Raw genomic sequence first — 72,089 nt, forward strand, 5'->3', positions numbered from 1 at the left:
CCTTGATGTTGGGAGTTCTCAAAAACTCCCAATTTCATAATATTATTTTAATTAAACCGATAAAATTCTCACCTCCTTTTGGCATTTGTTGAGTTCGAGTCCAATATTTCATGGGTGGATGTCAATAGTGAATTACTAACTAACCATTGATGGTCAAAAGTGTGCAATTTAGTTCCAGTTCAAGCCCAGACTTGTGAATTTTGTATGCACTAGATTATCATGAATTCAACGTGCACCGACTTAATTCAGCGTGCGTTAAATTGTCAATTCAATATGCACATATTTATTAATTTTGCGTGCACTAAATTAGTGGTTGACTTTTTTTCATTGTGAACTAGCACATTCAATGTGTCAGCTGGCAGTCCTTATCAGGTTGTCAAGGTGTTAGGTTTATTTAGTGTTCCTAAGCTAATTAAACATGCCCTGAATTAGTAGTTCAATGTGCGCTAAATTAGGCTCAATTCAGTAGGGTGTTCCTGCATAGTGTTATTGATGGATTTTCTGAGCTTCTATGTGGTTTGATAATTTCTGTGTAGGGTTTACTATCCTAGGGGGTCCTACACTACCTATCCTACCTATTGCAAACAAGAAAGAACAAAAAACAAGCAAAATACGGTGTCCCATAATCTCTATCGCATTCATTGGCTTGCAGTTGTGGTTGATCGCATCATAGATGAGTTTAATCTTGAATTGGGCATTTTTGCTCACAAAAAACAAACCCTTCTTATTTTTATGAGACCATAGACAAAGAGAATTCAATCAAATATGACTTCTCACACTTAAACTGCTAATATGGTGAAATACATATCCCTTGATATCTACCCCAGACTGGACTATTACCCATGGTAGATATCGATCCAATAGGGTAAACCAAAAGTTATTCATAGAAGCATGCAAAAAAAAGAATGCTAATGTAGGGAGAGCTTCCCTCGAGGAATCCAACATTTGGAACATGTGCAAAAAGGCCCTTTGCGTGTGCAAGTGAGTTTGAAGACTCCTTTGGAGTTTAGTAACTAAATTAACCAATATCTAAATCTTGCCCAAAAGCCTTACAGAAATATCATTCTTTAGAAAAACATATTCCCTTAAATGCATACCCTATATCAGCTTAAAAATGCAAAATCTAGCATTTGGAACACCCGCAAAACCAAAACACAAAAGGTTCTCACCTCTCAAGGTCAAGCTCCTCAGCGTCCTCCTAGACATCTCAATGGCTCAAAACTAGATATTACTTCGAACCACTACACCGCGAAACTTTCTAGGTGTCTCTTCATCAAGGTCTCTATTCATCTCTTCCTTTGTTGAGCATCAATCATATAAGCAAGTGGTTCAGTGTTCAAAACCTTGGATCCCATATTGATGCATCTTCTCCAACTATAAAAGAAGATGCATCGACGTCTGGTGTTCATATATATCAAAGATCATATTAAAGGAGCAGTTTCAATGAAAAATTAACATAGCTTCATTCAACCAAAATCCTTAAAAGAATACATTTCTTTAAAAAACATGTTTCTATCTAAACATGCTAAACACCTTTACCTACTTCTCTTATAAACACAAATGAAAGCAGACAAAATATAGCATTTGGAACACTTGCAAAACCAAAACACAAAAGGCCCCCCGGTGTACAAGTGAGTGTGAAGACTCCTTTGTAGGTTAGCAACTGCTACACAAATATGAATCCAACAAATTAACATTACTATAAAATGCAAAAATAATTGAGATAAAACCTCTATTTAATAAAACCAACAACATGAACAAACACACCAATGATGAAATCCGCACCCTAGATACTCCAAAAAATGGGCTAAATAGGCCCTCCAACGAGCTCTAGTTAACACTTTTGCCAGACCATAAAAAGGTCCTCTAGCTAGCCCAGCCCATAACCAACCTATTTTTCCCTGCTAAATGACCTTGTACTACCCCCACCTAGCACCATATTTTACATCATAACTAGCCTATAGTCAGACAATAAATGACCAACTTTAATCCTATGCTCATTGAAAGTACTAGCAAAAAAAGAAAAGACCCACATAGAAAGGGATAATAAAAGCTTATAAAATACCTTAGGAGGCTTCCCCTCATAAATGCAAAGGAGAGCATAGAAAGTATAGCATTTGGAAAAACCTGCAAAACCAAAACACAAAAGGCAATCTCGGGTGTAAGGGATTCTGAAGAATTATTGGCAAGTTAGTAACACAAATTGTTATAGCCATTAAATATTACCACAACTGGCATGACTAAAATCAGTGTCTCTTATAGATAAGAAAATGTAGGATTCCACAACATCTTTCATATTATAAAATTGTCATTTTTTTCCCTTGCTAGCTTGCTTTGCGAGAGGCACATCCTTAGGTGTGTGTCCCTTACCTCTAATCATGTTCTTCATAGTATCCATTGCCTCCACTGATATCTCACAATCAGTCTTGTCCTATCATCAGGATCAACTCCTTCGATAGAGGGGACAAGATGTGCCTGAGGAAGAAGGGCCATGTCTGTCTCATCATCCATTATGTCAAAGTATTGCATGTATAGTACCTTCAAGTGTGCTACTAATCGTTTTTTGGTGCAGACCATTGCAAAATAAAAGAATTTTAAAAAGAGAGAAGATTAAATTTAAGTTGATGTGCCCTAAACCCCAATGTGCAGAGCCCATGGACATGTATTTAAGGACTATAAGGTGAAGGAGAGTGCGATGTTGGTCATCAATAACTTCTCACATGGACAATGTTGGTGTCCAAATGAATCCTTGGAGGCTCTAGGGGACTTGATGGGCCACTAGTGCCCTCACCTCCCTCGTGCGTGCGGACATTGCCATTGCACCTACGTGTGTGGGAAAGGGTCCTTAGAAGGACTGAGGAGCATAGGAGGAGTACAAGCAAGGTTTAAAAGGGGGAGTGAAGGATTTATTCATCGTAGCATGCAAACAAAAGAATGCTAATGTAGGGAGAGCTTATCTTGAGGTAGAAATGGCTTCAAAATACCTAACCTTGCAAATGAGAGCATATAAAATCTAGCATTTGGAAGACTTGCAAATTCAAAACACAAAAGGCCCTTCGATTGTGCAAGCGACTTCAAATACTCCTTTGTAGGTTAGTAACTAGATTAACATAGATCTAAATCTCGCCCAAAAGCCTTAAAGGAATAGCATTCTTTTATAAAACATGTTTCTTTAAATGAATACCCTAGACCAGCTTAAAAATGCAAATAGAACACCTGCAAAACCAAACACAAAGGGCTCTCACCTCTCAGGGTCAAGCTCCTCACCACTCCTCCATAGCCCCAAATTTTATAGGTCTCTCTTCATCTCTTCCTTTGTTGAGCTTCTCTATTGTTGAGCGCCAATCATCTAAGCAAGTGCTACAGTGTTTAAAACCTTGACACTTGTATTCATGCATCTTCTCCCATTATAAAAGAAGATGCATCAACATTTGGTGTTCATATATATTGAAGATGAATTTCAATGAAAAATTTACACAGCTTCATTCAACCAAAATTCTTATAGGAATAATTTTCTTTAAAAAACATGTTTCTATTTAAACATGCTAAACACTCAAAACACCTTTATTGGCTTCTCTTGTAAATGCAAACAACAATAGACAAAATATAGCATTTGGAACACCTACAAAACCGAAACCCAAAAGGCCCCTTAGTGTGCAAGTGGTTCAAATACTCCTTTGTAGGGTAGTAACCAAAATAACACAGATCTGAATCCGACAAATTAACATTCCTCTAAAGATTGAAATAAAACCTCTGCACTTTACTGCTAAGTAAAACCAACAACTCGAAGAACCACACCAAGATGAAATTTGCACCCTAGAATACTCCAAAAAATAGGCTAAATAGGCCCTCCAACAAGCCCTAACTGACCTTTGACCATGCCATAAATAGGCTCTCTAACTAGCACTTTACTCAACCCATAACCAACCACTACCCCCCCCATTTTACACCATAACCATCTATAGTTTAACATTGTGCTCATTGAAAGTACTGACAGGACAAGAAAAGACCCACAAAGAAAGGGTTAATAGGCTTGGGCAAGTATATATTGCTACCTCCTCTTTACACATGTAATATAAATCGCAAAAAGTGAAATGAGATAAGAACTTGTTGTATGTTTCTTCTCTCTTCACTCTTGGATGAAAATATTACATAGATGCACAAGGACATCACATCCTCAACAAGAATGTGCTTCAAAAATCCCACAAAAACATAAACTTGCAAAATCTCTACCAATGTCACAGTCACTTCTAAGTTAAAGAACAAGAGTAGATTATCTTCCACACTAAGGCTAATTATTCAACACATGAGTTCTCATCATTCACCCCATAGAACCTTAAGATAGACCCATGAGATCTAATGTCCTTTCATTTAATGTAGATCTCAAAAGGAAATTTGGGCGATTCACAATTCTCCACCTAATTGAATTCCAACACTGAATACTTCTCAAATTGACAAACAAAGCATTTGCTCAATACATGACCGCACCAAAGTATGTAAGAGAGGAGTTGAATCCTAAATTGAGCATTTTGCTCATAAAAAGCAATCCCTTCTTAGTTGTATTAAGAAGATAGACAAAGAGAATTCAGTCAATGATTACTCCTCGCAGGTAAACTGCTAATATGGTGAAATACTTTAGCCTTCTTATCTACCCTAGACTTGACTATCCCTGATATTTATTTATTTAATTTTTGGGCAAAAAAATAGAGTGTCTTTATTACTTTATAACATTTGATACATCAAAAGATTTCCTCTAGACTATTGGTTCTGATTACATTAGCACTTACATCATGGAATAACAAAAAGCTAACATCCTAAAAAACAACTAAGAGGGGCTTCTCAAAGGTGGAAGGAGAAGCTAGAGGTTTCCTCTTTGGAGTCTGAAGCAGCAACAACAGTAGTATTTGTAGAGTGACCATGAGCAACAGTAGCAAGGCAACCCCTGATATTTACATAGAAGATCGAGTCCGATGGACCTTGTGTCGTGTCTCATCTCTAAATTTTTCATAATTTGTCTCTGCCTCTCGTTAAGAAATACATAAATTATAAAATGGAGAGTATATTAAAAATTTGTGATTATGTGCTCCATAACAAAATGAAAATATAAGACATCAGATTCACTAAATAAAAAAATGCAACAAGATACAAGCCTACCAAGTACTGAAACTAGATGAGTTTTTGATTATGCGCGATAGGATTGAGGTATACGCTATATATATGCTTAAGAATCACAAATCGAACTACTAAGGAATGAAACTTAGAGATTTTACACAATGGCAATTTTTATGTAATAATATTTTTGTTTTCAAATGCTTTAAAAAAGTTGTAATTTATATGTGATACTTATTAAGCAAGCATGCATTTATGAACTATTTTTCAATGCTTTTTCTTTTGTTTGAGTGTTTTTTGTTAAATACGTTTTTTTATAAAATTATTATGATGAAACATTATAAAAAGAAATTTTAAACCATGAACATCATATTGATCGAGGTTGTTGTATCTTTTTTCACCTATTGTCTTGATTGATAAAACACTCTCGAACAACTCGAAAAAATTATCACGTGTCTAGCAAATTATTTCGCATATATTGTTTTATGATTATTTCATGCCTATTCGTAAAAAACATATACATAATATGTCTTTCTTAAACGCCATCATAATTGTAGATTTCAACTAGTGTGCATTTAAATACCCAAATCGACTTTAGGTATGGTGGCATACTTATGAAAAAGAATTATACGTTCTAGTAAAATAAACAAGGTGAAAATTTTACTAGGCGTGCCAAAGGAGATGTGACAACCTCACCCTCAAATTATGACAACCCTTAAATCCCCTCCTATGTTATCCTTCTATCATAGCATTCATTTAAGGCCCTAGTATAATTCCCATAATAAGAGAACCCAAAGCAAACGCTATGGCTTTGCCCTTGGCATGCCAAAAACATGTTATGGGTACACCTGGTAAGTCCAAAAGATAAGTGGGAAGGGTAAGACAAAGGGCAATTGGAGGAAATGAGAATGGGCTAGGCGAGAGCCCGTTGTTACGTGAATGGTCGCAAGTTCAAGTCGTGCTATACCCAAACCTGAAACACGTGATTGAGTAGTTATGGGAGTCGGTATATAGTTTTAGCCCAAGACGGTCTAATACTATCACTCAGATCTCACGGGTGCCGACCCATTGTAGGCACAAATGAAGTGTCGACGCACGATTAACTTGCGGTGATCAGAGGAGGGCGAACTAGTTTAATTAAATTCTAGAGAGGAGGAGATAACGAGGAGATACCGAGAGGGGTTATTCCTAGGAGTCGTCGTCGAGGACTCAAGAGAGGCATAGGGGGGGAGGATAAGCAAGGTTTAAAAGCGGGTGGGGGGGGAGTGGAGGATTTATTTTTGGAAAGGATGGAGACGTTGGGGGACGCGTGGCAGGGTAAAGGGATGACCGGGGGGACCGGGTGGAAAGGGCCGATCCGGTGAAGATTCTGAGGAAGAGGCAAAGAGGAAGACGGGGAGTTGGCGGTAAAACGAGGTGCAGGTGTAAATGGAACCGAAAAAAAGGTTCGTCGTCTTCATGGGGACCGTCTTCTCCCAAAATATAAATATGTGGGAGTGTATATAAACACCAAGCTACTACTTTAGACAGGTTCGCGAACTCTCTGAGTATGAAACCCTAGCTTAGCCCCTTTGTGTCTCTCTCAGAGCACCAAAGAAACTCCTTCTTGTTCCTGCTCCTCGTTCCAAGAACCCCCCCCCCCCCCCGCTCCTGCTCCTGCTCCTTTAGGGTTTCCCTTCCCCTCTCCCTTTCCATGCCCTCTTGACCTTTCCTCCCCCTCCCTCCCCCCTCTCCATGGCGGGCGTTGCCGTTTCTCCAGCCACCGTCGAGTCGCAGCTCGCCGACATCGGAAAACGCCTCACCCTCCCTTCCATCTCTAAAGATGACCTCTTCAAAGTGCTCAAGGTGTTTGCTCCGGTCCTTTCTCCCGTTTCCTCCCCCCTTTCTCTCCGTTGAAATTGCCTCGCTAAGTTACAGTCTGTTTCTTAACGCAGCCGTCTTCAAAGATCCAAATGGGGCGGGAAAACAATAGGAATTGGAGAATTCCGTAATTGGGCGGAAATTATCTCACACTTGTTTAAGCTGTACCTGATTCATCCCGCTCTCGTGCTCAAATTGTGGTCAACACCTCCACATTCGGTTTATGGAATTAAGGATTTCTTTTCGAGAAAGCCATCGGCTCAAGCTTCCTACTTTCGGAAAAATTAATGTGTTTACCGTGAAACATCACTCGCGCAAACTTCAACCTGTATTTTGGAGCGATGAAGTGGCCCTCGCTTTCTTAACGGCGATTTTGAATTCCGTAACAGCAATCCTTGGCACTCATCGTCTTGCGTCATATATTTTTTCTAAATTTACCGATTCCGTATCGTGCTGCTGACGGGAATCAGTAAGCTAGCGGGGGACCTACTCGAATCATTGCAAATAGGGGAGCGCCCACGTATGAGGACAGTAATGCCCGTTGGGTGTAATCGGCAGGCATTCGAAAGGCTGCCATTGCTTTTCCTCGTCGCTATGAGCTTTTTCGTCACTGCGCCTCTCTCTGGACTAGTAATTTGACGGGGCAGACCATGTTAGGTACACCCTTTTCTGAACCACCACGGCTCGCTGTAATCCCGGGCACACGAATAGGCCACGATGGTCAGGCTTCGAGGTTCGGATAATTAGGTTTATCAAGGGCCACGTGGGCTCATTTTCCCTTGCGCGTAATTCTTATACGTATTCACGTTGGTAAGAACAAACAACTTACTGCCTGTCCACAGGCTGCCAATAATAGCTAGAGAAACAAGGTGAATTCATTAAATGGGCCTGTCCTGTGGAAAAAGAGGGCGGAAACCTGGGTGAGAGAGAGAATACGAGGATAGTATGGAGGACTCGAGTGAAACTGAAGATGTTGTGAGGAAAGTATGAACGACTGGAGTGAAACTGGCGTAGATTCTTAAGCCCAATTTTATTACTAAGACCTATCCTTCCAAGACAGGCCATAAACGATCTTCGAGTGAGATACGAGTGGTTGAAAGACCTCTTTCCTTGGAGGAAGAAAGGATGTTGCTTGGTCTAGAATACACAAAAATGGCTCGGGCTTTTGCTGATGGCCAATAGGTAATGTCTCCACTTGAGTGTCATCTAGCTTTATACTCGATCGGCCCTCCTAGAATACCATTACGCCTACTACGAAATTACTAGCATCGGCTTCAACCACGAGTAGTCGGCTAGGACCTGATATAGTCAAATATTCCCTCGGTTAATCTTAGGAACGCACGAGGTTGCCTTACTATCTGAGGAATGGGCGAATGCAATACCTTTTAAATTCTATCATCATCAATGCTCATGTACTCTCCGAAAATCTTATGTCAAGAATTTGCATATAGCTTCTCACGCCTTGGTGTCACTATCCCAATCTCAACATGCTCGTCGAGAGAATGGCTCTATACCATGATATCATCTAAGAATACGATTACAAATTTCCCCAGATAGATATTCACAAAATATATCATTCATCATCACAAGAACATTTGTGACTCCAAAAGGGGTGTCCTCGAAGACGTTAATTTCTATTGGGCCTGTGAGATCGGCCTGCTCAAGTGCGGAGCTTAGATTTTGCATGATATAATGAGGGTCTACATCCCTTGGCACACCACAATTTTCAATATCCCACCAAATGGAGATTTTAAATGAATCTTCTAAGCTAGATGCATGGAAAACACGAGCACTTGCAAAAATAAAAATGAAATTTGTTGATATATTGCCATCTGTAATTGTCGGCGTATTTACTTATGAGTTGCCACTTCGTTTACCATATGTTAGCTTGGTAGACCATCAGATAGAATTAGTTCCAAGAGCTCAACTTGTAAGCACGGTGTTTTACAAGAACAACCAAGCGGAAGAAGATGAGGTATCTCAACAGTCAACTAGGAAAAGTAAATCCTGCTGGGGTGCCCTAGTGCTATTGAAGCCTAAGGACGGAAGCTGGAGGATTTGTGAACTTGAACAAAGTTGCAGCCGATATCCCCTTCCTAGAGCGGATGACTTGATTGATAGCTAGTACATCATGCAATTGAGATAGTTACCAGGATCTCATCTTCCAAAACATTCTTCTTCATCCTTGCCATTCTTTCTTTCATTGCCCAACTTGTATGCACTAAGTTGATGGAAGAATCTTTCATGAATTACATATTGTTGGTTGCTTGCATCGGTTCTAAAATTTTAAGATATGTACATTGTCATCTTTGCCTATGTACCATGGCTTCCTAGGCTTGGTTGACTCTTACTTGCCTCTTTCAATTGTTGTATCAATTCCACCGTGATCTCCTTTTCAGAAGACAAGGCTACTAGGAACCTTAGCAATGCTTTCAGGACAGTGTTTGAATCCATGGTTCAAGCAGGCTTCCTTCTCTTGTATTGATAGACCAAGAGTCTATCAAATACATGCCTGAGTTAGGGGAAAGGAAGGCACGATGGGTTGAATTGACGCAAGATTTTGATATGGATATTAGATACCGAAAGCAAATTGAACAAGATATACTTTGAGTCGAATGGATGAGGTAAACTCTGTGAGTATTATTGAGATAAGAGCTGATCTTTATGTTTTCTTGAGAGAGCTATTTTGGACTGATAGTCATCTATCGATATTGGCAAGAGGTCTAGACAAAATTAGAACAATACTCAGGGATAATACCATCTGTTAAGGTGGTGGGTGGTCAGTTCTACATTCTGAATGGCTTGCTAATTTGAATACGGGAAGGTTTGCGCTCTAATGACGCAGAGGTTAGGAGGAGGATTTTTTATGAATGTCATGATGCTCTAACCGTAGGTCATCCAGGAATTCAATGAACCTGTTACTTAGTAAAACGGACGTTTTATGGAAGATGAAGGCCGAGATGATTGATTATGTGGTAAAGTGTCAGCTCCATGGACTTTGTTGTGGATTACTGTGAACCTAGCGGGTGTATGATGCTATTTGCATAGATTGACAAAGATCGCAAGATTTTTACCTATTGAGCTGGCTCATTAGTTTGTTGATTAGTTGTTTAGGTTATATGGGTTGCATCTGAAGTTCTCGGAGACTCCTAGGAACCACCTTGAGTATGAGTTTTGCCAACCATCCGAGTTAGGTGAATCAGATCTTGGAAGATAATTTTCAGGATACATCTTCAAGAGACCCTCTGACCGAGAGAAGTATATCCCAATGGTGGAATTTGCACTATGATAGTGCCAAGCATACGGCTTTTTGTTACGATTTGTTCATGCTTATGTAGGGATGTTAAACCAGAGTTCTTGGTTTGAAGGGTATTCAGCTAGATGCAGATAAGGATTTCTAATTGGATATGCAAGAGATGTTAGAGACTGCACGAGAACCTATCAGGTGTACTTAAATATAGAGCGTAGGTTCATGTTAATAGACTATATTTGCATAGAGAGTTTTTTGAGGAAATGTGTCTATATATGCGAACACCAAAGGATTCAAAGATGCCAAAGGATTCAAAGATGTTACGGATGAGGTTGGTAGAAAAGTTATTCCCTAAATACTGTGGATCCTTCCTAATCTTGAAAAATATTAGTAAGGTTGCATGTAAACTAGAATTGCCTCCACATATGTTCCACATGAACCTAAAAGAGTGATCAATTTAAGGGGGGCGAATAAATTAATTTTGGAGTTCAACATTAAGTGGAAGGATAGGTTTGAGGAGGACTCAACTTAAGAGTTGACTGCTAGTCTGATTTTGGTTAAGTGTAAATGCTTAAAAGAGAGGAAGAATGTTATATACCTAGACGCTTATCCTTAGATTATTGGACTTAAATTAACAGAGCTAGGGTCCTAGGCCCCATAAATGCTAGATCTAGGCCCCATAAAGGCAGCCCTAGGCCCCATAAATGCAGCCTAGGGAGGGGTACATGGTAGCCTATAAAGGCAGTCCTTCCCCTGCCATTCTCTTCGCTTGTTCCAGCCCTGAGGTTTCCAAGAAGAGCTCCTATCCTAGGCTGGACCTAAACCTATCCCTAAATTTAAGTCAGAAACACTACCCTACGGTTCTCTAGTGGGTACCAGTGAACAAGGACTGATCTTCCGACTTGACCTAAGGCTGAGAGACTGACTTACGTAGCTTGTGCCTGATTGCCTCTAGACAAGGGCTCACAAAGGGGTCACAGCATACGACAAAATCTCCTATTAGGGAACTATTACGCACTCGTCGATGTAGCCAGTGTGTCACTTTGCACCCAAGTGCAGGGGTACATGTGACATTTATAGGGCCCAAACAGCTGACTGAAAAGTCGGCCAGTTTGGGCAAGGTTGGCTCAGCCCTCCAGCCCTATAAATAGGGGCCTCCTGGCCCTCATTTCTCACTCAGTTCCTCCTGCCTTCAGTACTCCTACAGCTCTCCTTCAGCCCCTCTTGAGCAGCCTGACACTTCCAGAAGTTGGCCTTGGACCAGCCTCAGCTCTTGGACCAGATTGACTTATGTAGCTTGTGCCTGATTGCCCCTAGACAAGGGCTCACAAAGGGGTCACAGCATACGACAGAATCTCCTATTAGGGAACTATTACACACTTGTCAATGTAGCCAGTCTGTCACTTTGCACCCAAGTGCATGGGTGCATGTGACATTTATAGGGCCCAAACAGCTGACTGAAAAGTCGGCCAGTTTGGGCAAGGTTGGCTCAGCCCTCCAGCCCTATAAATAGGGGCCTCTTGGCCCTCATTTCTCACTCAGTTCCTCCTGCCTTCAGTACTCCTACAGCTCTCCTTCAGCCCCTCTTGAGCAGCCTGACACTTCCAGAAGTTGGCCTTGGACCAGCCTCAGCTCTTGGCCTCAGTTCAGCCCTCCTGGAAGGTGTCTACGCAGCACATCAGTTAGGGATTCGGATCAGCAAACGGAGCAAGGTTTGGGGTACTGTTTCAGTAGCTCTTTGCAGTTCTATTCACAGTTTTGCACAGCTCATTTATCAGGTCTATATTTCAGTCATCTCTCAGCTCTCTTTTAGAATCTATTACGCAGCACATCAGTTAGGGATTCGGATCAGCAAACGGACCAAGGTTTGCAGTACTGTTTCAGCAGCTCTTTACAGTTCTATTGAAACCAGCCTCTAATCACTCAGAGGGCAGTGGAACTAAACCTTTAATCACTTCGGCACTTATTTACAGCTCACAAAGCATATATCACAACCATTAACCATTGCATGATCACCATTTGGCATTTACCCATTTGTTCACAAACAAAACCACTGAAAAAGGGATGGAGGCTAGAATGCCCCTGCTCAACAAACATAGACAAGTGCACCTGATTGGCCCTAAACACCGTGGTGCCCCTTTCGGTATTTCTTTATATTTCACATTGAAATGATTACAAGTTGCATCTGGGAGACCTTCCCTGCAACTCTGAGCACGCAGCCTTAATTCACTAAGCCTTCGCAAGGCTTTCAAGCATAGAACACCATCACATAAGTGCACTTAACCCATAGGCTCAATCCAAAGGCATTCTCTTTTCCGAGTGTAATTCCATTGGTTGTCCAGATGCAATCACACTGCACCCCAGCTGCACTCTCTTTGAGTGGTTTCCAGATGGCATCCAGAAAGCTTTTCAAAGCTCCAAAATAAAATAAGCAAAGTACCCAACCAAAGAATGACTCATGTAGCACTCACTGCCTGGGCACCTGTGAGCCAAGAAAGAGGCGGCACACGAGGCCAACCAATAGCTTATGGCAAAAAGAAATTGCAGCAGCAAAATCACAACTCACCAAGCCCTGAAAACTCGAACCAAGTTCTCAATCGCCAAGAGGACGTAGTAGCCAATGCCTAATTGCATTCTCAGCCAAAGAGGAGTGCAAAGGCATGAAGAAAGAGCATTTACAAGAGCTGACCAGCAAGAATTCCACTGAAAAATGCGAAAAGAAGCACTTCTGTCGCGAAGAAATGGGAGTTCTTGGGCTCAAAAGAAGCGTGCTTCAGAGAGGAATGCATTGGTTACACTTGGAGTAAGGAAGACCAAGGATGTTTTGAGAGCACCTGGTAGTAAGCCTATTTTGTGCAGGTCTACCAAAGTCAAGTATCCTATGGATAGGCTAAAATATGATGGATTTACAGCCATTCACTATGCCTATATGGTCAAAGTGATACAAGAACCAGAACCCACTTCTTTTGAGCAAGCCATGGGAAAAGAAAAATGGGAGAAAGCCATGGATGAAAGCTTTTCAAAGCTCCAAAATAAAATAAGCAAAGTACCCAACCAAAGAATGACTCATGTAGCACTCACTGCCTGGGCACCTGTGAGCCAAGAAAGAGGCGGCACACGAGGCCAACCAATAGCTTATGGCAAAAAGAAATTGCAGCAGCAAAATCACAACTCACCAAGCCCTGAAAACTCGAACCAAGTTCTCAATCACCAAGAGGACGTAGTAGCCAATGCCTAATTGCATTCTCAGCCAAAGAGGAGTGCAAAGGCATGAAGAAAGAGCATTTACAAGAGCTGACCAGCAAGAATTCCACTGAAAAATGCGAAAAGAAGCACTTCTGTCGCGAAGAAATGGGAGTTCTTGGGCTCAAAAGAAGCGTGCTTCAGAGAGGAATGCATTGAGAAGGTTTTGGAGAAGTTTCATTGCCGGAAAGTCCTCCAAAACTGATAAAAACCAGTCAACCAGCGCGTGGGACCACTCGAAATTCAACAGAAAGCTGTAGCTTTGCAAGAGGAGAGGCCCAGGAGGCGGTAGAAGCAAAAAGGTCCAGAAAAAGCCACTTTTGCAAATTCGACCAGCAAAAGAGCTCAGCTCTGCCCGTTCTACCAAACGCACGGAGGGAAAAGCATATCACTACGAAGGGGAGGCAGAGGGGAAGCCATCGGGCCAAACGGAAGTCGAGGAATCCAAACGGGTGAGGAGTTAGGAAGAAAAACGGAATTCAGCTGAAGGAGGCTGAAAAACCAGTCCAAAATCTCAACAAAGGGAGAAGATGAGAGAGAAAACCACACATGTGAAGTTTAGAAGGCCCAGGAAGGTCCAAGAATGACAAAGGAGCATGTAGAAGGCACTAGAGCCACTTGGAACTCTAGGGGGGCCACTGATGGCACTTGGCCCTTTGGGGGCCCATTAAAAATGCCACACCACTCTTTTAATTCCTTTGGGCCTAGGGATTAACTACGCTTATGTGCTAGGCACCATGCCGCGTTTAATTACACATTATTAAGCCCATGCTTGGACTTTTAAAACCAAAGTTGTCACGGTCTTGTAGTACATTAAAGCACTTAGAATTTCACGCCCCCGTGACATCTATTTACAGTTTTGCACAGCTCATTTCTCAGGTCTATATTTCAGTCATCTCTCAGCTCTCTTTTAGAATCTATTACTTCGAGCTTTCACTCTCTCACTCACGTAGTAACCCTGCATCCCGGTGGACAACACAAGCCTCTTCCTTGCCTTGCAGAAGTGCCCTACATTGTCTGTGTGGAGCACTTCAAGGTCTCGGTATTGGTCGGCGTTGCCTCTTAGGTCTTTGGGTCTGCAATACATATGCACAGTGTACTCTTCAGAAGCGCGTTTCCGTGCTCTCTCGAAGAGTGTTATGTTGGGATATCTCAAGGTGTATGCCTCAGGCACACCTTGGTTTCTATGTGTGAGTGATAGAGGCACAGTTAGGTGCCCATAAGCACAGTTAGGTGGTGGTAAGCCACATAGGATGATTGAGAGAATCTAGGAGCAGATTGAGGAGATGATTGTGGAGCTCTGAAGTCATCAGTGATGTCAGTGAGCATGTAAGAGGTGCCTACATAAGGACCTCACTCTTCTTCATTCTATATGCTAGTATTCTGAGTTTGTGTTCACTCTATTCTTTCCTTTCAGTTTACCAACATGGTATCAGAGCCCTTTGATCCCCCTTGATCCCATTTCTGCCACATCATCATCTTCTTCTCCATCTTCTTCTTCACCATCTCTTCCCCTTCTTCCCAAATTTTGCTAAAGCCTGTTCTCCTCCGTTTCTCTGCCATTCTCCAAGCCCTTCCTGCTGGAGATACATCTCGAAGGGGCGAACCCCTGGCTGCAAGGAATTTACGTATCATCGCCGTTGCTCGACGACATTGCACGAAAATCGGCGACTCTCTTTCCTGCGTTTTCTTTGAGACTGCTCCATGCTTTTCTGATTCCTTTCAGAGGGAGCTTCTCCATACCTTGAGCTATCCTGTGCTGAAATCTGAGCAGCAATGGCTGCATATTCAAGCTGAAAACAGAGAAAAACCAGTCGAAAATGAAGAGGCAAGCTATGGCGCTCTGATGCGGATTTGCGCCCCTTCTCCTCAGTAGACCTTCTGTGGTATATGAGCTTTCTTTCGCCTTAGAAACCCTCTTTTTCTTTGCTCTGGAGAGAGAGATACAAGCCCTCCAAGTTCAGTCCTTTGTTTTTGACAGTTTTGACAAGGTTTTGAAAGTGATGCTACATTAGATGCTACTTTAGCATTTCTGAGTTTTTGAAGTTTTGAATAGCATCAGTACAAGTGTGGCTTCAGCTTTGCTTTGAGTTGCTATACCTGGTTTTGATTGGAAAGCTTTCATTTAGCCACCTCTGTGAAGCATATAAGTGAAAGCATCATTGATTGAATTTTGATCACAAGACTTTGCTACATTAAATGCTTATATTCTGAAGTTTTTCAGTTGTTATTCTAAGCCTTGTAAGAGAGAAGACACTGCCCAATTCTTGGGTTAGACCCTCTCATGGCTTGCTTATGCAAAATATGTAAAAAGCCAAAACATAAAGCAATGTCTTGTTATGCTACAAAGGAAGAAAATGCCAACATGGTTTCCTTGTTGAAGATTGCCAAGATAATGGTTGCCAAAAAGGAAGCAACTTCAAAGACAGAAAATGCCAATCTACTTTCAGTTGATGTGCCTCCACAAGATGAGGCATCCTTTGAAGATTATGCTTTTTAAATCATCTCTATGTATGCTCCAGATCTCTCTTTTTATGTTGAGTCAAGGTACTCAGCCTGGATAGTCCTCCAAAATGAATGAAATAAACTATTGTGTTTTGTGTGTTTTGTAAACACCTCTGGTCACCTTATGATGTAGGCCATGTGTATGTTTTTTGCTCCATGGTACCTCCCGCAGACATTGTGTGCATGTACATGCAGGGGAGATAACCATTGGAAGGTCTTTTTGTATCCCTTTTGTTTACCTTACACCCTTGGGAACCCTTGCTAGGTTGAGATCCTAGCCATTGATAGATCCATGACCACCATGAGATGGCATGAGACACCTTGTGCTAGCTGTATCCTTGACATAGCCTGAGGCATTCCCTTGAGGGGGGGTTTGTTGGGATATCTCAAGGTGTATGCCTCAGGCACACCTTGGTTTCTATGTGTGAGTGCTAGAGGCACAGTTAGGTGCCCATAAGCACAGTTAGGTGGTGGTAAGCCACATAGGATGATTGAGAGAATCTAGGAGCAGATTGAGGAGATGATTGTGGAGCTCTGAAGTCATCAGTGATGTCAGTGAGCATGTAAGAGGTGCCTACATAAGGACCTCACTCTTCTTCATTCTACAAGCAAGTAATGCAAGTATTCTGAGTTTGTGTTCACTCTATTCTTTCCTTTCAGTTTACCAACATGTTATTTGTATTTCTTAGTTCTCCAAGTATAATGCAAATTCTCCCTTGATTGGGGGAGGGAGTCCTCTGTGGGTACAGGGACTAATCGGTTGTTGTTGACTCCATTCTCTCTCTACCTTTATCTGCTTTTTCTCTCTATGGTGCATAATGTGCACCATAGTGCTATTTCCTCATTACAGGTTTAAAGAAGGTCTTGTTGTGATTACACGATCAGATTACGGTTGCATGTTACACTTGAAAAAGATGCGGCGAAGTGGCGAAGTACAATAAGGGAGTGAAGCTGAAGCATGCACGTAGGATCATCACAAAGGGTCTTTTCTTTTTTTGGTCACATTGATGGCCAGCTATCAGTTTGGCGCATCCTTCGTGTCGGTAGCAGAAGTGTGGGGAGGAGACGAATTGAGACAGAATCAAAAGAAATGGTTGATTCTTGTTGCACAAGATGAGATGATCCTCTATGAGAGAGACAACAACGAGCAAATGTGCTTCTTAGTCAAGATAAAGACGCAGGATATATCTCCAGCAAGTGGCAACATCATGAAGAATAGAAATGGCTAATAGGTCTTCTTCTCTAGGATAAGTTGTAAGGTCAATGTTTCAAATGAGGGAATGGTTCTTTGTGGGTGCACGTAACAACGAATTGGGAAAAAAACAAAAGGATAAAACTCTTGTTCATTTGGTCAGAGGTGCAAACCTCTAGTCGTGGATGCCTTGTCATCCATGTTTCACAGCGTACTAGGTCCCCGGTTACAAAGTGGCATAAAATATAAGGTCCATAAAATCAGAATGTAGTGTGACGTCGGCAAATTGACCTCTTTTAAGAAGGGCATCAATGTTCCAAATGAGGGAATGGTGCTTTGTGGGTATACTTTACACCAAAGTGTTAGAAACATGGTGAAGGGGGAGAGAGAGAGAGAGAGAGAGAGAGAGGGTGTGAGGAAATAATGCTCAAATGAAGACATGAAGAAAGGCTTTCATTCATTCATCAAGTATCACAAGACAAGTGAAGTACAAGCCTTATATAGGCTAGCACCTAGTGCATATGAGATAAGTCCCATGATGACACGTGGCACTCACACAAGGCTCACACATATAGACTTACTACAACTCCTCTTCACACCAACACACTGCTTTGCCAAACTGAATTGTGCAATTTGATGTGCCAGGATTCAACAGAATAGAAATCCATGCCGCCCACGGTTATCTTATCGATCAATTTCTTAAGGATGGGATCAATGACCGCACCGACGAATATGGTGGCTCGATCGAGAACCGCTGCAAGTTTGCCTTACAAGTGGTTTTGGCGGTGGCCGAGGAGATGGGGCACGACCGCACTGCTGTAAGGATTTCTCCCATAATTGATCACATAGGCGCCACAGAGTCGGACCCGAAGGCTTTGGGTCTCTATCTGATAGGAGAGCTCAACAAGCTGAACCTTGCATACTTACACCTGACGGAGCCTTGATTCACAAACCAAGGGTTGAAGGGGATGGAGGATATAAATGAAATGAAAAAATTGAAATGCTTGAGGCTCATGTGAATTTGGTCAAAGGTTCATTTACACTGCAAACCTCTAGTCATGGATGCCTTGTCATCCATGTTTCACACATCACTAGGTCTTGGAACTAATGTGCAAATCAGGTATAACTTCTCTATATAATAGACCTAAGAGGTATGAATAGGCAAGGGCCATGCCGCCAGTTGGGCACCAAAACATCTAGATGCATGTGGTTTTTTTGTAATGCCAGGAGAACATCAATGGGCAATAGCAGCCTCATGTTTGCACTGAGTGGCAAATAGATTGTTAGCATTGCTTAGTCAATCTCCCTTGTCTTCTTGAGGATTCCCACTCCTTTGTGGGATGCCTATGGAAGAGTGTGGCCATATATTCCAAAGCCAAGGTCACTTGCATTTCACAAAGCGGGCAAAGGACCATCAGCTTAGAAGCAATCTCTAGTTTTGAGGATGACAATGACAATATGAAGTCAAAAAGATGATCCTATTGTTACAGTCACACATTGCTTTGGATATTAGGTCCAACAGTGCAAAGAAAAAATGTTATTGTAGAGGAGCAAATCATCATCTAGAAAGAACTTGCCTTTTTCTTAGAGTTACGTGAGCAATAGACATAAGTATTGAAGAAAAAGAGAGGAGCCCAAGCATAGGAGGGATAAATAAAAATGTATTGTCCAAGGGATGGTCTAGGTGGCTTTCCCTAGCTGGTGGTGATTTGCTTGAAAAGGGATGGCTAATTGTAAGGTGCCCCTTGCTTCTACCATTTTTTGTGCTCATTGGAAGTTCGTAGCCCTATTTAGCTACCTGTAGTAGCATAAATAAAGATAGATGGAGTATGAAGCTAGACAAGTAAGCGTATTGTTTAAGGTTTTATGTGGCAAACCGGTAAGGTTCCTCCATTTTTTGGATGCATCTGCAATCCATTTGTGGTAAAATGTGCATCCCATTGGACCTCCATTAAAGGCTGAACCTTGTATGACAACTGCTGGGTGCATTGTCAATCCTATTTGTGCCTTGGAGTCCACCTCTCGCCACCTCTGTAGCCTATCCTCAGGGATCTATGGGGGTGAGTGCTTGTCTGATGGATAATTACTTAGTGGTCCTATCCATGAACGTGTTGAGTGGCGATTTCCTATTTTCATATTGGCTTTTTTTTGCTTGGATGCTCATTTGGAAGAGGCTAAAATGAAATCGTATAGTCTTCACAATCGGTTGTAGCTTGAATGAAGAGAACGTGGACTAACTTTTTGATTAGCCTTCTCCTTTGTGCTAGCCTTTGTCACTTTGAGTTTGCCCTTCACCTCTGGTCCCCGGAGTACCGACAGAAACTTTGTACGAAGACCTTTGTATGAATGGATGCTCAAGTATGTGTGGGTGTATGAATTTGTATGTGTGAGAGCATATGTTTATACTATGGCCCAACACCCATTGTTGGGCACTTATGACGTCAATGGGGATGTTATAGTTGTTAGTCCCTGCTATGCGTGGTTGGAGTTTATGGTTTCAACCTTATGAGTGGCTATCGTGAGATTAAAATTGCAGAGGATGAGGTTGGGCATGTTCTTGGATTCATCTAGATATATGCTTCCGCCATACTAGCGGACATGCAAATTTCACCTCGTTAAGTTTTCATCCATGTTGTGGCGTTGCCCTAGTAGCTAGACGGTCTAAGCATTTTTTGGCTTGGATGCTCGTTTGGGAGAGACTAAAATGAAATCATAGAGTCTTCACAATTAGCTGTACCTTGAATGAAGAGAATGTTACTTCTTCTTGAGTAGCCTTAAATGATGCTCGTTTGGGAGAGACTAAAATGAAGTCATATAGTCTTCACAAGTAGTTGTAACTTCAATGGACTACTTTTTGATTAGCCTTCTCCTTTAGTACTAGCCTTTGTCATGGCTGAGTTTGCTTCACCTCCGCAGTGCCGACTGAAACTCAATATGAAGACCTTTGTATAGAGGATGCTCGAATATGTGTGCGTGTGTGGATTTGTGTGTGTGTGAGCATATGTTTATATTTGGTCTACCCCCACTGTTGGGTGCTGATGACGTTAGTGGGGATGCCATAGTAGCTAGTGCTTATTTTACGGTTTCAACCTTATCAGTGACTATCATGTTTTTGAAACTGCACATTGTGTTTTTTTAGAGGATGTGTTTGGGCATGTTCCTGGATTAATCTAGATATATCTTTCGGATATGCATATTTCATTTTGTGAAGTTTTTGTCCATGTTGCGGCCTGCTGATGTTGTGGTCAATTCTATAGACTGTCAATAGATGGTCCAAGCATTTTTTTGATTGGATGCTCGTTTGGGAGAGGCTAAGACAAAATTGTGTAGTCTTCACAAGCAGTTGTAGCTTGAATGAAGAGAATGTGGACTACTTTTTGATTAGGGTTCTCCTTTAGTGCTAGCCTTTGTCACAGCTGAGTTTGCCCTTCACCTCGGGAGTGCCAACAATAACTCAGTACGAAGACCTTTGTATAAAATGAATGCTCAAGTACACGTGGGTGTGTGCGTTTGTATGTGTGAGAGCATACGTTTATACTATGGTCCTCATCCACTGTTTGGTGCTTATGACGTCATAGTAGCTAGTCCTTGCTATGCGCGATGGAGTTTATGGTTTTCAACTATGAGTGATTATCGCGAGATTGAAACTGCACTATGTGTTTTTTTAGAGTATGAGTTTGGGCATGTTCATGGATTCATTTAGTTTCAAAAGAGAGTTTGATTGAGTATGCATTCTTATTAAACACAAACAGTCGACAAAAATTGCCAAGAGTTATCATGCAACTCGTCACCATTGAAAATTATGTAATCAGTCTGCTGGGCCGGTACTATTTAAAATATAGTATGGCTTGGAACATGCAATTTTCAGCTTCCTTTGTAAATTATATTAGAGGCTGTTTTTAAAACACATTATGGCTTGGAACATGCAATTTTCAGCTTCCTTTGCTAATTATATTAGAGGCATATGGTCTAGGATCCTGAGGATGATGCAAGCCTTTAAACTTGACAGCTAGAGTATATGTGTACTACTATTTTGTGGACCTTTTTATAAATCAGGGAAAGTTGTCAAGAAGCCTGTCCTGATGTTTTATAGGGATCTGTTCTGTTGCTTCCTGTCTGATGCCCAGGGTAGAAAGATTAAACTTCTATTTATGATAGTGAGCAGTTACTAGTCACAAGAACTTGCAACTTCTTTTTACCGAATTAATGCAGTAGTGATCGTTTCTGGTATTATTGTCTGCACAGCAAGCTTCATCGTTGTTTTCTGAAATAGAACAATCTCCCCGAAAAAATATAGTCTCGGCAATGAAGCCCTCAATGGATGCATTGGTTCAACATGGCCTTTTAAAGCACAAGGATAAAGACATACGGGTGTTGGTGGCCACATGCATTAGTGAGATAATGAGGATTGTTGCACCAGATGCTCCTTATACTGATGAAGTGTTGAAGGTAATCTTTTTGTTTTCCAATGGGTAACGTGATATCTCTCATTCTTACTTTTCACACCTCTTATTTCTGAACATATTTATATGTTTCTAAATCTCCTCCTTTATTGCAATTCAGGAGATATTTGAGCTTATTGTAGCAACATTCAAAGGCCTGAATGAGACTTCTAGTCCGTTTTTTGCAAGGAGGGTGACCATCTTGGAGATGGTGGCTAAAGTCAGGTCATGTGTTGTTATGCTGGATCTTGATTGCGATGACCTTATACTTGAAATGTTTCAGACGTTCTTCTCAACAGCAAGGTATATATTGTAGACAAATTTTGCAATGTTGTTATTCCATGTGTCTCCTATTTTTGATTACTTTAACAAAATGTGCTTGATTTATCTTCATCATGAGAAATGTAAATGGCAGCGTGTGCGGGTATTCTTAATTATGCGAAAGGCCAATGGTAGTGCACCCCTCCAATGCTTTTTTCATAGGGCTAAGGAATAGCTTATGGACTGACACGGCTGATATCCTTTACTAGGGTCTTTAGTTCTGCATTTGTCATCTTGAGATATGACCAACATATGTTGTTTATATGGAATGGATGAAACAGAAATAAAATTTCTCCTTAAGTTGGGACCATACCAACAAGTTTTTGCAGTTGACAAAAGGATGGGAAGGTCTCCCACCCGTGATGTCTTGAGAAAGCATCGTTTGCACAAGTAACCTGTTACCTGCCTTCCATAAATAGGTTTGATGCTCTCAAACCACTCCTCCCTTGGAGTCATGGGCCTAGAAGCACCACTGTCTAAGTACCATTTGTTGAACCCTTTGTCTGGAAGAGAGAGAGGCATTATATAAAATCATGGATAGGACATGGACAAACTGTTTGCAATTGCATATACCTTTCTTAAACTTGGGTTTGTCCACATCTTTATCCTCGTGAGCTTTCTTAGATTCATTGATCCCACATCTCTTTTTGTAGTTGTATTTCTGAAAATTTCCTCTTCCACGAGCTGGCATGAGAAAAATTAGAGATTCTTTCCTTCTCCTGCAAAAACACACTAACTAGCTCATCAAAATTGCATGGAGCGGCGAGCCCCCATAGGGAACTACTGAGAGCTGTAACAATCATTCCATACGAAGAAGCCAGGCTGTTGAGATTGATTGAGATCAAATTTCTGTCTTCAATACTCGTATTAATGTTTGCAAGTTGATCTCTTAAATCTGCAATCTCAGATATATCCTGTGTGATGGAGTCACAATCTTGCACTCAAGCCCATTATGTTGATTACACAATGCAATCTCTTGTGCTTCATTGACATGATGCATTTTTGCTAGTCTATCTCAAGCATCCTTGGCAAGTATGCATGACTTGAATCTTTCATAGTGTGCCTCTTTACTGTAAGTGCAATAAGAGAGAAATCTTTTGCATTCTGCCTGTCAAACCTTCTATGTTCATCCATGGAAGAGGAGAAGAAGCTATAGTACTACTTGCCATGCCAGCAATATTGCATCAAGAGGCCTCTTGTTACCTTTGCACAAACCCTTACCAACTAGAATGTTTGAGCAAAACTGACCAAAATGAGTACTTGGTTTCGTCTTATCACTCTCACTCATAGTACCAAAGTTCTAAGAGCCATGTTAAGCAAGAACTAATAAAATAAAGTCCCAAAGAAGAGGTGGCGGCACTGAATATGCTATCACCACATGCTTTGCCAAGTTCTGAACTGAAAAATCAGAGTAAAATAAAAATATTTGCTGTAAATAGTACCTTGGGATGTGTGCACTTTAAAGAAATAGCCCTTTGTAGTCTGTCAACTGCTTTGCACTGTGTATCTCGTGCATACTTACCCTAATGATGCTGAAATTGCATACATCTAGAAATCTCTTTGCATTGGGATGTGTGCCGTTGTATCAAAGTGCCGAAAATGTATAACAAGCAGTCTGGAATGTTCGAATGTTGAGGCTTGGCAATATCTCTGTGATGCACACGGGAAATCTTCAAGCCAATTGCTTCACTATGAAGCGCACTTACCAATAGATGTGACACGCTAGCTCCGAATGCTGCATTAAATTGCACCCAAAAAAATGCGAATCTGCTGGAAAATGCACACTGCTAATGTGGCTTGATGACATGGTGTCGGATCAAAGTGCTCTCAGCAATAGCATTCTACATTATTGCTACTTAGTAGCAGATCCAAGGATGTTAGCATGTACTTGTACTATCACGATTAGGGGTGTTGCGCGATTCTTAACAGTGTGATTTTCACTCTGATTTGATGTATAGTAGTTCTTTGTGGATTTGATTTTATGTATTGTAGGTCTCTATGTTTATCTTTTTTTTTGGGTGCGACTATAAACAAGCTAGGATCTTCTGTTACTTCTTTTTTCTTCTCGTTCATTTTTCTCTTTTATTTTCTGTGTAGATTTTTGGACTTGAGAACAACAAAAAATCTAAATTTGTATGATTGGACATATTCTAGTCTTACAAAGGTATACCTCTCAGAGCTCTATCACGGAGTTCTTTCAGCCAGATCACATAGATCCCCACGAGGCGAGACGATTTGGATCTGATCAACCCTTCGTGAGATTAAAAAAGGGGGGGGGAGGAGGGGGGGAAGAGGTCAGATAAAAAATTTATTGCAAGGTAGAGACTTGAATGGTTGTCTTGTGCTGTGTTACTTCCCAGGAGTGAGTAGATTTAGATGCTTGTCTGGGAGAGACTAGTATGAAATCGTTTAGTCTTCACAAGCAGTTGTAGGTTGAATGAAGAGATGTTGGACTACTTTTTGATTAGCCTTCTCTAAATGCCATTCACTTCTCTTTAAAATGCTGCGAGCATTTAGCATATTTACATCACCTCTCTACACAAGCAACAAGCAGAAACGAGCAAGCAACACAATCAGACAGACTCTTTTGAGCTGGCTCACGCTCTGCTGGAAGTGCACGCGACTACACTCGTTTGCTCTTCACACCAACTTTGTCTAACTCTTGCAAATCATATATCTAGATGAATCCAGGTCCCAAGATTATGCCCAAACTCATTCTCATAATAGTCACTCATAAGGTTGAAAGCCATAAACTCCATCACGCATAGCAGGGACTAGCTACTATGACATAGCCACTGACATCATCAGCACCTGACAGGGGATGTAGACCATAGTATAAACATATGCTCTCACACATACAAATGCTGCACACCCACACATACTTGGCATCCATTTATTTTTTTTTTCCCGAAAAAACAGTGCTTATTATATTACTTCGAGAACAAAATACAAGAGGTCAGCTTATAGCTGACGGGCTGCGTTCACAAACCGGACGCAGCCCTAAAAGGTAGCATAATAAATCATACTCTCACGGAGGGATATGCTGAGTGTGAATGAACAGCCATCGGGGTGGTGAGTAGTGCCACCGAAGGCCCTGCGTAGTCTGCTCGAAGAAGAGGCTCTGTGTGTCCCAAGCCTGGAGGAAGTGTCTCCGCTTCTCCTGACCAGCCCGGGAGTCTCCCTGAATCTGGTCCCACTGGCCTCTGAGGGTATGAATAATCTCACTCCAAATCTCCGCCATGATCTGGGCAATCGATAAGGAAGTGCCACCGAGGATCTGCGCGCAGCGCGAGGTCCAGATGTGCCATCCTGTAATGCTGCTGATAATCTCCCAGACTGGCAACTCCTGTAACAGCCTCTGCTAGGTGCTGTGGGATACCCTCGAGCGGCCCCCACGTCCCCTGTGTGATAAGGAAGGTGGGGTCCTGCTGGCATGTCTCGAACAAGTGATGAAGACCAGGTGCGGTGCTGCACCAACAGAACGCGCCCCAAGTGATCACTCCTAGCTCTGGTGCTGCGCGGGTAAGAAGCCCGAAGGTCCACCTCCACACTTCCTGGGCGCGCGTGCAGCTCCACAGGCAGTGTTTTGGTGACTCCTCGTCCGCATGGCAAATCTGACAGCAACCGTCCTGGCCTATCTGCCTCAACCAGCTCCCCACTGGAAGACCTTTGTGGGCAAGAAGCCACAGGAAGTATGAGATCTTCCGCGGCCGCCAGCTCTCCCACAAGGCCTTCCAGAATGCCTGCAAAAAGAACCTGGAAATACCCTGTGCGTACCAGCTAGGTCGCTGGGTGGGGGGGCGGCTCTGCATCCTCCCAAGAACTCGCCTGCCCAGAGTCGTGCTGTAAGCGAAGAAGGAAGTCGGCCCCTGTCCTGTCACAATCTCTGGCCACCACCACTCTCCTGGGTCCCACTCAAGCTCTGACAAGGCCCGCCCCTCCCATAGCCAAAGACGCCAAAGCTGCAACTGGTCCTGCTCGATACTAGGGTCGGTGCGCCAGACCTTCCCCAGAAGGCCTACGACCCTAACCCTCTGCCACGGGAGTAGGGGGTCGATGAGCGCATCCTCTCTCCTGAGTCGTCCATCCCCTGAAACCGCGAAGAAGGCGATAGAGGAGTCATCCAAACGTCCTGCGACCACCAGTGGGATGCCACGGAGGGTGAACTGTCCCAGCCAACGGGTGTCTCCAGGCATGAGGACCTGAGGCTCAGGTGGAGCCAACCAAGCGGCTGGGATCGCTCCGTCAATCTCCGTGCGTCTCGCCTGGACTCCACGTGCACCTCCAGCTGCGACTGCAAGATCGGTCATCTCCAGATGTCTGTACGTATCCCTCCAAACCCGAAGGGACCGGGCTGGCCCCCTCATCCAGCCGTCCCACCTGATATGTGATCTCTCCCCCAACTGAAGGCCCTCGGCGTCTCTGACCTGCCCATTCCAGACGAGCGGCTGGCGATCGATCTCCTCCTGACAGCTGGGCTGGGACTGTATGAGACTGAGACAAAGCCGCCTCCACACCATGAGGAGGCTACGAACGAGTGGAGAACGGGGCTGAGTGAGCGGGGCAGAAGTGAAGATCCACCTGAGGGACGGTGGCCACTCTCCACCTCGGCGCGGGACACAAGAGCCTATTCCCTGCTGAAGCAACATCTTCCACGTCTGCCCCCCCGGGGTCAAACCGCGGATGACAAGCTTGCCTAACAAGGCCTGACTCTGAAGCTCTGGATCGATAACCCCCAGGCCACCCTCTGCCTGCGGAAGAATGACTGTCTGCCAAGCAACCCTGGCTCTGGTATCTCTAAGACCATCCTCCCCAGACCAAAGGAAGTTCCGAACCAACCTCCTGAGCTGTGCCACGCTGGATCTCGAGAAGCACCAGCATGAAGCCACATACCAAGCCGTGGCTAGAAGGACCTGGTTAACTACCAGGGCACGACCTGCAAGAGACAGCTTAGCAGTACTCCAGAAAGCCAGCTTCCGTCGGATGGAGTCTAGCACCGGGAGAAACTGCTGAGCTGGCGTGATGTCTAGGCCAACCTGGAAGCCAAGGTATCTAGCTGTCTGTCCTCGTGGAATCCATCTGAAACCCAGAAATCGCCCCCACTGAGAACACGCCCCAGGGTCTGTGAGAAAACCAACTGACTTGTTCCAGTTGATTTTCGCACCAGCGGCCGAGCAGAAGACCTCCAAGGCCATCCGCACCCTCTCTAGCATCCTCTCATCATCCTGGACATAAAGGGCTGTATCATCTGCGTACTCCGAGTCCAGAAGCTCCGTGTCCTCCCGTAGTGGAAGGCGAACCCCCCGGATCCCGTTAGACCTCGCCCGAAGGTAGTAAGTCATGGCCTCGGCGAAGAAAAGAAACAGGTAAGGAGCAAGGGGGCAACCCTGACGCACTGATCTCTCCAGGCTAAAGCGCTCACCCATCCTGCCTCCAATGATGACCCTGCTAGACGCTGTCCTGTACAAAGCTGAGATACCCTGAATCCATCCTGCGGGGAAACCTAGCCGCTCCAGAGTCCCCTCCAAAAAGGCCCAGTCCACGCGATCGTAGGCCTTCTCAAAGTCGAGAAGTAGAATGGCAAGGTGTGATCCACTGTGCTGAGCCCACTCCGCCGCCTCTGAAAAGGTGAAGACATTATCCAAGATACTGCGATCCTAGACAAAGCCTGTCTGAGTGTCATGAATGAGGTCTGGGAGTAGAGGCCGAACTCTGGCACTGATCATCTTAGCGAGGATTTTGTAGGCGGTAGTAAGGAGAGTGATCGGACGCCACTGGCGGATCTCCTGTCTATCTCCTCCCTTCGGGATGAGGCAAATCAGACCCGAAGAGAGGCTCTCTGGCATCAAACCGCTGCTGAAAATCCCCTGCAGAGCTGCGAGGAGGGGCTGATGGATCTGGTCCCAGAAGGAAATGAAGAAAGCTCGGGGAAGCCCATCCTCTCCTGGGCATTTCTGTCCGTCGATAGCCATCAAGGCCTCCAGCATCTCATCCAAAAGTACATCCAAACGACCAATCACTGCAGGCTGAAGTTCCTGCCGCAAAATGAGCTTCCTGGGACCACGGGTGCCAGAAGAGTGAAACCCGTTCACATTCCAGGATACGAGGTGTAGGCTCATGGCGAGGGATGGGGGGCTGCGAACAACTGTCTGCTCGCGGTCGAAGTCGATGAAGAAGCAGGCATGTCGGAATGGAGGCGCTGCCGCTTATGAGAAGGTTTGGAGGGGGAGACGGGATCGTCCTGCCCGTCCTTCAACACCTTCAACAAAGGCGAGAGGCCTTTGGTGCCGTGAACAAATGCTTTCTCGAGCCAGCTCGAGATCTCTGAAGTGGTCATCCCATAGAAGGTGCGGAGTTTCTGATGGGACCAAGCTCTGACATCCTGGGGGAGAGGCCATGACGGGGCAGGTCTGAGGATCACAATCAGTCGGAAGCGTTTGGCGGCGCAGCGCCACCGCAAGCGCACATCGCCCTCGGACCACTGAGTCTTGAGAAGCTGACCACCGGACGGGCCTATCCAGGAACAGACCTGGGCGTGTGTCTGCTCTCTGAGCGCCTCCCAAACCGTGTCGTCTGTCCAGGTCTCGGTGCCATCGCTGAGGAACGTGAAGGCGAAGCTAGGGCCATCCCTAGGGGCCAAGGCGACAATCTTCCCATCCGCCCCTTTGCGGAGCAAGAAGATGCTGATGTCGAGATAAGCCGGGAAGGTCCCAAGGTCGGCCACGTCCAAGTAGTCCCAGGGGCCTGATCTGTAAAAGTCTCGAGGAAGCGCTCTCTCCTGAAGCTGAGACCCATCAGAGTCTGCCACTGAGGGGCTAGCGGCCATGGAAGCCTGCTCCGGTGGTGGTGTAGACTCCGGGTGTCCTGCCAGCGGGGGGGAGGGGGAGGAGGCTGAGGGGCAGGCGACTCGAGCTCCACGGAGGCGACTGGCGGAGCAGGTGGAGGAGGCGGAGCGGGGGCTGCCCTCGACTGGGAAGCCGAGGGTGCAGCTAACACTGTAGAGGAGTCGAGGGGGGCGGAGGGAGGGGGGGGATGGAGACTCCTCTGGAGCTGGGGCTGAGAGGGAGGAGAAGGAGACTGAGGAGGAAAAGACGGAGGCTGAGGCTGCGGGCCGGGCGAAGGGAGGGGAAACTGGGGAGGGGATTGGGGCTGAGTGGAAGGGGGCGGGGGAGCGGGAGAGGGGGGGATCTGAGGCTGTGACGGGCGGCCTGCCGTCGACGAAGAAGCTCTCCCAGGTCCCTGGGGCGGCTTCCTGTCAGGTCTCTGGGGTGCTGCTGCCGGAAGGGTAACCTCTGCCTCCTTGCCTTTATCCGAGATCTTCTTGTTCCTTCCTCTTTTCCTTCTAACCTCGGTCCAGCCACCCACTAACTCTGGACCGGGCTCCGCCTGCCTCGGCTCCTCCTGACGTGACTGTCCAGGGGGGGCGGGGGCGGAGGAGGCGGGGGCGGGGGGGGTCGAGATGAACTGGCGAAGCGTGGGCACGCAGCCGCCAAGTGCCCAAAGCCATGGCACCTCAGGCACTGACCTGGCTGTCCGGTGACTATCATGCTCTGGGTGATGCTGCCGGCATCTGTCACAATCTCGATCACTGTAGGGAGGGTCGCAGGGTCTGCCACAGCCACTCGGACACGGGGAGCTCCTGCCGTGGTCACCGCATCGGCGAAGGTGTCGTGCATAACCCATCCAAAATGGGAGCCCAAGTCCCTGACAATCGGCCGCAGCTCAGCAGCAAGCCCTGGAAAAACTAGTGTCACTGGGTGGCGAGGTATACGGAACCGAACATCAAAATCTGCTGCGCTGAATCCACGGTACCACGGGACTATCATGATAATCTTTCCATCCACCGATGTGGGGGAACCGGCAATCAGGTTGCTCGCAGCTTTCTCATTGGAGAGTTTGAGCCAGAAGATGCCCCTTCCCATAAGGGCCACCTCCTCAATATGGCCATCCTCTAGCAGGAGAGTGGACTGGAGCCAGTCCCTGATGGCTGCTCTGGAGGGAGAGTGTCCAATGACTCTACCGTAAACAGAGGTACGGGCAAAGTCAGTGGCAACCTCCTGCACACGGGATGATTGTTGCTCTGTCAGGATAACGCGGTAGGCATCTGGAGAGGGAGGGTCCGACTGGGCCTCCGGATCCGGGCAGGGGGCCGCCATACCGCCAAGACTAACTGCAAGCTTCCGATGAAGAACGGGCTGCCACCCCAAAAGGGGAGACGAAGCGGGAGGATGGCGCCTGGGTATGGAAGGGATGGTGGCGGAGGCGGAGGGTGGAGGCGGGTGGGGAAGTGAAGCAGAGGGGCGGGCGAAGCGAGGTGGGTGAACGGGGGGGGTCGGGCGGGGCGGGGTGAAGGGTACGGGGCAGGCGGGTGGCGCGGGAGGGCGGGGGGGATGTGGCGGAGGCGGAGGGGTGAATTGGAGGGCGGGGGAGCGGAGTGTTAATTTAAAAAAAAAAAAAAAAAAACGGGGGGTGGAAGGCGGAGAGGCGGGTGAGGGCGCGGGGGACGGGGGGGAGCGGGATGGAGGCGGGGAACGAGGGGGTCGGGCGCGGGGGACGGGGGGGAGCGGGATGGAGGCGGGGAACGAGGGGGTCGGGTGAGTGAGTGAGGCGGGTGAGCGAGGGGCGGGTCGGGTGAGCGAGGGGGGCGGGGAGGGGGCGAGGGCGGAGAGGCAGGGGGCGGGGGATGGGAGGTGACGAGCGAGGCGGAGGGATGGGTAGCGGGTGAGCGGGATGGCGGGTGAGGCGAGCGAGGCGGCGGGTGAGGGGGATGGCGAGCGGAAGGTGAGGATGGAGAGACAGGGGGCGGGGGGTGGTCGCGGCGGGGGGGGGGGGGTAGCTAGCGATGGGGGATGGAAGCTCGCAGGAGCGACGCGTTTCGGAACGCTGGAGGTTCACTTGGCATCCATTTATACAAAGTCTTCGTACTGAGTTTCTGTCGGCACTCCGGAGGTGAAGCCATGACGAAGGCTAGCACTAAAGGAAGGCAATTATGTGTACCTCTCAGGTTCTATTGTACATGATGTGTTTGTTAGGCCTGTGAAATAGATGTCAAATAGATGTGCAAACATACCATTAGACCTGTCAAATAGACGTGCAAACATACCAGCCACTTTCTCAGATAATTAGAATTCCTGGTGTTAAGGTGCCCTTCTAGCAAGTATCTATCTTCGCCCTGTTAATCACAGCTAGAGTACATTGATTCCTTTTGTGCTTAAAGCTCATAGGTTAGTAAGGAAGGATGTCTCATAATTGAAAGAGATAACAGGTGATTCCTTTACATAAAGACTGGACTTAGGTGGGTTTAAAAAATCTGTCTTACTAGAGAGGTGATGCTTGTCTTCTATTAAATCATTCATGTTAGTTTCTTAAATCTATTTCTCAGCTATCATGGCAAGACAGCCATGTGTTTTGTTGTAGAGTAGTAACCAAGGTGATTTGTGATTTATACTGGAATGCCATCAAGTACATTCTTTAGGCAAGCTGGGGCATGGCAGAAATGTTTCTTCAACTTAAAAGGTATTCTTACCAAGCTGATTAGTTTTTTGAACTGTCTTGCAGTGAAGAACCACAGAATGTAATGACTGCAATGAGGACAATCATGTGCCTAGTTTTGGAAGAAAGCGAGGAAATTCCAATGCCATTACTGGAACTGCTGTTAAGAAATTTGTTGAGAGACCGAGAGGTGCAGAAGCTTGAAAGACTTATGTGCGGATTGATGAAACTCCCCCCCCCCCCCCTTTTCCCCTCCCAAAAAACACACACAAAGAAGCCAAAATTCCCCTTCCATTTTTTTTTTCCCTCTCCTTTTAAGAAATGTTATTTTAAGAAATGTTGTCATTTAGCAAATACAATTTGGCAAGCTATGTCATAACTGTGATCTGCCATGATGGACATGGGACTTCAGGGAGTTTCTCCAGCTGCTAATCAGCTGGCAAGGGCTGTTGTTGAACGAGCCGCTACCCAATTGCAGCCATATATTACACGATTGAGATGTGGCCGAGAGGAATATCAGGACATAATCTATGAGCTGTATATATGTGCTCCGACCATAGTACTCCCTTTGTTTCCCAAGTTGACAGATGAGCTTCTGGTACGATGTTTACAATTTTTAAATAAAACCAATATTATGAAAGTTTGACCATTCCAGGTTCGACATTGTGCCAGAGTTCTGGAACTTGTCCAGAATTTCAGGCATGGCATCTAACTCATAGCTACTGGCTGCGCAGACGGACAAGCTAGAAGTGCGTCTAAGGGCTGTCAAGTTTCTTGGACGTTTATTTGCCACACCTGGCAGGCATTCACAACGATGCAGGCAGTTGTTTGTGGAGTTTCTTAAAAGATTAACCGACAAGGCAGTTGAAGTTCGACTTGCCGTTGTTGATTGCGCCAAGCAATGTATGCTGGCTAATCAAGATGGCCCTGAAGCTGGTGAAATCCTTGGTGAGTTTCATTAACCGTAAGGCAAGGATGAAAGTGATGAATTAAACCCAAATTGGTTAAGGCAAGTAGCTTGATTAATATAGAATGTGGAGATAAATTTTAGGTTTGATTTGATTTTTAATCTGTATCATGTACCAGATGCTTTAAGTGATCGCTTGCAAGACTATGACGATGAAGTCCGGACACATGTAGTGGTGGCTATCTGTGAATTTGCCAAGGCCAGGAAGTATCCAGAGTTATTACCTATGGAGGTCTTGAAACGGGTTGCAGAGCGACTCCGGGATAAAGAGGTCAAGATTTGTGATGATGTTTGCTGCTTCATTGATTCACAATCTTGTTTGCCTACTCAACCATGAATGTAACTCAATTTTCCAGTTTCGTGGCGCTCATCACTTATTTGCTGCAGATTTCGGTGAGACGAGAGACACTGCAGAAGCTTACAGAAGTGTACAGAACACTCTGTTTGAAGAAATTTGAAGGGTCAATTATTTCAGAGTCGTCCTTTTCGTGGATTCCCAGTAAAGTCATGAGATGTTGCTTTGACAAAGATTGCAAGGAGTTCAGGTGTTTCTCTGAAGCTTATTCGTAGGGTGTTTCATGTGTGTGGGGATCCACTTGCTTGTTCTGCACTGATGGCTTAATGTGCTGGCAGGCCACAAGCAATTGAGTTAGTATTCTCAGAAGACTTAATGCCCTCCGAACTTCCAGTCGAGGAGCGAGTGAAATATTGGATTTCTTTTTTTGCTGCTTTTGATAAGAATGATGTGAAAGCTCTTGAAAGGGTTTTGCTTCAGAAGCAAAGGTAAGCTGCAGTTGTGGAAGGCTATCAAGTGTGCTTGCAAGTGTAAAGATGTTTTACATTCAGTGCAGTATTGAATGCCTGTTTCGCCTGTTAACTTAGTCTGGCTAGTAAAGAAAATCCTGCAGTTATTTAAATATAGCTCTCAAAGCCCTTTTTTTTTGGTGGGCAGACTGCAACACGAGATGCAGAATTACTTGACCCTCCGTCAAAGGCTGAAGGTAGGAATGCATATGCTGATATTCCTACAGAGAACTCGATATAGTCACAGATGTGTGGTTATACAGTTAAATGGCCACTTTTATTTATGTTCAGTATTCTTTTAGAAAGTCTGTCCCATCTTTATGTATAATATGGAATGACATACTCCTCTTCTCTGTCATTTGTGTTAAATTTTTCAGGAAGAAGATAGTCAGGAGAACCAAAAGAAACTGCAGATTTGTTGCAAAGGCATGCTAAGCTCATTTGTGGATCCAGTGAAAGCAGAAGAACAGTTTCAGAAATTCAGCCAGCTGAAAGATAATAATCTGTTGAAAGATCTGACTGCACTGCTGGATCCGAACACCACTTTGTCTCAGTCTGTAGCTATCAGGGTAAGCTGATTATTCTTAGCAGTCCTTTTATTAGTGAGTTTTGGTTAAAATTGAGCCTTGGGAAAATTTTTAGTGTATATACCTATGAGTAGCTTGGATGCCAGCATAATTGCAAGCTAAATGATGGCGTTTTCGTGCAGGATGACATGCTCAAAAGACTAGGGGAAAAACATCCACAGAATGAGTTCATTAGAATTCTTGCAACCAAGTGCTCATACATACTCTTCGGCAAGGAGCATTTGAAGGCTTTATTGGCTGAGATAGAGCAGACCAGGGGATCAGATAAAGAAAAGATTCTTGAGGCTAGCATGGGTTTGCTTGTGGTGCGTGAGCTATCGAATACTTTTAAATTTTTATATGTGTATTTTCTATAAACAGACAGTTGGAGCAAGTTGAGCTTATGCTCCGATTTGGTTACCAGGCTTTTTTGTTTGCCTCTAGTGTGAGTTTATACTCTGATTTGTTTACCAGGCTTTTTTTTAAGTTGATGTACGGACTAACTGAATTGGCATTGCACATTGTACATTGCATCCAGTTTTTGCCTCTTCGTTGTGGAATTACAAGAAGAAGTGTAACAGTAAGGACTGGTAATGACAATGGTTGACAGAAAAAGGGGGGGCGGAGGGTAGTCAGGATAAGAGTTGAAATAAAAATTGTATATTCAGAAGTGTATTTAGGCAAAACATGTCTTCACAAACTTTGAAGATGAGGTGACCAACCCTATTCCAACACCCCCTCTCACTAACCCACATTGGCCAGATCCAAATCCGTTGATGAATATTTCCTGTGTCGTAGCCCTCTAGAACACTTTGGTATCGTCATAGTCCTTTCTTGGCTTTTCAACCAGTGGATCGTGTTCCGCCAAGTCCGGTTCCACATAAGCACACCAATCTGGTATACAGGTCCATCCAAGGTAGCACATGTTGGCACCACCACCACCAGTCACGAACCCGCCTTCGAACTTGAGCACTCCATGTACTAGCATCCTCAAACTGTGAGGATTAATATTTTAAAAGCTAAGATAAATAAGTAAATAAATGGATAAATAACTAATTATAAAACAACGATATTTAACTACTTCCTTCTGTTTGCATTGGTGTTTTATTTGTTTTCTTATATGTGCATTTTGTTTATTTTCATTCCCTTGTGTTAGCACTAGTTGTTGTTGTTGTTTTTTGGGTGAGTGTGTTGTGGTGGATTTTAATCTAATTTAACTGCTCTTGTTTTCTGCTTTGTTTCTTCTTTTTTGCTGTCAAAGTTTTTGGTTTGGGTTGAGATTTCAAAGTGTAGTAAGCATTGGGTTTACCTGAGAGATGCCAGAATCTTTTGAAACCCAGATGGAAGCTTATGCTTTGGTACTGACAGGCATAGTGTTGCTTGCTAAGAATTTTTTATTTTTCTGATTTATTCATAATTTTGTTTAAAGTCGCTTACAAACTTTATTCTTTCCTTTGTTCTTTTGCTTGTTTGTATATAAATTTTAATTTGTAAGATTGGATATATTCTATTTGTTATGAAGGTATATATAAACCAGATAGAGGTGCCATATATTGAAGACAATATGTTTGCTTGATTTAAAGTCTTGCAGGATATGGAATCAGAAGGGTGACCGAAAAGTTGTTTTCTCATATTCCAAAGCATATGGTTTTCTCTATTTTGAAACCTTACATTTTGGAATCTGAAGGTTTTGATAATTTAGAATTTTTTAAAGAGTAGTTGCCATAAAAGTTCATATCCTTTTTCATACAAATTAATTTCAATATGTTTTTCAACTTATACAGTAGCAAAAAATAAAGCATCAAGGATAGAGAAAGTGCTTCAAACGCCTTACATAACATGTTGACTTCAAACCTGCTGATTATGCTTCCACCTAATTGAGTATATGAAGTTCAAATTTGCCGTACACCATTATTCTCTCTTGACACTTCTTCGTGTCTGCATGCGGACAGACATGTGACTCATTTTGCCATGCAATTTCTTAATTCTTTCTACTTTCACTTGTAGGTAGCCAAAGTATATAATGACACATATCTAACTGTCTAATTTGTTATTGGATTTTAAAAATGTTTATGGGGTGGTTATTGTTGTCATGTAGCTTTGTTTGTCATGAGGACTCTCAATCGTTTAAATAGCTGCAATATTGTTTTTGAGCTCTAGACAGTTGATACTTGTTTTCACAGTTGAATGCATGTTTTTGGTAAATTGAGCTCATCACGTCTGCTTTTATTTTTTACTGGCTTCTGTGTAAGTAATTCTTTTTGAAACCAGGTAGTATCTTAGCTGGAAGCGTGATGAACTCTTTTTGGTTGCTTTCTGCAGGAGTTCACAAGTCATTTTCCTACTCTTCTAGAAGGTGCTGAGGATGATCTTATGCAGTTGCTGAAGGATGAAAATGAGCACATCAAAGGAGGAGTCGTGCAGATTCTTGCTAAGGCGGGGGGCACTATTCGTGGACAGTTTAGTGAAGGATCCGGGTGAGTAGACCATTGATTTTATCAAGACAGGAGGGAATGTGGCTGGATTTTTGGGATTAGCTGGTGCTTAAACCAAAAGTTTCTCTTAAAATTCTTCATTCAACTGAAATGTCAAGCTTTTCTTAATGCACAGTGTTGACTCCTGAAATTCCTGACCTTTGAAAGACACTGAAATCTATGGAAGCTTTTCCCTTTTCTGTTTGCTGGCATAGTCTTACTTGTGCCTGCTTATCAGCAAATCTTTTTCTTTTTTTCTTTTTGTATATATTTATATTTTGTTCTTGTGATTCTTACAAATCCTTTATTAGCGCTGCTTGAAAGTCAACACTCTGCTAACTTCAAAAAAGTGTCCTCCCAGTCACTGTCGAACACTCATCCCATCCTGCCAATCAATTTTGGACACTAATCCCCTCCATTAACTCTTTCTATTCTTGGGTTCTCTCTCTCTCTCTCTCTCTCTCTCTCTCTCTCTCTCTCTCCCCCCCCCCCCTTCCCCCATCTATCAACTATTGATCTAGTCCATAAAGTTAAGAAGGCAGTGCTGTGGAGCACATCATGTGCTCCCTTGTTTTTTGTCTTTGTATATACTTATCTTCCTTGCAAGGGGTGTTTCTGATTCCTTGTTCATGTGACCGGGAAATTCTTACTTTTTACGTATTGTCCCATATGGCCTTAATAAATTTTCTCCAATTTGAACTTTTCAGTCATTCTATCATCTGTGCTCCAATCTGACCTTAATCCCTCATTCTTATTAATTGCAATTACAGGTCTGTTGATTTGGTGCTCGAAAAACTCTGTATTGAGGGAAGCCGCAAGCAAGCTAAATATGCAGTTCAAGCGCTTGCTGCGATCACCAGTGATCCTGGATTGAAGGCACTTTCAGCACTGTATAGGGTAGGCCATCTACATGAGCTATGGATCATATTCCTTGAAATGTGCTTCTGTTTTCGACAATGTGAGGTTGATTGGTAGTGTCAATATGCCATATATGCTTGGCCATAACTTACACTTTTAGTTTGTCTTTTCAGAAGCTTGTTGATCTCTTAGAGACTGGTGCACATCTTCCAACTGTCCTACAGTCTTTGGGCTGCATAGCCCAGCATGCAATGTCAGTTTTTGAAACACGTGAGGAAGATCTTGTTAATTTTCTTGTGCGGGACCTTTTCAGAAGGGATAGTGTAAGTCCTGTACAATAATTTGATTGTGTACTGAATGTCTGATTTGTCGGTTTGTGCTGATCATCAGTTTTGCATGACTTGGCAGGCGGAAACAGAAGATATGAAAGCTGATCTACATGATGCCAGTGAAGTGACTCGATTGAAGGTATACAATGTCGCTGATAGCACTTGTAGGAAGTCGTGTGGTATGTGTGCATGCTCGTGCGTGCGTGTGCGTGTGTGCGTGAGTGCTCCCATCTGTTTGTTTATCTGTCTATCTATCTATCTCTGTCAGGCATGCATGCAGGCATGTATGTGCATATATATGCACACATTTATATCATCTCGTGTGTGTGTGTATAGAGAGTTTTCGCAAAAAAAAGTGTGCGCGCTTGTTGGGGAGAGAGAGAGAGAGAGAGAGAGAGAGAGATGTCTGCGAGAGGCCTCGCGGGCCTATGAGACAAAGTGCGAACCCAAGAAGTACCTCATACAAGCCACTGAGGGCTGAATCAAAGGGTTCACTAAGACCCTTGCTGAAAGCAAAAGCTAACATACTAACATGCTCATTTAGTGAGCAAAGCAAGACACTAGAGTAGCAAAGTAACATAAGCGTGTCAGGCACTCAGGGCTAGCACTCCTAGTACATGCTCATGTTCCACATATCCAGGTAACTTGGTGGCACTCTGATGAGATGTGAGAAGCTCTCGTATCTGTGTCTGTCGAGCTGTCTCGCGACGTGGGGGGGGGGAGAGAGAGAGAGAGAGAGAGAGAGAGAGGCCTCGTGGGCCTATGGGACAAAGTACATCAAGCAAAAAGTAACTCATACAAGCCTCGAAGGGCTGAAGCAAAGGGTGCGCCAGGGCCCTTGTTGAGAACTAGACTATGCTAAAAAAAAGATGAAAGAGCTCAAACAACGAGAACACAAATTCAAGCTGAAAGCTGTGGCTCAGGAACCGAAACCCGGCACTGTAGTGGCTCTCTGGTGGACCGCGAGAATATCTCAGATTTGCATCTGTCGAGCTGTCTCGTGCTATGGTGGGGGATGTGGTTGTCTTGATCTCTGGATCCGATGGGCTATTGCAGTTTAAGCATGCCTTCTGCTCTTCCCTTTACTCGTGGATCTTTAGAGCTTTCAGATGTTGGACCCTTCAAACATGCCAAGGAGGATTCTTAAATGGGGGAGATAAGCAGAGAGCAGCTATTTACAGTGGTTCGACTGATGCTAATCTACACCGGACTGGTTGATAAACTACAATATCAACCGAAGTAAGGAGGTAGGAAATCTAGGATTGCAAAGTCCATGCAGGAGTCACAACGGCCAACTGGAGGTGAAAATCTAAAGGGACCATTCCATCCCATCTTGAAATTCGTTTTGAGAGGCCCCAATTTAGGATTGTAGAGTAATAAGAGCATACCCTTCTTCAACTTCTTAGGCACAACATGCCTATCTGCGGTTGAGCTGACATGGCATGCTTATCTGGTACTGTAGCTAGCATTTTGTATAAGCATCCTTCCTTATCTTTTGCAAGTGCTGTAATGAAAGTTTCGGTAGTCCTTTGACTGGATGAGGATGCCCCCCCCGCCCCCCCTCCCCTTTTTTTTAAAAACACACGCACACACGCACAAAAAAAAAAAGGGTCCGTGATGTATGGCGCTGGGAGTAGGGCCAACTGTATAATACGGTTGATCTCATCACATGGGACCCATCTGTATACCCGTCCCCCATATGTATACCCTGACTAGCTAACCATGTGGATATGCGTGCGTACCAGGCCATGCAAACCTAGTGTCAACCTTGGTATTCTCGATCTAGTAACCCTGTGGACATAAGTGAGTGTCTAGAAGATGGCATCAATATGGAGTGGGGTCGTGGTGGGAACGCTTCTTGCACGATTTGATGGGGGGCTGAGGGCGTACTTCAAAGCGTCTTGGACCCCATAATCTCTTAACCTCTCGAATCGTCGCCACTCGGTCGTTGATAGGTCACTCCCCAGAAGGTTGATGCATACATGGTTTTCGGTCTCACAAGAGTATCGATGTAGCCATCCCTTTGTCAAGGGTCTCGGAAGTGTGTTAGAAAGTTTTGTTGTTCTAGCCAAGCTAGGGCTTCCTGTCCTCGTGTGAGTCGTGCCCTAGTTGCATGGGTCATTGTGAAGACTAGTCCTCGTGTGAGTCGTGCCCATAATCTCTTAACCTCTCGAATCGTCGCCACTCGGTCGTTGATAGGTCACTCCCCAGAAGGTTGATGCATACATGGTTTTCGGTCTCACAAGAGTATCGATGTAGCCATCCCTTTGTCAAGGGTCTCGGAAGTGTGTTAGAAAGTTTTGTTGTTCTAGCCAAGCTAGGGCTTCCTGTCCTCGTGTGAGTCGTGCCCTAGTTGCATGGGTCATTGTGAAGACGACTCCCGCAATATGACTACACAATCTCCACTGGCTCCCCTCGATAAGTGAATCTGTGTTGATGAAGCACTAGTAGCCCTTGAGGCGTTGAAAATCATAACCTTGGTCTTGCCAAGGTTGATTGTTAAGTAAGTCTCTCTTTCTGTGCAAAACGCCTCTAGGGCCTCTAGGTGTCTCTGTAGGCCTGTTGGTGAAGAGGATAGAAGGTGCTTGAACTGAGATGTTGTAATCGTACGAGAAACCCTAAAAACGAATCACTTCTGGTAGCAACACAGCCTGGATCCGCACTTTTCTGCAGATAATCACCAAGATAGATTTTGAATTTCACAGATAACAAGAAAAAACAGCATCTAATAGCTTCATTAGATGGGAAGCAAAAGCATATTTCTTTTGAGAAACAAAACAAACTGAGAGGGGAGAAAAAACAGAGAATACATACACTAGGTCGTGAACGCCCCTGAAGGTCTTTATTAGGCTACCTGCCCAAAAGCATGGGCTCTAGAAAGTTGGGGCTTGCTTTTCTTTATAAAGTTGGCCTTTGGGCTTTATTTTCCCAAATTTGGCGCTGAATTTCGTTTTTGACTCTAGGGGGCCCTTTTTAAAGTGGAGAGTCACTTTCTTGGTGCTTTTGCTCGTGGGACCTGCTTTTTGGCACTTGCCTCTTAAAATTTGGGCCTTGTTGCACAGGTTCTACATATTCGATAAACAAAGGCCAATACTTTAACCCATTATACATTGGACAAATGCATGCATTCTGATTCTTGGACTATTCTGAGTCCCTTGTGGGCGTTCCCACAGTTTTCTTAATCAATGCAAAGCAAAGAAAAATAAAACTCTTGCGAGTTAACCGAAGTTAACTTTCTTTGACTGAAGTCAATCTAGTAAAGATTTCTCTTTTTTTCTTGGGATAATAGAACTTCGTGACGAATGTCGTACAAAGATGTCGCATAAGTGTGTCACATATCTGTGTCTGTTATGGGAATAGATGACTTCCCCTTAGATAGGAGTCCCCATGCAAAGGTGGGGTCACCTACTCAATTAGATCGAATCACCTCATCTATCCTATGTGAGAGGAATGCCCGTGTGTTTTGTCTGACGTCGCTGTGTCTCAGACCTCATTAAATGTCCCAAGGCCTGCTCCCGTATGAGGTGAGATCTCATCTCTTGGAACTCATCATCAAACCATGTATTCTATGTCATCTTACCAACTGAAATGCGTACTATGGATCAAGTTGTGGGGAATGATCTGGTGGCATCATCATTGATCATTAATATAAGTGTCTCTGAGGTATGGGTGAGGTTTGCATCAAATTTAAAGGAGGTTGCTGTTGGAAAGTTCACCTCCCCATCTATAAGCCCCCATATGAGAAGAGCATTTGGGGGGGGGGGGGGGTGGACCTAGGTTTTGAGAGAAGGCCACATGGGCAGCGCTATGGCTGCCATGGGGGTAGAGATCAGAGAAAGAAAGGAGCCACTGATGTGGCGACGATGTCAGCAACAGTACGGGGGATGCCACGTGGCTGTACGGGGCTGGAAGGAGCCTTGCAAGAGGCAGAACCAGCAGGGCAGCACAGGCGCCTGCATATGTCTGATGGAGGGGGAGCCAGCAAGCCTGGTCAGCCATAGAAAGGGCTGGTAGCGCTTGTCAGAGACAGCCTACCAGGCCTGAACCAAGGCAGGACAGGAGGGTCTGGACCTTGCAGCAAAATGGAGGGCTTTATGACCTGGAACAAAGGCTTGGAAAGGGCTAGTGAAAGCCCTTATACAGGGCCCTGGTTGGGAAGCCAACCAGGTCAGGTTTCTTGGAGCAGACTGGTTGGCCATTGAGGGGCTGGCTGCCAGTCGGCTATTTTGACCAGGCCTTGGGGCCTATAAATGGAGAGGCCCGGGGCCTCATAATTCATCCAACAGTTCAGCAGAAAGAGGAGCAGACAGGAGCAGCCTGAAGGCATTCCCTTGGGCCTCATCTTCGAGGTGGAGGAGAGTTGAAGGTGTGCTGCAAACTGAGCTCCCTAGGGGCTGGACCTTGGCTGTCTTCCAAGGCAGCGAGGTGTTGTGATATGGACAAAGAGTCTACATACGCTCGAGGTGGAGCACTCAAGGCTCAAGTGTAGAAATATATGGCAGATAGTAGGATTACCTTGTGGTAAGATTAAAGGACCACACTCTGATGGGACTTTAGATCTATCTCTTTTGTATTGTGGCGCTTTGGATGGAAATATATTGTTTTGATGGTTTCTATATTTGGCTGGATTATTGTCTATTGATGAGTTTGCACATCTATTTGATGCACATTAAGTAAAGAAGCTTGTGATTCCACACCCTTTGAATCTGAGTCGGACTCCTTCCACTTGTTTTTCCGATCCACCACCTTCTTTTTGCAATCCTTCGCAAAATGACCTAGCGTGTCACAATAGCACTTCTTCTGCTTCCTCTTGGAATTGTCGTCGTCATCAGAGTCATCCTTCTTGGACTTGCCATTGTTAGACTTGCCCTTCCCTTTGCTAGCGTAATCCTTAGCCAACAACGCCTTGTCTTCTTTGTCGTTGTTGTAGAACTTCTCCCTAGCTTCTTCCTGTAGTAGTAACGGACCCAAACTCCTCAAAAGTCAGAGGTTTGGTCCTCTGTCGTGCTGTCACAGTCGTAACAAAGCTTTTGAAACTCCGACGTAGCCTCCTCAATACCATCAAGGCCAAATGGCACGAGTCCATTTTCTGACTAACTGATGCCAGTTGATCCCTCACCACCTTGACCTTTGTCAAGTGGTCATGTGCCGAATCTCCCTCATCTATATTCAGGTTGTAGACCTGATGCTGAAGAAGTAAGATTCGGGATGTGTTATCTTTCTCGTTCAAATCCTTCAGATTGGTTCACGCCTCTACTGATGTGTCTGCCATTTGGATGTGAGGAACTCTGTTTAAGTAAAGAAGTTTGTGATTCCACACCCTTTGAATCTGAGTCGGACTCCTTCCACTTGTTTTTTCGATCCACCTTCTTCTTTTTGCAATCCTTCACAAAATGACCTGGTGTGTCACAATAGCACTTCTTCTGCTTCCTCTTGGAATTGTCGTCATCATCAGAGTCATCCTTCTTGGACTTGCCATTGTTAGACTTGCCCTTCCCTTTGCTAGCGTAATCCTTAGCCAACAACGCCTTGTCATCTTTGTCGTTGTTGTAGAGCTTCTCCCTAGCTTCTTCTTGTAGCAATAACGGACCCAAACTCCTCAAAAGTCAGAGGTTTGGTCCTCTGTCGGAACAAACTGAAAAACAAGTCAGTCTTGGCCGTGGGACTTAGAACAGAATCAGAAACCAAAGCGTGGTATAGTGACGGCTCTTTGGTGGGCTGCGAAGATGTCTCGTATGTGTGTCTGTCGAGCTGTCTCGCGTTGCGGCGGGAGACCTGGTCTCCTCACTCTCTGGACTTTTTGAGCTATGTCCAGAGTGACCTCTCGTCTCTGTCAGTCTCCCCTGAGGAAAGCTGTGATAGGTCGGACCTCAATAGAGTGTATTCTGGGGACTCTCTGTCACGCATGTGGTCTCTCCGCCCCTCTTAGTGGTATTGTGCCGGTTGCTCATCGAGACTGCTCTCATGTCGGCTAGCTTCTCCTCCACTCCATTGTGTCCTGGGGCTGACATCAAATGTATAGAAGTTTGTGACGTGTTGCTGTGCCCGGTCATCTTCTATGTCTTGTGGTGGTTTGGCCATCCCCTGTTGCTTTCTGATCTGTCGCAAGAGTGTCTCCCTGTGCCGACGCATCTCCATCAAATAAAGCCCAATACAGATCGACTCATGGAAATGGATCAGTCGTGACAGGGCCGAAGCCACTCCCCTCCAAGTAGAGACAGTGGTAGCACCCTCGGATCTCGTAGTCCTCTAGTCTATCCTTGGAAGATCGCATCCCCAAAACGGTGCTGCATACATGGCAGTCGGTCGCACTAGTGTGTCAAAAAGCGAGCCCTTCGTCGGTGGATCCTGGAAGTGCGCCTAGAAGCACTGTCGCTTTAGTCTAGCCAAAACACTACGTCGTCATGTGAGCTGTGCTTGGGTTGCATGGGTCATCGTGAAGATGGGTCCTGTGAAGACTGCTCCCAAATATGTGTACGACTGCACTATCTCCACTGGCTCGCCACGATAGGTGAACCTAAGTTGGCGAATCATTGCTCGTGAGGTGTTGAAGATCATAACCTTAGTTTTCCCAAGGTTGACCGTCAGGTCTCTCTTTGCAAGATGCCTCTAATGCCTCCAGATCTCTCTGCAGCCCCTTCGTCGAAGAGGATATAACAATATCTGTATGAGGAGATCACCTAGTAATGAACCTCACCCCCTAGGCGATCTATGAAAGATGTGATCTCATTGATGTAGAGTCCAAAGAGAGTCGGTGAGAGAGGGCAGCCCTGCTTCACCCCAATGGTGCTCTTGACCCAATCTGATAGACCGCGTGGAGCACGGACCTTACCTCTGATTGACTCATGTAGGCTCATCACACCCTAGATCAGCGTCTTTGGAATCTGCATCCCTTGTAGTCTCCTGATCATGCAGGATCATGGGACAGTGTCAAAAGACTTTCGAAAGTCTATGAAACATGTGTAGACTTTCTAATGTCTGAACCTCGCCTCCTTAATGAAAGCTCTCATAGTGAAAATGTGGTCTAGAGTAGAGTGCTCCCTCCTGAATCTTGCTTGCCCTAGTGCTCGTTGCCCCCGTGTCTCTGCATGACTAGTGATCTCCCTCTCTAGTATTGATCCATTGATCTTGGCCAATGTGTGGCCAATCACGAGGGTGCGATAGTTCTTGGTGTCCATGAGGTCTCTTGCTTTGTGTATCGGTATGATAGTGGTGGTGCTCCATGCCGGTGGGAAGCCGTGACAAACTGCAAGGTTAAACATATGTGCAAGAATTGGTGCTAGAACCTTTTGCTATTTGCGAAGTGCTCTGTCTGAAGGCCCTCATGATCCTGTGCTCTGTGTGTGTGTGAGAGAGAGAGAGAGAGAGAGAGAGAGAGAGAGAGAGAGAGAGAGAGAGAGAGAGAGAGAGGTGAAGGTAGAACTTTCTCAGAACTGAGGTTTTTTGTGGAGGGAGGGACATGTTATGACCCACTGAGCTGAACAAATTTTCAGCTGCCAATAAGATACCTTTCTCTTTGGGGTGAAGGTGGAACTTTGTCAGAACTGAGGTTTTTTGTGTATTGCAGATATTTGGTCTGAAAACGCTGGTCAAGAGTTTTCTTCCAAGCAAGGATGCCCATCAAATGCAGAGGATCAAAGGGGTGTTTGGAATTTTAGCAAAGTTTTTGGAGTGTGGGGAAGTTTCAGATGAAATCAAATCAAGGTAATTTCACTTCTTTTTGGGTGTGGGTTGCTTCTAATTAGCATTGTGCGCATGAAATGGTTCTCTCTTTATTTGCTTCACAGTTTCTCACTTAGTTGCTACTCAAACATCTGACTTTCTACTCACTTGACAGTGAGGTGGATAAGGCACACCTCCGTCTAGCAGCTGCCAAAGGAATATTACGCCTTTCAAGGCGATGGGACAGTCAAATATCACCCCAGCTATTTTTTTCCACTGTATCGGTGGCTAAGGTAAGGATTTTTTTCTTTGATTTTGTTGCTCTGCTTGTCGTGAACAAACTGATTGATTCTTACTTGTTACATGCTTACATTTCAGGATTCCTCAGCTCATGTGCGTAGGCAGTTTTTGGGGAAAGTACACCAGTTCTTGAAGGAACGAGCGATACCCCATAAATATGCATGTGCTTTTGCTCTAAGTGTCTTTGATAAAACTGAAGATCTTTTTGCAGAAGTAAGGGCCTCAATATGAGAAATAAATTCTCCTTGTTCAGCAGGTTGACGCTCCGAAATGTATGTTTAGATGGTGGATATAAAGACCTCTTTTTGACTGTTTGCAGGTCAGGCAGTACGTCCTTGACTTTGTTGAAACTTCCCGTCGAGATGCCCGGCTGAGGCAGGCTTCTGTTTCTGGGCAGTCGGATGCACCCTTGATAACCTACTACCCAGAATATGTACTTTTCTATCTTGTCCATGTTCTTGCACAGTCAGCTGAATTTGTCCGTATAAGTGATGGAGGTCCAACCTCGGAAGCATTAGATCCCTTCTTCAAGTAAGACCTGTGCCTTATTGATGTGATTCAAACAACACTACACATTTTTTTCTCTCTCTCTTTCCGTTTTCTCATTTGGAGTGCGGGTATGTTCAATAATGGTCTGTAAGTATTTTTTATTTCCCCAGGGTGTTAGGTTTCTTTATTTGGGCATTGTTAAATCAAGATGGAGAGGGTCGCTACGAGAGCAAAAAGGAGGAGCTTGATAATGTCTCAGTAATTCTTGCCATATTTCGTGCAATGAAACATGCTATAGATGCAGTTGACGACTCAAGAAGTGAGGTATCGATGCTTGCAATTGTGTGACTGTGCTCTTTGCTTTGATCTCACTTGCCTGTTTTTCTCACTCCTTGTTTCTGTTGTTGCAGAACACTCACATTCTTTGTGACATGGGGATTGTGATTACTAAAGACCTGGCAGGGGGCGACCTTTCTAAGGTGAATGATGTAGGGAGTATCATCCTTCCCCAGTCAATATACAAGGCCGTTGAGGGTGCAGAAGAGGGCATGCAAAAGGTGATTAGCAGTGCACATTCTTTTGTTCAGTCGAACATTTTTGTAGCTGCTGTTGTTGTTTTGCTTTTTGTCAGGACTGGTTCCTACTATGCTTTTGGCCTGTTTCTCGTTAAGGGAAAGCTGTTCATTATCCTGATGCAGTACGGATGTGCCTGTGATTTAATAGTAGTGACCTGTTAATGTTAACAGCCTTATTTGTATTTGCACAAAGTAAAAGTACATTCGATGTGCATAATCTTTTGAATCCGTAATTCATCTAAAAGGAAAGTCTTCATTATTTTGACGTGAAGATTGGACGTGCCTGTGCTTCAATAGCTCAAGTGTAGCAACCTGGTAATGTTAGCAGTCTTATTTGTTACACATTGTAAAAGTATTTGGATAGGCATAGTCGTCTGCATCTGTAATTCCTGCCTAGCAATCTAAGCTCTTCTAGATGTCTAATCTGTCAAGATTTTGCATTTAAGTTTTGACAGTGCAGGCATGGTTGGGGTATTTAGTTTCGTTTTTTGCTCGATAATTTCGCTCTACATACTACAATGGATTGAGATAGCAGGGCTTGATTGTACATGTCTGTGATCAGGAGGATGGGTCCCATCTGCCAACTAGTTTACGAGAAGGCGACGCTCTTTTCCGGATGAAAGCCTCATTGCCTTTCCAGCTGGTTCTGGTAATGTAGACCTGTCAGCTGTTTGACAGCTTTTAAATGCAAAATCTGCAATTGTTTGTCAATCGTATTGGTCATTGTGAGCTTGCATTACTGTTATTGTAAAGGAGATTTGGTCAAAGCATATATTTAGATGTTTTATCATTGCCATGTTGCTTACCTTTGCAGGCGACAAGTCCTGGTGTAAAGCAAGGAAGGGCTGATAACGGCTCTTCAGAAGAGGAGGAGATCAAGGCATCGCATAAACGAATCAAGGTTACTGGGATGTTGGAGGGAATTGCAGAAAAGGATGCCAGTTCGTCTCCCAAGCCTTTGCAGGCAAAAAGTCCTGGTGTAAAGCAAGGAAGGGCTGATAACGGCTCTTCCGAAGAGGAGGAGAACAAGGTTTCACATAAACGAATCAAGGTTACAGGGACATCGGAGGAAAAGCGTTCCAAAGCCAATGAAAGGAAAGAGCCTCAGGGGCGTAAAAAGAATCAAAGGGAGAAAAATAAGCCTACAGAAACTGCTACAAAATTGGAAGAAACAGGTGCAGATGCACAGAAATTGGCGACACCGACTTCTTCTAAACGGAAACGAGGTCGATCAAGTAAAGAGAACGGAGAAGTTTCTTCCCCTGATGTAAAACGTGGGCGATCAGAGGAGACACTTTCGAGCGTGTTATCTGAGAAGCGAAAGCGAGGGCGACCAAAGGGAGGCAACAGAAAGGATGACTTATTGCAGGATGATGATGTGCCTTCTGCTGAGATCGAATCCAAGTCTGCAATCACTACTACTGAAACAGGTGGGAAACCTGAGCCTGAGACTCCTGGGTCTAGTAAAAGACCAGTAAGGATATCAATAAAGAAGCTTAAGCCAGAGTCTGCACAAGAGTCACCTGTGGGGAGTCCGCAGCTTGGACAACAAGGTGTCATACCTGAATCTGCTGACGGCAACAAGCGTGAAGGTCGTCGTGCAAGAAAGGTAGGGTGGAGGAGAGTGTGGAATGTAAGAAGGATCTTGTTTTTAGGAGTCAAGATCTTACTTCTTTTATTTCCTGTGGTAGGCTGTGGATGGCAGGCGAAGTGAGGGAGGTGACAAGGCTGAGGCTTCGGTGACCAAGAGTCCTCGTGAAACCCCAAGGAGATCAGCTAAGAAGATTAACATTTCTGGATTAGAGGTTTGCAAGAAGCTCACCATTTCCAAAAGATTTCTGCATCATTATTTTGATCTGTTGCCTTTGGTGTGTGTACCATAATGTCTATTCTTTCTTTTATAGAGTCCTGACTCAAAGGAAGATAAGACGGATGTTGAAAATGAGAAGCTCGTGGGTTGCAGAATAAAGGTCTGGTGGCCCATAGACAAGAAGTATGTACATGATTCTTATCTTCATTGTCTAGATATTGGTTTAGTCGACCTGGGTAAAGTAATGTATAGTAACACAGAAAGTAACATGTAGAGTCATAAAAATTTGTTAAGTTGGTTTATTTCAGCTATGTGGATTGTGCACTCATGTGTGCGTGCGTGTGTGTGTGTGTGTGAGCCGACATCTGATGTAATTTCTCTGTACTTTTTTACTGGTCATATACTTGTGAAAATCAAAGATGTTAATCATCTTTTTGAGTGCACATATTTTTCCCCTTCTCACAATCTTCATGTGCAGATTCTATGTGGGAGTTATTGAGTCATTTGATGCATCCAAAAAAAAACACAAGGTAGGTGACACAGGAAATTGTGTATTTGTCTTAGAAGGATACCTTTGGAAAAGTGTCAGGTCTCCATTTCTCTCTCTTACATGTGCAACCATAAGATCCCAGCAAGAATCAAGTTTGGGTTTTCCCCCCCCAGGTTGTCTATGAAGATGGAGATGTGGAAGTACTTAAGCTGGATAAACAACGTTGGGAGATTCTCGATAGCAGTAATGAACTAGCACACGATGTGAGTACGATGTTGATATAATCCTATTTCCCAATGAATTAGATGACCTTTTTTGTAAACGTTTTTCAATTTACCATGATATTTCAGGATCAACCAGGATCACCTTCAACGCCAGCTCCATTGCAGCAGAGCCCGTGAGTGTTGAATCTATATTGATCCTTCTCAATTGGATTTGACTGGAAAATGGGCATGTGCTTTTACAATACATTTGTTAAGTTGTGCAGGGATGCATAAGGCTATTTTTGTCACTCCTTGCCTTGGTGTACTTGGAATGTAGATGTGAGATACAGACTAATGGATGTTAACATAATCCTGTGTATGTGTGCATGATATGCTGTTATTATGCATGCGGGAAATGTATGTTGTAAAAGTCTATAATTGGCCCTCTTCTGCTGTCTGAAACTATGAGTACACATTTTTTTTTTGGTTTTGCACAAGAGGCCCAGAGTAATTCCTTTGCATGCGTGAAAGAAAAGTGGTACGCTTTATATTATTTGGAAATCTCTTACCAGCCCTCAACTTTTTGTTGCTGTCTGGAATGATAGCAAACGATTTTTTGTTTTGCTTTAATCGGCAAGTTGTAGTTTTTCGTGTGTATCAACAAAGGAGTGCAGCTGATAAAGAAGTTTGACCCCTTCTCTGTCCAATTGTATACTTGCTGAAGGGTTATTGATTGGGGACTGTATTGGCATGCTATGCACCCTACTCTAAACGAAGTGTTTGTGCTGAACCTTATATAGGCAGGCTAAGAAGAAAACGGCTTCAAGTGCAAAGGGCCAGGTCAAAAGGAATGTGAAGGGAGAGTCTCCCCAGAAAAGGTAAGCATTTTGTCCGTGCAGTTTTGTACCTGTGTTATGTTGCTGAATTAATTGTATTGCTGGTGTACCATTATTGCATCCCCTTGTTGTCTTGGAACAGCATTGCAAGCTCACCCAAGCCTCGCAAGGAGGCAAAGAATGAGGGTGTTGATCATGTGAAGAGCTCTGAGGCAGGCCCAAGTGATGGTTTGGACCAAAATGAAGACACGGAACTGTATGGCAAGTCAAGACACAAGGATGCTGATGGGGAGCAGACACCAAATACAGGTTCAGATGGCTGTCTGTGTACTTCCTGTTCACTTCCAATTAAGGAGAAAATTAAGGATCCCCCCTTCAAAATTCTAAATCTCATTGGGTGAAGGAAAAAATTTAATTACCAGATTCACTTATATTGGCTATTTTTAAATTTAAAATGAATTGATTATACAAGTATATGTTTACCTATTTACATGTATGTATATGTAAAGCGCATCTCTTATACTTAAGTTTTAGATTGATGCAAGCTATCGTATGTATATGTGGAAGCCTCAACAGGTTGCTGTGTTTGTATGTAGGATTTATGCTAAAAGCATGCACAATAGTCTCGTGATTCACCGTGGCTTTAATTATAAGAAAACCAATAGGGTATTCATGAAGATCAGCTCTTGCTAAATGGTTATATGTGTGTGTGTGTAGATAGCACATACACACTTTTTTTTTGGGGGGTGAATTTTTTAATGCTTTATATTACATAGAAGCTTCCCCTGAATGAGGAGCCCAACATGACATCAGACACACACACACACACGCGCGCGTGTGTGCGTGCGTGTGTACGTATAGGCTATGATGATACTTGTAGGTCTAGGCTGCCCTGTTGGTCTGCTGCTGGGATTCCTGGCGCGCGCATGCGTGCATGCGTACGTATAGGCTATGATGCGCGCGTGTGTGTGTGTACGTATAGGCTATGATGATACTTGTAGGTCTAGGCTGCCCTGTTGGTCTGCTGCTGGGATTCCTGGCGCGCGCATGCGTGCATGCGTACGTATAGGCTATGATGATACTTGTAGGTCTAGGCTGCCCTGTTGGTCTGCTGCTGGGATTCCTGGCTGCTGAACTGAGCCACTGAAGGCCCAAGAGCAGGATGAAGAATGAGGGCTAAGGGACTGCCTTTAATAGGCCCCTTGGGCCCCTGAAATGGCCGACTGGTGTACCCGACCCCTGCTGCTACTGCACCAACTGAAGGCTCTCCATTGACCCCTGCATAGTCATTGACCAGCCACATGGCTGCTGATGTCGTCGTTGACATGGTGCCTGCTGTGCTGATGCCATTTGTTGACTGGGCTGTAATCCTCTTATCAATTTCCTGCGCTGTTCACCTCTCTCAATTTTCATGTAATTTGCAGACAAATTCTCTCTCTCTCTCTCTCTCTCTCTCTCTCTCTGTGCAAACAACTAGGGCCCATGACAACATTTCGGGCTGGACCGCCCCAAGGTATTTTATTACTAGAAGGATTTTGTACAGAGAGTTCAGCGTAGAGCTGTGTTCAGAAATTCAAAAAGTGCAATATTTACAAGAGCTCAAGGCTCCCGGATTAGAGGCAACATGCCACTTGTCCAATTTCTAGCCTAATTCTAATCCCATGTCCTTGGGTAAGGTCCTCTTAGCACTTGGTCTCGAGAATAACTCCTAGTCGCTCGCGAGGCTCTGCAATGCCCAAGTCTAGAACCTTCCTTATACCTGCAACAATTAAATAAAGCGCATAACCATGGCACCCATTTATTGTTAGCGCTTTGCATGCAAAAAATCAACTCTGGACTAATCCTAGTCATTGTGGGCGTCCCCACTGAACACATGTGCGCACATAACAAAAAATGATTGGTGAATTTGGAATCCCTGTGGGAACAATGATACGGGACATGCCACACGTGGGATACCACCATTTGAGAAAAAGACAAGATGTGTCTTGTGCGTCAATGGTGCCCTTGCATGGAATAAGCATGACAAATCTGTGAAACCTGTCAACAATGGTTAGGCACACGGTATTCCGGGTACCAATAGCTGGTGGAAGGTCTGTAACAAAATGCATGCTAATTTGCTCAAAAGGCTGATCTGGAATCTCAAGGGGCTGAAGTAATATTGGCAGCTTCTCGTGGGATACCTTCACTTCCAATGAGATACATATTGATGAACATCATTACGTAAATGAGGCGAGAAAAATTTACGCTTGATCTTCTCGAGAGTGCTTGCAACTCCTCTGCGTCCGCCTGTTGAAGAATCGTGAATATCATAGAGAATTGTAGCATGGTATGGAGGCAACACACATAGGCGTCCTTTGAAGAATAATCACCTGTCATGTCTATCATAGTCGTCTGGTCGTGCTTCAGCATGACTTTGTACGGTGTGTTATGATTCGTATGGTAACAGTTGCGCACTGTTAGAGAGGACTCCTGTTCTATGGAAATAAAGGTGACCATCCCTCGTCTGCTAAGAGCATCTACCATAACATTCTCTGATCTTGGTTGATACTTGATCATGCTGCCAAACTGGTGAGATGTCTGGGTCCATTTGGTCTGGCGATCAGACCATTGATGGTCTGAAGCCACCACAAGGCCTGATGATGTGTTTGGATTGTGAATTCTTGACCATATAAAACATTTTTCCATGTCTTGAGGGCATGGATGACTGCACATAAATCCTTGTCGTACACGGAGTATCTGGTCTCTGCGAGAATCAACTTGTGTCCATCAAATGCGACTGGGTGATTGTTTTGCTGTAGAATTGCTCCAATGGCATAATCACTGGCATCGGTCTGTACATCTAAGGGTTGATCCCATTGTCCCAATGCTAGGCATGGTGCAGTAATGATTGCCTACGTCAGCCGGTCGAAGGTTGAAAGAGCTGCTGGAGTAATGGTGATAGGCTATTTCGTTTTACTTCTTGTAGAAGGTCAGTGAGAGAGTCCTTGATATGTTTCCTATATGCCTTGCAAATGCCACCTGAGCTATGGTAGGCACCTCTCACTCCACCACTATATCCTTCACCTTATGTGGGTCCATGCGGACACTTATTGGAGTAATGATGAACCCCAAGTAATGTACTTCCTCCAAGCAGTGGATGTACAACTTGTTGTCCTTCAAAAGTTGAACCTGCTGAACGTGCTTTACATGCTATGCTGGACTCTTTGAGAAAGCTAGAATGTCTTCTATTCTAGAAACACAAAGACACTCTTACCCATTAAAGGTTTGAAGATCTGGAGCAGCATACAATTGAAGGACGTGGGTGCCCTTGGGAGAAGACCGAAGGGCATCATGACGAACTCATGCTAGGCTTTCTCCGTACAGAAGGCCATCTTTTGGATATCCGGCTCATGAATCTGGATGTGGTGGTGACTCTTCAGATCAATCTTTGAGAACATCTTGGTCCCGTCAGGCACTCCAAGATGTAGTTGACGTTCCTGGATCATCACCCCTCAGCAAGCATCCTTACCGTCTCAGTAAGACGATGGAGAAGGAGCTTGAATATTAGTTGGATGAGTTGTTACGCAGTGGCTTCATCTGTCCAGCGTATGCAATTCCGATCTGTTTCATCAAGAAGAATGACAACTCAGCTCGGATGTGTGTGGATTACTGCACACTGAATAAGCTGACCATCAAGAGCAAGTTCCCCATGATGGTCCTCTGGCCGGCTCGGTGGTAAAGTTGGAGGAAGGCTGGATGTGAGGAAAATTTCTTGGTACTGTTGAAGCAAAGCCTCTTGTTCGGGGGTGGTGGTAAATCTGGAGGAAGGCTCGATGTGAGGAAAATGTCTTGGTACTGTTGAAGCAAAGCTTCTTGTTCGGGGGTCTTGGCTCGAACTTTTGTACTGGTTGAGTTGATGTAGACTATGTATGCCTCGTGTGCTATTTGGATTGTGGAAATCAAAGCATGAGGCAAAGTGTTCTTGAGCCAAGAGATGAACTTACCATGATGATCCTGTCTTTAGAGTGGCTGTTGAGGCCACCTTGTTGCTCTCCACCTAAGCGATGGTATCTGAGGAGGTGAGAGACAACCTGGCTCGCTGAACGGCTTTGCTAAAATGATGCTCTTGGAACTCCCTGAATCTACAAGAATAAGGATTTTTTGGTTGCCAAGCTTCCCTTCTCTTTGTGGTTTTGATAAAAAACTTCTTGCTTTGACTCCACCAATTGACGGCTTGATAGGAACATCCTTTCCATTTGAGGACTTTGCACTCGTCTTCCAGAGATTTTTCTTTTAGGTCATAGAAAGGGATGCCCTTTTGTTTCTTGTTTGATCGCTGATTGGACTCTCCCATCCGAATTGGAATGGCAAGGACACTCTCGTAAGTAACTCTTTGCGTGCTGAGAGTCTTCATTGGTCGAAGGCTTTGATGCCCCCTCTAGCCTTACAAGGGTCTCGTCGCTCTGGTCAAAAGGTATCTGGCGTGTGGATGATGTGCTTGATTCAGCTGGTATAGTCATCTCTTTTTTCTACAGTTGTTAGAAAGTTTGCTTTGGGACAACATTATAAGCCTACATGGCGTTTATATCACTGATGCTCCATGATTTTCAGCCAGCATGTCGTCTTGAGATCCTTGCCGCTTTAAAGATTGGGTGTTTCAATCAGATGATTGTCTTTGCCATGCACTACCATTAGTTGATATCACGGTTGCAGCTTTATATAAGGTCTTGTTGCCTCCTTGGCATTCTCATCATGCCAATGCATCTAGTACATGGCACGGAGTCTCGGTGGTGGCGCAAAAGATTGCAGCACATTTCTTCGACAAAAGTTTTTCTTATGGTGGGTTATCCTTGGGGTTCTTCCCTTTGGAAAGATTTTAGCCTGTCGCCATATTGCTCCTGCCGCTTGTCGATGATGCCTGTCCACATGCGAGTCTATGCCGCATCTGTTTTGGCATTGCCTGGAGTCTCGAGATTTCTTGTTCTTTCTACAACGGCTCTGCTTCAGGACCGTTTTTCCATTGCTTCCTTTGGCAGGAGCTTCCGAGATATGATCTTTTTTTCGATTGGGTTTGTGATTGGCCACTTTGGATCCTCTGGAAGGACTGTAACCATCAGGTCTTTGGTGATCAGTTCTTCCATGCCTCGCTACGACATTCCTTTTATGATTGTGTGCATGCATGGGACATAGATTATCCTGCTTTCTTGTCAATTAATGATGTCTTCTGATGTTTGTTATTTTTAGTCCCTTTCTTTGGGACTTTTTTCTGTAATAATAATGACACATGGATTTCACCTCAAAAAAATTTGTGTGTGTGTGAGAGAGAGAGAGAGAGAGAGAGAGAGAGAGAGAGAGAGAGCACTCCATGAAATGTTGTTATGCGATTGTTGTCCAGCATCAAAGGGAACACCAAAATCAGTCCGGCGGTCAGAGAAGAAAGCTTCAGCACCGCCTACTGGGAAAGGGTCTAAGAGCGCTCCTATCAAGCAAGATGATGGAGCAGAGGGAAGTCCTTCGCCAACAGCATCCAAAGACTCGGATGATGTACCATTGGTATGTTGTTTTTGGCCTGCCCTCCTAAGGGTAGGTCTTAGTAACGAGTTTCAATCTTGAAAACAAAAAATGTTTTTCATTTGTGATTATTTGGAGTCTTCATTTTGTGGCTACCTGGCTGTGTGCCACGTCTGCTTGTTTAGCATCATTCTTTTTTGGTCATTCATCTCTCCTCCTTGTTGGGCAGGCCCGTTGAATCCGATTCACCTTGTTTCAGCGATTTTTTCTTTTCTCCTCCCTTTTTAGAATGGCCTGTAATTAGAAAAATCTTTGACATACAGGATGCATGGAAGAGCTCAAGGCGGAAGGTCCATTAGGATTGGTACTTTTTAAAAGCTTAGGTGATATAGAAGAGGCTTATTTTACATGTGGCAGATCTTTCAGCTGGTATGTTCCGTGAACCACTTGTTTATCAAGGATTATGTCAGTGAAGGCAGATGACAGGGTTTTTATTCCCTTGGGAGCCTTTGGGCTGATACGATGTCAAGTTTAGAAATTGATGTATGCAAAGTCAAGGGTTGATCCTAAAAAATATGTTTGAATGTAGGAAATTGGGCTTCACTTCTGAAGACTTCTTTTTTGAGGAATTAGCTGATTGGCATTGGATATTTTTTAAATGTAAGAGGCGAGGCAATTATCAGCTTGTAAAAGAAGAGACGATGTGAAATTCTGTGCAATAGTGACTGGAGGGTGATATCTCCTATGGCTGTTGCAATACTGGCACGGGAAATGGGGCTTTCATGCATGTACGTGTAGGCATAGCCTATGTGCACGTTTCAGTTCAGAGAATGTACAGAGTGATTATTCTGCATGCCTGGAAGAGATGATGAGAACTATTACATGTAGAAGCTGTATCTATCCTGCAGAATCATACGTCAAATTGGATTTTCAGTGCGGTTAAAAACCTCAGATATGGCACAGTGCATCATATCGATATGTGATCACAGTCAGCCTAGAAATTTTGCGTCCTGTGTATTTTCCACAACTTGTAGGTCATACTGGAAATCGTGTTCTGTAGGCAGTTTTTGTATGATACTTAACAGATGCTGTAAAACCTATAGAAAGTGGAACATTTGCTTGATGGTCTAGCAGGTTTTATGGGACAGTTGTAAGATAGAGGAGGTGCTTTAATGATTATTTTTAATCGTTTGGGATGCATGGAATACAGTTCTTGAGATGTATCCTCACGACATCAGAGTTTCTGTAAGTTTTATACTCAAATTCAATATCAAGCTCAGTACAACCTGTGCAAGATTTTGATGAGCTCTTTTGTGAAGGGAAAGATTGTAATGGGTCAAATTCGGTTGCCTAGCATTTCACTTTGTGGCAATTAAGAAATGCATTTAAAGGCTACAGAATTCTGGGCTTATATTCAATGTTATGGGGACATTGTTGGATGAAGGCTTGCTGCTGCAAATCTCCAATTTAGTTCTTTTCAGATCGGGCCTTGTCTTTTCTTGGCATTAATAATACTAGTTTAGTTCTGAGAAACATAGACACTGATAGTAGTACCAGGTTGAGATCCTACATGATGTATTCCGCCAGATTATTTGACCCGGCTCCCTTTGAAAGTTGTTTGAGCGTTCAATTCCGTGAGCAATGTTTTAAGATTGATAGCTATTCTTGTATAAATGCTGTTTCTTTAGGTTTTGATTCTAAAGGGTCTTTGATCGTGAAGTAGCGATGGTTTCTCTAATATATTGGGAGTGGTACATATGGGATCAAAATATTTGGTTACTTGGTCTGAAATTCCTTTTGCCCTTTGTTGTGAGCAACAATGCTGTGATTCTTATTCTTGTGTATGGTTTTCTTAAGGTTATTCTCTCATTCTTAGGTGCCCACGACATCGGAAAAAATAAACTTGATTAATTAGAAGCAGAGTGCGCCTGCTTTCTTCAGGAGAGCGATTAACATAAGCAAAAATTCAAACTTATTTTGTCGCCTTTTTGCCTTTCACGTTGCCACCTCACCGCCTCTATATAAACGCGCAACGTCAGGCAGTGGGAGGGTAGAAGCGCCCCTCAATGCGAGGGCAGGAGAGGGGAGAGAGGGCTAGAGCAAGAGAGCTAAGGGTAGAGAGGAGAGCGAATAGGAGAGACGAGTGAGTAGGATACGTAGGAGTGACCAGTGAATAGGATACTTAGGTGCAAGTGGAGGGGGAGAGAATATGATATTCAGATGCGAGTGGAGGGAGAGCGAATAGGATACTTAGGTGTGAGTGGAGAGCGAGTGAATAGGATACTTGGGAAAAGGGTCCCCAACGAGAATTGGGGCCAATTAATTAATTAGTTGTGATGGCGGGCGGCAAATGTTCAATTAATCTAACATAGTGAGTGCTACGTGAAATCGATTAACCAAGGCAAGTAATGAAATCGAGAAGCTTTGATTCTAGTAGTCACGTTGGCTTGAGAAGTTTTTGCGCTCGAGATGGTTCTGTAGCTTGCTATATAGATCGAGGCAAGTTGAAAAGAGCAGAGTAGAGGTGGCCCTGTGAAAGCCTCTTGAGTATTGCAATGAGTAGCCTAAGAAGTGTTATATGACTATGTAGGGGGAAGGGAGAGGGAGAGTTCAGGGAGGGGGGGGGGGGGGGGGGGGTGTGGAGAGGACCTGAGTGGATGGAGAGGGAGAGGGGCGTTGTAACTGGGAGGGGAGAGGAAGGCCACATGGAGGGGAGACGAGGGGTGGAGAAGGGGGAGATTGTGAGGTGGAAGTAAAGTAATTAGGTTAATTGGTGTTTGAGTGGCTTTGAGGTCCCTCTGCCCCCAATCCCCTCTCGCCGCCTCTATCAAACCTATAGAAATGCTTTGAGGTCCCTCTCCCTTTCCACTTGGAATTTTCATATGATCGATTGGATTGGAGATGTAAATTGTGTAGTTTGAAAATTTTGAATATCAAACATATAGAAATGACAATATAGTTGGGATGAACCGCATCTACCAACTCTTTAGGCTAGTCTAATGTCCTAGCGTAGATCTTATTACACACTTTGTCGACTTGTATGTCCACAGTAACTACTTTCGGAGTCCTCTTCATCCTTGTGTAACTTTGTGTCGCCATCACGTCCTTTCAAAAGAAACCTACATTGTGAGCTTGACAAGTACCTTGGAGGAGTAGGAAAAACAATAGCCAAGGAAAATAATATTCGTCGTCTTTGCGGACGGTGTCTCATGCAAGACATAAGTACGAAGGTTGTCTAGCAAGACCTCAGGCATCAAATAAAAGCATCATAGGACTCATTTTTTGCGGGCTTAGTCTTCTGATAGAGAGCTTGGATATGTGTAGATTGAAGATAATTAAGCAAGCGTGTTGAGAAGAACTACAAACGTCAAGCACTTTGCCATCATAGGCAGGGGTGGGCCTAGAAGAGGAACAAGCTGAGGGAACCTCCTCCAGATGACATCATATACGTGAGAGGGATCAAAGATAACCAAGCAAGCGTGCCACAAGAACCGCAAACGTTGACCATGTCCCCACCAGCAGGCGATGGTGGGCTTACTATAGGAGCAGGTTGAGGGAGACTCCCTTAAAACTACATCTACTTTAGGAGATGTTGCCTTTAATCTTTTGGTAGACCCGTTCTCTCGATTGTTCCACAAATCTTTTGTCTAGTCCTTGAGTCCACGTCTGGTCCAAGCTCACAAGAGAGAAACTCGCCCCTCCTTGTGATCCCTCTTCCCCCTTGTCATGAGGAAGGAAAAATACATCATGTCCCAAATTGAAGGATTCAAATAAGTAAACCATGTACAAAGGAATCAAAAGAGAGTGGGGGAGAGAGAAAAGAAAGTGACTTATCATGGGGTGCAATCTTCCCTGCTCTAGATGGTGGCTCTTGTATTTATGATTGTACATTCCAAAAAGAAAAGAGACAATAATGGTACATAAAAAAGCATTCCTTGCCCACAATTAGAGGGATTGTTGAGCATAGCGCCTAAAGCTCCAAATATTTAAAGGCTTAAATATGCTTGCATTCAAAATTAATGAAACAAATTGGCCCACCATTTCATTATTATTGTTTAACAATATTGTTCCATGGTCTTTATCAACCATTTGATACTTTGCTTTATGCGAATTATCTTACCCACAATACTAACCATCTACTTTGGCAAAGCACACTCTAGTTAGGTGTCTGCAACTATGCCATGCAAATCATCCACTAGGATCCCTACTGCGTCCTCCGATGGCTCCTATGGAATACTTTGCCATAGTAAACATGAATATAATCTAAAATAATAGCCCTAGCAAGCGATGCAAGAAATATAATTCTTGTTTGGACTGCAAGTAACCTCAGTCGTGTGTTTGACTTTATGGGTTAACTAGTAGAGATGTGAAAACTCTCTCGGATATTCATCAAGTAGCATCATCAAGATGGTCAAACAATATCTTTAAGAGATCCTAGCTTTCATTAATCAAGACATAATGAATAAGGGATTATTATATTCTTATGCAATACAAATAGAAATTACTATACTACATCGATTCATTGTTCGTGTTAGTTTGGTATAGGTTCAAGTATTTTATCTGTAAAATTTCTTAACATCTATATCGTCACATACCAGTATGATATTAAGAGATAATAACAAATACCATGCTTAATAATGTGAGTAGCAAGTTTCCTTAAGTATAAAAGGATTTTCAATGGTAACATTCTTGAATTGATTTGACTCAATGAGTTTCCAGATCTCTAGAGTCATCAATCCTATAGTTCTTAATTTTATAATCCTTGTTTACCCTCATGGGTGGTCATATGATTCGTTTTCTTTAGTTTTTAGTCTAATTGAGTCTTGGAAAAAGCACACAATCTTCAATATCCTTGATTCACCTAGAAACCCTATGTCCAATATAGGTAATCAATTCAAAAAGTGTAACTAATATGTCATGAGTGATAACTACTGTAATATATGACCACGAGTCATAGTTTAAGTTCTCCAACTCAATGTTGGCTAAGTACTTATCCAGAACTCTAAAAATATCAACCCTAATACCTACATGGTACCTTATATCTCATGGTCTTAATAGTGCATATTAAACCAACCCCACCATGCAGTTACCAATATCCTTGATTCACTTAGAAAACCCTATGTCCATTATAACTAGTTTGTCTTGGGTGATAAACACCATGGTCATGAGTCCTAGTTTAAATTTCCCAACTCAATGTTGACTTAGTACGTAAGTCCATATCAACTGCGCAACCCCCCCCCCCCCAGTTCCCCCTCCCCGATCGCCCTTAAAGAAAAAAATGGAGTGATAATCATGAGACAAAAAATGTTCATTTCTCTTATTCATATTGTTTTTGGAAAATGCATTTAAAAAACATTATTCATTAATTCAGCTAGATAGCCTAATTCTCTTATGCATTTAAAAAACATTTTTCCCTAATTGAGCTAGATAGCCTAGTGCCTTTTCTAGATTATTTATTCAAGAGTAAGATAGCTGAGAGATTATAACCTATTTTAAGTGAAAAATTTATTATAGTACATAGTACAAATATATGAGTCAAGGTTAGATCTAGTCTTACTACTCAATGACATTATTAAATCTATCTAATTCTCAAGTTCATTATGGAAATATATCTAATCATTTCTAGGTTTCTTAGTTTATGGTTTTGTTTCAATTCGACAAATCTAGCATGACTATTCCAATGCTATTCAATCAATCCCAACCATTCTTACAAATTTCAATTTTTGAGAGGCAATCTAAAGCTATGGAAGAAACAAATATTCATTGGTACAACTTTTTCTTTTTTGCTATGGTTGTAATATACTATGGGAGCTATACATAGGCATGTTTATTTATTTATTTATTTATTTTCGCAATCTTGCTATCAAGGATTACCAATATTTTGAATTTAATCTGGGCGTATTTGATAACTTAGCCAACTTGTAGAAGAATTTCAAGTTCCAATGTGCTACAAAATCTATTAAATGTGAAACTTATGTAAGCATGTGAACTTTAAATCCCACAATTTACTTTTCTTGAGATGTGGATACATTTTAGTATGGAAATAACAATCAAGTTATAAGTTACGTATTTTTGAGTTCAATTTATTGATGGAGGCATTAAAAGTATCTGACCACAATTTCAAAATTAATCTTTTTAATTATGTTAATAATTAGGGTCCCATATGATTATCTTTAGTTTCTATTGTTTATTTTTTGAATCCCTTATATCATTTATGAGGGATCAAATTTTTTTCACACATACCATATAACTATTCATCTTTCCCTTCACCGAATTGTCTAAAAATTTATTATTCATGATGATATTTTAGTTTCTTTTCCATAATGGTTCTTAACAACATTGTGCACAATACACTATAAATCTTCTTATTCTCAATGGTACCTCAAGTCTAGTACTTCCATGCTATGTAATATATTTAAGTATTTTATAATGCCTGCTTCGTCATCCTTTGTGAAATGATACAAATTACATTAATGTCCTTGGTTAAACTAGAGAGTCCTATGTCCTTTATAGCTTTTAAATCTTATAATTTATTCTTCTTCTCATAATACTCTTATATGATTTATTAGCATTGATCTTAATATTGTATGTCATACCTTCAAAATTAATTCCTTTAGTTATTTAAGGTTGATCTATTAACCTATACAATCTCTAGTTATCTTTTATTTCTATGAAAGATTATGTATGAAATAGTAATCATAATGGAAGGGAATAATGCATATCTTCACTTGTAATGGATAAGTGTTTGTCCTTTTGTTTCTTGGTTGCTATGTGATTTCAAATTCCATATTTGATTTGAATAAGACTGAGCTCCACTTTCTCCTTTGTTAAGAGAAGATTTTTAGAGCCACTTCAGACCTTTGCTTGATCGAGAGTTGGAGTGGTGGTTTCTTCAAACTTTTGCAAGTTCCATGTGCGGGAAGCGCTTTGCTTTGAGAAGCCCTTTTGCAAAGGCCCTCTTTCTTTTAAAAAGCTCTCCATAGCGTGCGAATCCAAAGCTCCATCGATGGAGAAGACGACGGAATCCAGAAGATTCCGTCCGAATCTTGATAGATTCCAGTTTCCCACAGTGTGACACGTGGCCCATGCGCCACGTCCTCCAATCTGCCACGTGTCAATCTTATCTGCCACGTGTCAATCCTATCTGCCACATCATCAGCCTATCCACACTGCCACGTCAGCATTGACACGTCAGCAATCCACGTCATCAGGCCACATCATCACCGACAGCCACATCACCACCGACTGCCATGTTACCTGCCACGTCATCAGTGACACGTCATCAGCCACATCACCTACCACATCATCAATGACACATCATCAGCCACGTCACCTGCCACGTCATCAATGACATGTCATCAGCCACAAGTACCTTTTTGGACATCCAATTTGTCCATTTTGTACCGCTTCTTGAAATATTCAGTGGAATAGATAAAGGTTCATGGATACACCTGATTCCACGACCTTTCCTACTCAATGAATACTTATGCTACATATTTGCTTTTTTATCAAGCAATGTTTCTTAGCCTTGAGTTTTCCAAAAGTCATTTCTCATGATGACATACTACCTCTTCTTGAATATGGATTTGTCCATTGTGATGCCTCGATTCCTTCTAAAATCTCCACGCTGTACGTGTGCTGGATTCTCAATGCTCATTACCCGTGCAATGTTGGACAAGGACTTTAGTAAACAAGCTGAGGTTCCAACAAATTGCAGTGAAAGCACCTCCATTTTGCATGATATTGTTAATTAGAGGCATGATAAGATGGAATTGAGGATGATTATGGAGGTGAGTAAACTTTGCAAGGGAAGATTTAACAAGAATAAATACACGTCTAGTAATTGTAATATTTGTTACTCTCCCCAATGTGCTTTTATCAATGCTCATGTGCATTTTAATGCATTATGCATAGAGCGATGTGTTTCCCTCTAACTCCTCCAATGGTAACATTCCATTCATTAGGACTTGCACTATCACATAGGCTTACTAAGACCCAACTTGGAATTATAAAACTATGACTGCCTTTAGGTGTTTCCTAATAATGTGTTAAGCATACCAATGTATGTTTCATTGCTAAAAGTCAATGCTTGGGACAAAGTCGCCCAAACTTGTTACTTATCAAGCTATTACAGATGCTTGAGGCATTCCCAATGATCATGATTTGCTAGCATGGAGGTATAACTCCCATTGAATTGAAAAAGTAAAAGCACCAACCAAACATGTATCACAGATTGCTTAGGTAGATACTGCAGATTTCATGACATATAGCAAGTAGCCTCTGTGCTAGTTAAAGAAATTGTCTCAATAGATATGCACAAATATCAATGGTGATTTATAAGATGTAAGAAGAGTCTTGTGGATGGGTGTGTAAAATATGATCCCTATTGGAGATATATTCATAATATCTTGCTCCATTTGTGACCCCAAAGGAGACCTACCTACTAACCTGCTAGCAAAAACATGCTTGTTCCTCTTTGGATTTAATGCAAACTGAGTATATTTAAAGTCCTTTTTTAATCAATGAAGTACTTATTTGCATGCACATTATATTGTGATGATGTTAGTGCAAACATGCTTGTTCCTATTTGGATTTGATGCAAACTGAGTATATTTAAAGTCCTTTTTTAATCAATGAAGTACTTATTTGCACATTATATTGTGATGATGTTCTTTGGAGTGCACAAGTTCAGGATAAGTTGTGATGTTGGGTGACTATCTCAAAGCTCACCCCATCCCTTTAAACATACAAATGACTTAATGCATCTATAGCAAAAAAAAATAAAGGAACTCACAAGATAATTGGAGGGTGGGTAAACTTTGCAATCCACCCAAAAAATAATAGGAGTGATGAAGGAAATCACAACATAACATTAACCTATGACATGTCCATACATATTCACAACGTGTCTCCTTTCAATGTTGAACCACACCTTGCCCTCAAAGATTTTATTACCAAAAGGTATGATTTCATAATCATGATGAAAAAGGAAGAGGTGGGGAATTGCTTGTAGTAACAAGTGTATTTATTGTGGTAAAACTTGGTTCTTCACATAGCAAAAGGATGGCCAAAGTAAAATTTGGTTCTTCACATAGCAAAAGGATAAATTGATAATGATAGATGAGTGTAGCCTCCGATATGATGACAATAAGAATTGACAGAGCTTAAAAGTAGTTTTTACATAACGATTTCTAAAGCACAATCTAATGCCCCCTATTTTTAATAGCTCATGTTTTGGAAGAATTGACACATGAAAATTGCAAATATTCAAACATTAGGAAAGTCTCTGCGTTAAAATGTTGGAAGAAAAAGTAAGCGACTTTTAATTTTAAATATGACATTGCGTCAAATGATCATTGCATGTGTGCATGTTGAAACCATTGGCGATCATCTCTCAAGATTTTTCTCATTTTTCTCATGCTATGGGAATTAGATGTCTTTGATTAAATTATTATAGTGAGTGATAACTTCATTCATATGTTATCTCTAATCGGTGTTTACATTTGTAGATTGAAGATATTATGTCTATGAATGGCATTTGAGTTGGCCTTTTGAAATAGTTTGTGCAACATGGCATTAAGGGAAGATTTCTTATCGACCAAATGAAGTATTATGTTACCTCTACAAGAAGAACACTACTATCGCAAAGATACACGAGTAAAAGATTTATGCAATACAAATTAAGGTAACATTGTGGTAGTAACTATTAAAGATGAATGACAAAGTGATCCCATTTGATGAATGGCTTCTTGACATGGATGATGATGTTCACAAGTTGAAGGTCTAGTTGTACTCCAATATGAATATAGAGGATGCTTTCTAACAATTCAATCAAACACATTTTTATTGGCTTCATTAGAGAGAGCATACATCTTGAGTAGTACTTACTATGAGAGGAATGACAATCATGCACAAAATCTAGAGAGATTGCAAAAAAATGGTAATCCAAATGAAGGAAGTTTTTAGTAAAACATCCAAGCTAATCTCTCTCTCCTTCTACTAGGAGAAACCCATCATAACAAGTCCCTACATGGTAAAATGGAGTCACACATATTCACGAAAAATCATTTGTTATATGGATCCATTAACCTGTATCTGTCACGAAATCGATCCAATTACTATACAAAAACCAAATGAGAAATCTCCAACACACTATTCTCATCTTAAGATTATGCTGACCTATTGACAAAATCAAAGATACATAAAGAATTTAAAGTGATCTATAAAGTACCAATCATGAAGTAAATATAAAATGAGCATGAGGTTATAATCCCATATTACTTCAAATAAATCCATATGCCCCATTTTTAGTAATACCTAGCCAAAATATGTGTGCTATAATGCATTTCTCCATGAGCATCTACTAACCAAGTATGAGAAGGTAAGATTGGTCTTTTTATGGCATAAGACATGGAGAATCTAGGATAAGAAATCACTTTTAGTGACATGGAATGTGATTTTCTAGCCAAACCTTGGATATTGAAGGAGGGTTCTTAGGTACCATAGAAACTCATATTTAGGGCTTCTATTAGAAGAAAGATAGAACCACTAGTTGTGTATAGAATAGAATTCATGGTGAAATATAGACTTCTCTTCTCACCACACATATAGAGAGAAGTAGGTGGTTTGGGATTAATTCCAACTTCCACATGGTAATTGGGGTTTCCCTCTCTTTGCCCTGCAATTTAGATTCATGAACAAGCATCATGACTGCTAAGGAAAAAGAGAAAGACAAAACAAGAGAGGTGTCAACCGTATAGCGATTGGCATTGTAATGTATATGCATTAAAAGATGCAATAATAGAGATATGCACATTCATGGTCTTCAACACTTGTCTATTCTATTTCTCACAATTATGTTAAAAAGCTTTACATCCCAGGGCTAGGCCTTTGAGTGAGAGAGAGACATCATCCATAAAGAGACCTATCTATACATATATAGAGATGAAATTGGAATCTTTCCATTGGCTTCCATCAATATCTGCTGCCTAGTCCCTACTAGAGAAAGAGCAAGATCACGACAAGAGGGCATGCCCTTGTATAGATTTTAAGCCATTGCTCCCTTCCCTTACTCATCATTAATCCACTTCCTCTCATGTATCCCCATGCCATCATCCTTATCCTGACATCCCCATGAACTCTTGACATGGTTGCATATTTTCATTACTAAGCCCTGCGGGGGCGGTCGTTGTCCATTGACAGTCATATAAAGGGTCCACCTTTTTGGCCTTAGAAATTCTTCTTTTAGTACATGGGTACATCCTTTGTCTTGCATCCTGGACTTCTTCCTTCATCTTTTTCCCTTTTCCCTTTGCCTTTTCCCCTTTTCGCTTTGCCTTTTCCCCTCTAATTCACCATTTGACTTTTCAGTTCTAGAGTTTGTTTATTCCCTCGCTTTGTCTGTCATTCTAGGGTCTTTAGATTTCCTTTGCTTTTTTCTCCTTGGTCCTTTGGTGTAAACATGGATTTTCTTCAGTTGTTAACATTTACCCCCCATTTAAACTAATCAATGTCCTCATTGACTGCTTTGGGGCTCTTGCATACATGTGGTTTGAAGTTGCCTGTTTCTCCCCTCTATTATTGTTGGCATTCTTTTGGTTTATTACCCAATGTATTTCTTCATTGGTCCTTTCATGTAACATGGTTTTCCTTCTTCATTTGGTCCTGGGTCTTCAGTCTTCCTTACCTTCTTGTGTCTTTTCATATGCTTTTGGTCCATCCTTTCAACTTTCAATCTTCTTGGTACCAACATTTTACCCAGGAATATATTGTTTTGAAGTCACCGTTCATTCATCACACCTGGCTACCAGCCGTCATTCACTACCCTTCATTGCCCACCTTCTTTTAGTCTTGCATGGAGAGATATGTTGCTTTAGCGCTTCCCCACTCGATTTCACAATCAACAATTTGCCCTTGCTCTTCAGTATTTGGCCACTCCTTTAGTTGTATTACTACCGTAGCTATGTTATGTCCATCATTTTCCTCTTCTCTCACTCCCAAATATTCATTCCCACCCTCTCTATTCATCTTGTCTATGCCTACTCCCAAAAATCACTTGCCTCTATTAAAGAAAAGCCCTGGGGCGCTAACTCAATATGTAATATGTTACTACCTTCGTCCAAAATCCAAGGTATGGGGCGACAAGGTCCATATATAATATGCATGGCTTTCCTTTTTAAAAAACAAATATGCAAGGGAAAATATGAAAATTTCATGTCCCCCCTCCCACAAAATATAAGGTATATACCTTGAAAAATATGCAAGGATTTAAGATTTGTTCATATTTTTCATAATATGTGAGGCCCAAGGGGGGGGTCTTTTGGATGAGGGAGGGTAAAATAAAAAATACACTACAATATGAAAACCCATCTCCTTTCAAATTAATCTAACTTTTTCATGTGTTATCAAAATTTCAAGATGTAAAGACATATTTGAAACTCTTTTACTATAGAACACAACCACATTAATTTGAATAATTTCTACTCATGGCATATTGTTAAATTCATCTCATACTCAAGATTTTGATAGGTTTTCTTTCTAAAGTGAGTTGGCACCCCAGGAGCAAAGCATTTGCCTACCCATCCCCAATAGGATTGCCAAATGTTAATTGGGCTTCTAATCTACATGTATCGGAAGGTAGAATCGAGATATGCACATTGGCCACCTTCAAAACTTATCTTTTCTATGTACCACATTGGGTCAAAGAGAGAGAGAGACAGAGAGACAGAGAGAGAGATAGATAGATAGAGAGAGAGAGAGAGAGAGAGAGAGAGAGAGAGAGAGAGAGAGAGAGAGAGAGAGAGAGAGAGAGAGAGAGAGAGAGAGAGAGACAGAGAGAGAGAGACAGAGAGACAGAGAGAGACATAGAGAGAGATGGAGGATATTCTAGAATTCCTTTGCTCCCTTTTGTGTGCTGCAGCTTATGTTACTTATCAGATTTCACCATAATAAATGGAATTCCTATTATAGTATGAAATTGGGAGAAATGATAGGTGTGCAAGTAATTTAATCCTAAAAATTCCATATGGCTATCCTAAAGGCCATGCAACCAATTTAATAAGCTATTCTATTTTGCAAAACATATAACAAGGATACAGCTACTGCTACAAAAAAGAAACAAGGGTTTGCATAAAAGGTATAATAATCTATTTATGATATTGAAAGGTGAATAAGAGTGTACGAGATTTTGAAAGAACAACCAAATCCAAAACAAAAGCACACTCCATAGAGCAACTACAAGAGCGCTACAGCTTGATATTTAGGCATCTAGCTATGAGGAATGAAAAGGAATTCTAGCTCATGGTTTAGCCAAGTGTCTACATTATAAACCTAAGTTAGATTTACACTAATCCAAGGGTTATGAAGTTTGGAAATTGCTTCCTTGGTTCCCAACTCGTTCTGAAACTTCTTGCCATAGATAAGCCCCTTTGAACAAGTTGGGAAGGAGGAGGAGGATATGGCAAAGGAAGGACATATTTGCTTCCCTATGCCATATCCTTCTCTCCTCTTGCCTTCCTCCCCTATCAAGCACCATATTAGCCTCTACCTCACCAAAGTTTCCAGCTCTTGTTATCAAAGCCACTAGCTATTAACCCTGTGGCAACAAGGGCTAGAAGTGCAGTCTAGGGCAACAACGATGAGAGCATTGTGTGTGTAGAGTAGCGGCAAATCTCTGCTTGTAATAGCTTGAGCCTAAAATATGGTATGATGAATCTTAAAGGATGAAGATAGCCAAAATACTTTCTAGAAAAGATCCTAGCATACTTGCAAAATCAAGATCTAGAGATAGAAAGACTAAATCTAGAGAGAAAAAGATTGAAAGTCTGCAATTTTTGAGGTCCCCCACTTTGTATAGAGACCCAAAAGGGTCCCCCACTTTGTGTAGAGACTCAAAGGTCACCCCACTTTGTGTAGAGACCCAAAAGGTCCCCCCTAAAAGTGGAGGGACTCTTTTCCAAAAGGTCTCCTACAAAAGAGTTCCCACCATGGAGGTACCTACGGATTGTGTAGAGACAAACATGTATAAATATCTCTCAATAGAATGAAGCTCCCACTCTTTGGGTTCAGTGTTCAAGCTCACTATTGTGTTCATGTGATTGATCTCCATTGCGTCCATGCTCTCTTACACACTGTGTTCTAGCATGCTGCACTCCCTACCCTTGTAGTCCGTCCTCCTTCCTCCTCCCTGCTTCCTTCATCCTCCTCCTTCCTTTGTCCTCCTCCTTCCTCCCTCCTTCCTCCTCCTCCTCCCTCCCTCCCTCCCTCCTCCTCCTCCTCCTCCTCCTCCTCCTCCTCCTCCCTCCTTCCTCCCTCCTCCTCCCTCCCTCCTCCTCCTCCTCCTCCTCCTCCTCCTCCTCCTTCGTCCCTCCTCCCTCCTCCCTTGTCCCTCCTCCTCAACCCTTACCCCTTGAATCCGTGAAGGAGACTAGCTCTCCATTCCTCAACCCTAGACTCCTCCTAAACCTTGCAACCCTCTCTGAACCTTGGAACTCCTGATGGCTCACAAGACAGCAGGCTTTGTGAATCTGGAGTCTACCACAGCTAAGTGGCCATGGGCAGCCTTGTGGGCCATCGAGGCTTTGTGAATCTGGAGTCTACCGCAGCTAAATCGCCATGGGTAGCCTGATGGCTAGCCATTGCAGCCCTACAGGGAGCTGCTCGATCACCTCCAGGCTGCTGTTGGGTGAGTTGAAGGTGGTCTTTGAAAGAAATTTGGCCTTAAGAGTTGCTGAAGAAGAAAAATTGCATGCTCTTAGAGGTAGAGCAGAGAAACTATACTCTCACAAAGAACCTGAGAGCTCTCTCTCATCTCCAAACAAAGAATGGACTCACAAAAGCTGAGAATAGAATGTGTTTCTCGTTGTAAACTCAAGAAATTACTCATGGCCAACACTTTGGCCAGATGCCTATGAATATGTCAAAATGATGTATGCCAATGGAATGCTAAACCACAACATAAGGAATTCAATCCCCTCACAATAGTTATTGCACAGAAACCATTTAAAAAATGGGTATTTATTTTGTGGGTCCCATCCTTCTAGCAGCAAGGGGAACACAGGCACGCTACATCATTGTGGCCACCACTGATTACTTTACCAAATGGGCTGAAGCTAAAGCAATTATAAAGGTAGATGCCAAAAGCACAACAAGGTTCTTATACGAGAATGTGATCACTTGATTCATATGTCCCATTGAAATTGTGTCGATGGATAGAGGCACACATTTTGTCAATGCGGTTATCCAAGAACTCTTTTCTGGCTTTATGGTGATCCATAGAAAAAACACACCCTACTACCCCCAAGGGAATGGATAGGGCAAATCCACCAACAAAATATTATGTATTCTTCTCACCAAGGTAGTAGAACCAAAGCATTTTGATTGGGTAGAGAAACTAAATGCAGCCTTATGGGCATATTGAACCACACTCAAGGTCAGTTTAGGGAATACACCTTTTCAATTAGTGTATGGCCTTGAAGCTTTGGTTTAGAATTTGTAATTCCAAGCCTACGCATAGCAGTATAAGAATGCATGGGAGATCATGCATCCCTTAAAAAAAGACTCTATCAATTAGAGAAGCATATAGAGCACAAATTAGTTGCCTACCATGCCATGACAATAGAAAAATGCAGAAGGAAGGCATGGTTTGACAAAAACCTTAAAGACAAAGACATCAAGGAAGGTGACCTAGTTTTGCTGTACAATACCAAAGTCCACAAGGGCAAACTCAAATTTCTAGTTCAAGGACCTTATAGAGTTAAAAAAATAAACCCCATCGGAGCTGTGCTGCTAGAAACATTGGATGGAGTCCAGTTCATAACAATAATAAACAAGAGCCAACTGAAGTGGTACTACATCAACATGCAAGCCATCTCCCATAGTTAGGACTAGATTGTATCACGAGCACTCACTAGCATATGTATGTATTAACACATATAGGTAGTTTCAACCATTTCAACCTAGGGATCAGAGGTGATGACTGAGTCCTAGCTGCCCTATGATTTCCTTAGCAAATTAAGCATATAGGACCCCAAGAGATACTTGCTTTGGTCCACACACATGGCACCCTCATCACAAAAAGAGTAAATTGCATCAGCCACTCACAAAAGAAACAAGCACTCTTAGCACATGGCACTATATTGGCACTGTCACACTGGGATGTGATTCATGTGTGAAAGGCCAAGGTAAAGACAATCCAATAAGATAGAAAAAAGGCCTACAATGCCATCGACAAAGCAACACCACGCCAAACGGCGAACGAAAGATCCAGAATCACCAACCCAGAGGTCAACACCAAAACGACTATGGCTAGTGGCTTTGGACAATGATATTGATGAGAAAATAAATACAATATTCCAAGGAGATATGCCACATAAACAAAGGACCATAGAGTCAGGAGAAATCAAGGTAGAGCAATTGACTATGCACAATGTAGGTGCACAACCAACAAAGAGCTGGCAATAGATGAAACAATATAGCTTGTATGGCCACGAGTCTCAACGTTCGCCATGTCCGCCCCGATGCATACAACTTCTTGCAGTCAAAGGGTCTAGGAAGTCTTTTTGAGAAGCTACAATCCTTCTTACTGACACCTGCTTTGACATAATATATTTGTCAATTCATCACATCATATAAAAGTAGAGAGTTGGAGAAAGATAAGTACGGCACAATAACATATAATGAAAAGCCCTTATAGATCTACCTCAGTAGATCCACTGTGCGGGAAGCTTTCTCATTCCTAGAGGCACAAGAAGAATATCCAAAGAAACATTTGGATGCAAGATTCTTTGAGATTCAGGATTGTTTCCCACCTAACACAAAGTCA

General features: G+C 43.1%; 1 protein-coding gene across 2 annotated transcripts; it reads left to right on the top strand.

Annotated features, from left to right (window-relative positions):
* The first annotated feature begins 6,636 nt into the window (after window positions 1-6,636).
* On the top strand, window positions 6,637-56,833 carry LOC147905454 (binding protein). Of its 2 annotated transcripts, XR_015540784.1 has the most exons (34): window positions 6,637-6,954; window positions 21,405-21,608; window positions 21,723-21,904; window positions 31,481-31,604; window positions 31,827-32,012; window positions 32,149-32,362; window positions 32,501-32,652; window positions 32,769-32,926; window positions 33,015-33,164; window positions 33,334-33,382; window positions 33,563-33,754; window positions 33,895-34,077; window positions 36,074-36,228; window positions 36,996-37,122; window positions 37,257-37,406; window positions 37,492-37,551; window positions 44,980-45,116; window positions 45,250-45,367; window positions 45,453-45,587; window positions 45,694-45,905; window positions 46,034-46,187; window positions 46,274-46,420; window positions 47,001-47,087; window positions 47,253-48,047; window positions 48,130-48,243; window positions 48,343-48,431; window positions 48,727-48,778; window positions 48,912-49,001; window positions 49,089-49,135; window positions 49,742-49,819; window positions 49,920-50,086; window positions 55,152-55,309; window positions 55,591-55,696; window positions 55,857-56,833. XR_015540784.1 is itself a non-coding variant. In XM_087372726.1 (33 exons), the coding sequence occupies exons 1-33, from the start codon at window positions 6,844-6,846 to the stop codon at window positions 55,624-55,626; spliced, it is 5,013 nt and encodes a 1,670-aa protein (XP_087228852.1). In that variant the 5' UTR covers window positions 6,637-6,843; the 3' UTR covers window positions 55,627-56,833. The 2 variants fall into 2 exon arrangements, 1 of the variants encoding a protein (XP_087228852.1); XM_087372726.1 differs by having other exon boundaries at window positions 55,591-56,833.
* Window positions 56,834-72,089: the final 15,256 nt, after the last annotated feature.

This window comes from Dipteris shenzhenensis, chromosome 1 (assembly GCF_047967505.1).
Source record: "Dipteris shenzhenensis isolate YYH24624 ecotype China chromosome 1, Dip_SZ_1.0, whole genome shotgun sequence".
NCBI classification, from domain to species: domain Eukaryota; kingdom Viridiplantae; phylum Streptophyta; class Polypodiopsida; order Gleicheniales; family Dipteridaceae; genus Dipteris; species Dipteris shenzhenensis.

What these genes read in the sequence shown, in the direction of transcription:
- LOC147905454 (XM_087372726.1), top strand. Translation starts at nt 6,844, where the DNA reads ATGGCGGGCGTTGCCGTTTCTCCAGCCACCGTCGAGTCGCAGCTCGCC. An exon ending in CTGAAGATCTTTTTGCAGAA is followed by an intron (nt 45,588 to 45,693) that starts GTAAGGGCCTCA and finishes GACTGTTTGCAG; the next exon opens with GTCAGGCAGTACGTCCTTGA. An exon ending in GTAATGAACTAGCACACGAT is followed by an intron (nt 49,002 to 49,088) that starts GTGAGTACGATG and finishes ATGATATTTCAG; the next exon opens with GATCAACCAGGATCACCTTC.